Below are 72089 nucleotides of genomic sequence, written 5' to 3'. Positions count from 1 at the left end.
TTGACCAAAAAGAGTCAGCTTTTTGGTCCAAGCCGGCGACGAATCGCCGAATCCGGCGTCGGCGTGGCCTGATCCGGTGGCTGCGAGGCCGGATGCGCCAGATCCGGTGCTCGTGAGGCTTATTCAGCGAGGTGCGGATCATTGGGCGTCGCCAGCTTCTTCGTCGAGGTACGCTCCGATACGGCGAAGATCCCGGCGGATGCGCTGCTGCCTGGCGAGATCGTCGCCGCGGACGTCAAGGGCGAGCACGACGAGTCCACGGAGCTCCAGTGGCGCCACAAGGTGTCGATCCTGACATCCGAGGGCTGCCTCACCAACTGCATCGACATGTGCGTCCCGCGCCGTGGCTCGACCCCTGGAGGGTCGTCTTCCTCTTTGCTACTGTAAGAATCTTTGTTTTCTTGTTGGTTAATGGTTTTGTCTTGTTAGATCCGATCACCGAATCTCTGTTCCTGCACACACTTGGTCAGAGCTAATCTCTGGACATGTAGTATCAGTACGCTCTCATTTGCCATTCCTGCTAGCGACCTTTCCCTAAAAACTGGAGTACTCCAAGACATTCATGGCTACACGATTCCAGGCGACTTTACACTTACCAGCCAGTACCACATAAAACGGACCTACCAAATGCAACTAATCAATGTGATGTGATAGTGCTTCTCCAGCTTGAACGGAGAGGGTCATAGGATCATTACTGGCAATAATTTGCAGCCTCTAGGCGGTGGTTTTGTTGGTGCATTTTCATTGCAGTGATTCGTTGTAATTGAGCTGTATCCTGTCATCTCCTATTGAATTATGTGAGTGTTTCTTGTTTCCAAAATGGGCATCTACTGCATAACCTGTCATCAAGCACTGCAGTTTATCTGTCTGTTTGTCAAGTGCTAGTTTGACTGCAGTACAAACTGAAAAACACAGTTTTCAAGTGCTAACTTGAATGAAATTAAGGCATAAGTTTCCTGTAGGAATAAACTAGAGTTCAATTGAGAACCTCTACAATACATATGGTGAAGAACTTGTACAGTATAATACATATATTGGAGTAATTTAAACATTTGCTATTTCTAAACATGGAGTGTAATACATATTCAAGACATTGTGTTTGTTGCTCCAGCTAGAATTTTCAAGGAAGATCCGGAAGATGAAGATCCGGAAGCAGAGGAGGAAGATGATGATCCGGAGGAGGATGAAGATCCGGAAGCAGAGGAGGAAGATGATGATCCGGAGGTGGAAGAAGATCCGGAGGCGGAGGAGGAAGATGATGATCCGGAGATGGAAGAAGATGATCCAGAGGTGGATGAGGAAGAACTTGGTGCCTCCATCATTGGTGGAGGACGAGCTGGCCGGAGTAGGCGCTGGCGTGGAGGAGGCGCTGCCATGGAGGAGCTGGCGGGAGCCGCGGAGAAAATCTTGGCCGGAGGAGGGGCCATGAAGTACTCTGGAGGAACTTGCCCGAAGAACTGGCCGGTGGAGGAGGACTGGCTGGAGGAGGGAGAAGGAACTGCGGAGGAGCTCGCGATCTGGCCGATCTGGCCGGAGGAGACGCTGGCTGGGATCCGGAGCTGGTACCTCCTGCAGCCATGGCTGGAACAGATTGTTCCGGCCAGGACAGGGAGCTGATCAGCTACGTGGGGAGGAAGAAGACATCACGGGAGCTGTCCTGATGGAGCGCGGAGCTGGCCGGATGGAGCGCGGAGCTAGCCTGATGGAGCGCGGAGCTGGCCGGATGGAGCGCGGAGCTAGCCTGATGGAGCGCGGAGCTGGCCGGATGGAGCGCGGAGCTAGCCTGATGGAGCGCGGAGCTGGCCGGATGGAGCGCGGAGGTGATCAGGAGAGCGCGGGGCGAGCGGGATGCGCGCTCGCGAGCGCGGAGGCGAGCGAGCTGGGCAAGCCGCGAGCGATCCGCGACCTGCGCGATCGATCAGATCGCGAGCTAGGTGGTCGACTTCTTTTTCAAATTTGAATTCCCGATCGGGAGGGTGTTGTGCTTCTTTTCATTAGTTTGGAAGGGGTTAATTGTAAAACTTAATTAGACTGTGCCATGAGACACTTTTTTTGGACCGGAGGGAGTACTTTACTTGGAGCGTCTGTTTGTTTTTGTTTTGTTTGAATAAATTCATGCTTATGTGGGAGAGAGACACGCTCCGCTTTTTCATATGAACACTGGTGTTCTTAGTTCTATCTTTAATGTTCATGGCGGAGTTGAAAACCGCTCCGTTGATTGATATATGGTTGGAAACGGAAAATACTTCATGTGGTAATTGGTATAATGTCTTGAATAATTTGATACTTGGCAATTGTTGTGCTCATATAGATCATGTTTAAGCTCTTGCATCATGTACTTTGCACCTATTAATGAAGAACTACATAGAGCTTGTTAAAATTTGGTTTGCATGATTGGTCTCTCTAAGTCTAGATATTTTCTGGTTAAGGTGTTTGAACAACAAGGAAGACGATGTAAAGTCTTATAATGCTTACAATATGTTCATATGTGAGTCTTGCTGCACCGTTTTATACTTGAGTTTGCTTCAAACAACCTTGCTAGCCTAGCCTTGTATTGAGAGGAATTCTTCTCGTGCATCCAAATCCTTGAGCCAAAAACTATGCCATTTGTGTCCACCATACCTACCTACCACATGGTATTTCTCTGCCATTCCAAAGTACATTACTTGAGTGCTACCTTTAAACTTCTATTCTTTGCCTTTACAATACATAGCTCATGGGAAAATAGCCTTAAAAACTATTGTGGTGAAGAATATGTACTTATGTATCTTATTTCTTAATAAGTTGCTTGTTGAGCGGTAACCATGTTTCTGGGGACGCCATCAACTTTTACCTTTGTTGAATATCATGTGAGTTGCTATGCATGTTCGTCTTGTCTGAAGTAAGGGCGATTTTCATGATCAAATGGTTTGAGTATGCATATTGTTAGAGAAGAACATTGGGCCGCTAACTAAAGCCATGAATCATGGTGGAAGTTTCAGTTTGGACACAAAACCTCAATCTCTTATGAGAATATTACCTGTTGTTGAATGCTTAAGCATTAAAAGAGGAGTCCATTATCTGTTGTCTATGTTGTCCCGGTATGGGTGTCTAAGTTGAGAATGATCAAAAGCGAGAAATCCAATGCGAACCTTCTCCTTAGACCCTTGTACAGGAGGCATAGAGGTACCCCTTTGTGACACTTGGTTGAAACATATGCTATGCAATGATAATCCGTGTTAATCCAAGCTAATTAGGACAAGGTGCGAGCACTATTAGTATTCTATGCATGAGGCTTGCAACTTATAGGATGTCTTATACATAACACAAATGATTTATTACTACCGTTGATAAAATTGCTTCTATGTTTTCAAAATAAAAGCTCTAGCACAAAAATAGTAATCCATGCTTCCCTCCGCGAAGGTCCTATCTTCTACTTTATGTTGAGTCAGTTTACCTACTTCTTTCTATCTTAGAAGCAAACACTTGTGTCAACTGTGTGCATTGATTCTTACATGTTTACCTATTGCACCTGTTATATTACTTTATGTTGACAACTATCCATGAGATATACATGTTACAAGTTGAAAGCAATTGCTGAAACTTAATCATCCTTTGTGTTGCTTCAATACCTTTTACTTTGAATCTATTGCTTTATGAGTTAACTCTTATGCAAGACTTATTGATGCTTGTCTTGAAAGTACTATTCATGAAAAGTCTTTGCTATATGATTCAGTTGTTTAATCATCATCTTTACCATTGCTTTGAATCGCTGCATTCATCTCATATGCTTTACAATAATGTTGATCAAGATTATGTTGGTAGCATGTCACTTAAGAAATTATCATTGTTATCGTTTACCTACTCGAGGGCGAGTAGGAACTAAGCTTGGGGATGCTTGATACGTCTCAAACGTATCTATAATTTCTTATGTTCCATGCTTATTTTATGACAATACCTACCTGTTTTATACACACTTTATGTCATTATTATGCATTTTCCGGAACTAACCTATTGACGAGATGCCGAAGTGCCAGTTCCTGTTGTTTTTGGTTTCAGAAATCCTAGTAAGGAAATATTATTGGAATTGGACGAAATCAACGCCCAGCATCTTAGAATTCCACGAAGCTTCCAGAACACCCGAGAGCCACCAGAGGAGAGCCACAGGGCCACCAGACAGTAGGGCGGCGCGGCCAAGGAGCCAGGCGCGCCCCCCTATTGTGTGGCGCCCCCGTAACCCTTCCGACTCCGCCTCTTCACCTATTTAAAGCTCCCTGACCTAAATCTTCGATACGGAAAAGCCACGGTACGAGAAACCTTCCAGAGCCGCCGCCATCGCGAAGCCAAGATCTGGTGGACAAGAGTCTCTGTTCCGGCACGCCGCCGGGACGGGGAAGTGCCCCCGGAAGGCTTCTCCATCGACACCACCGCCATCTTCATCACCGCTGCTGTCTCCCATGAGGAGGGAGTAGTTCTCCCTCGAGGCTAAGGGCTGTACCGGTAGCTATGTGGTTAATCTCTCTCCTATGTACTTCAATACAATGATCTCATGAGCTGCCTTACATGATTGAGATTCATATGAGTTTTGTATCACTATTAGTCTATGTGCTACTCGTGTGATGTTATTAAAGTAGTCTATTCCTCCTTCACGGTGTAATGGTGACAGTGTGTGCATCGTGTATTACTTGGCGTAGGCTATGATCATAATCTCTTGTAGGTTATGGAGTTAATTATTACTATGATAGTATTGATGTGATTTATTCCCCCTTCATAGTGTAAAGGTGACAGTGTGTATGCTATGTTAGTACTCGGTTTAAATTGCAAAGATCTATTATGCTCTAAAGGTTACTTAAATATGAATGCCGAATGTTGTGTGCTTGTTAACTCCGGCTTGAGGGAGCTCTTGTAGCCCTACAAAACGAATGGTGTTCATTATCAAACAAGAGTATATGTAGCACAAAGGAAGAGAACTTATTTATTATGTGATCAATGTTGAGAGTGTCCACTAGTGTGATGACCCAGCGTACCACTGCATGGTGTAGTACACAAGTCGTTGATATAACACAAGTGAAACACCGTTCCACTCATATTACATCTCTCAGAGTGGTACAACAGAAACATATGCGAGTCCAAGGTATGTCTATAGAAGTACACACGAACTGTTTACATAAGATCAACACAACCTCCTACTTTACAGTGAGGTAAAACTTCAAATAAAGCTCCAGGAGAATGACTCGTAGTCTATCTTATTACTAACTCAAGCTTAAGAGCTAATTGGCTTGCTATAGAAATCTAGCTACTTAGGTGCTAGGATTAGGGAAAAATTCCCTTCTATTACTAGTCTAGGTTTCCATTATAACTGATGCAGAAGTTGACTCCATTGACTTCTTGGATTGGATTCTTTATCTTGTTGCAGTTGGCTCCTTTGTCTTCGAGTTCCACGGTAGTTTCTCCTTCGGTGCATTGCTCTAAGAAGGGGGTTCAAACGAGATAGAATGAGTACGAGCGTACTCAGCAAGTTCATATTAGGAAATATGTGTATCATGCACTAGCTACAGCCATAGACCAGAAAGTCATAGGCCAATGCAAGTTTTCATAAACATTTCTTCAAAAGGTTTATTTTATTCTGAAAACTATGCCCGTCAGTCTTCACAGGTTGAACAGAACTTCGTGGAGTTCCTTTCCTGCCGCGTTTGCAGTTCCCTTCCCGGAACAGGGAGTAGCCGATCACAATTCGGTATCCTCTGCGCAGAGGTGCGTTACTTTTCCCATAAGAGAACTTATCCTTGTTGCCAACCGAGTAGCATGCTCGTCCACACTTCCTTTGGTGTGAGGCCAGGTGTAAGATCCAAGCCCACACCGCCTTCTCCGCGACTGCAAACCCACCCTTTTGTCCACCCGTACACCTCCAGTAGACTTCCCCCGATAATACGGCTTTACTCATGGTGTACTTTGGACAATCCTTCATAGATCGTAGAGCCATCATCACTAATGGATGGGGATTTAAAGGCCATCCCAACCTACGGCAGTGCCTCCAACACCCCGCCGGCTCTACCAATCCGTTGGCGTGCAGAAGGGAAAAGATACGGCTGGCTTCCCTGCAGCCATTATAGATCTCATGGTCAACGCGGTTTGTACGGCGCTAGAATCACTGGACGGCATTGGTAATTTAATCCTAGGGTGATATAACCCATTGCAATGGAACCTCCACCATATCAACACATACCATGGTTCCATTGCCCACCACATAGTCATATTCATAATTGTAAAATAATACTTTGCTTTTCAATGCATGAGTGATAAGTATAGTACTTTGCATATAGTTTGATAAAAATAATCAAATGACATGAGCAAGCGATGAACTTGCCTTTCTTGATCGCAAGATTATGCAGGCAAAAGCTTCGATACGTGAGAACTCCAAATGCTGAAATACCATCATCGTCCGGTAAGGACAATGTTTAAAGAACTGGCAAAGATGCTATAATGCATAGTATGAGATGCAATCGTCCCGAGTGTAACCTGATCCCGATGATTTAAGATTGATGAGTTGTAAAGATTTCTTTAGGGTTGGTTGCGCTTTTAGAATGGTTCTCAAACAAGGTTCTTATTAGGGTTTGGTTATATTAGCATCATAATCAAGTGATATAAGACATCATAACAAGTACACACATAAAGAATAGTAGTGGAATAATAGGTAAAGAACAGTTGTCAATTTTAAGTTCTACAGAACATGGTTGATGATTACTTATACTATACTTTAAAAGAATAACTTTTGAAGAACATGTTGTTTAAGAAATAATGAGTGTTTCAAATAAGAACTATGGCTTCTATGGTTTACTATTGTATTCATTTAGCTTTCTAATAGGAACTAGTTGGGTTCTTTAAGTAGAATGGGTTTATATGTAGTAAGTATTAGCAAATTTATTACTATGGTTGATTATGGGTATCATATCAAAGAATGATGGTCAAAGTGTTGCTATAAGTTAGGGTTTACTATGGCTTCATATTTGTTTCACTAAGTAATGCTTAATAGTTTCTAAATTAGATGGTTTATTTCTTCCTGAATCTATTCAGTGGAATAGGAGCATGTGATGTGTATTACTACACAAGATATTGGTACTAGGATTAATCTCCATGGTTCTTCTAGGGTTTGATGGTTTAGGAGGATTCCAATGGTGTGGTATTTAGGATTGATGATCAATGGTGCTAACATATTATCAAGCTAGGGTTTGCTCCTAAGTGACACTAGTGGATCATATAGGTTTAATTAGAAAGCAAAAACATGAAATAATGATCACATGTGAATTGGTTTTATTTTAGTAGATCTCAAACATGGATTCATTTGTTGTTAATTAGGGTTCTATGAGTATAGGTGAAATTCAGATAATTATATGAGATAAACAACTAGGATTTTAGAGTTGGTTCTAATATGGAATGATCACATAAAATAATGGGACCAAAGTTCTTACTTATATTAGCACTAGGTTTTTAATTTGTGTTACAATTCTTAAAATAAGAATTGGTGATAGATTTGAAATCATTAATAACTTTGAAATATAAACAATAATGAGTTTAACATTATATTACTTTTTAAAAGACTTAATAAAATATGATAAATACTATTAGGGTTTAGGATTTTAATTAATAGTTGAAGTATTTATCAATTAGGATTTTCATATGATTAAACATAATCACCAAGAAATATTTGTTGTTTTATATGGCATCTCAAGGTGAAGTAATATTTAATGTTTTCTTTATGTGAAGAATTGAAACAAGAATTTATCTACTTAGTTTTTAGGTTTTAATAGTTTAAAATTTAAAATTTGGCCTTCTAAAATTTTAGAGGAAATTCATATTGTTGTTCTTTTAAACTTTAAGTATTTGTTTTCTATTTTATTTATAGAGGTCATTTTATGATATTCACTTCTACTTGTTGATTTATTTTTATTTTTCTTAAATGTTTAAAGATTTTCCTAAAAATAACAAACAAAATAAAAGTAAAATTAAAAATAGACCAAGTGGTCTGTTGGGCTGGCCCAATGGCCTGGCCCAAAGGCCCGAGTCGGTTGGGTCTAACCCAACCCGACCCCTACTCTCTCGCTCACCCCCCACACTCGCACACACACGATCACCGCCTACCTCTCTTCTCTCTCGTGGCCACCATGCCCCCGCGGCGGCGCCGCTCGCCCCCGGCCGCTCCTGACCAACCCCGGCACCGGCGAGTTAGGGCTTTTGGTCTCCTCGATGAACTCTACCACCTCCCCTAGATTGATTTGGCCGCTGCTGTCTCTAGCGGTCGCCTCGACCCCGAAACCCTAGCCGGACATCGGCGGCTAGTCTGGCCGCCACCGGCCCCTTCAGACTCCGGTGAGCTGTTGCTGCCCTAGCGCCATCTTGTGGTCCTTCTTCCCCAACCCCATCGCCTCCTTGCTGCTTCTCCGTCGCTGGCCTCGAGCCCCTGCTCGACTGCCCCGACGCCACTGACCTCCTCCTGGTTCCCCGCGTCAATCTCCTCTGTGTGACGATGGTGGGGTGGTGATGTGATGCGGCTGCTGTCATGCGATGAACTGGTGGTGGCTACTGGTGGATGACTCGACCTCGACCTCGATGGACGGCGCCATAGACGCAACCTCGGCGTCGGTGTACTGGTGGTGCTGTCGCTGCCCTCACTGCATCCTCGACCTCGACGCCGGCAGGACGGCGTCGCCGACGCAACCCCGGCGTCAACCGCTACGTCTACTCCTCTATCCCACTGTGAGCTACTCATACCCTCTTTCCCTCTCTCTCTGTCTCTCAGTATTCTATATGGCTATGGATTTGTTGGCCAAACATTTGGGTGTGCCTAACCCGATTGCTGCATGTTCATGGTGATTACCAAATGATATTGCTGTTAAATTATCTAGTGTCTTGTGCTTGATCCAAGGCCTCAACTTGGATAAATGAATCATCCCAGCCTGTATAACTATGTCACTGATGATCTGTGATTTCTATAGACAATACTATCTATGATTAAAGGATTATGCTGCTGGTATGATATTTGCTTGTAGCTGTTTAACAAGACAGTGAATTGATGCAAGCAATGATTCCTAGCTAGATTAACTGGGAAAATGATTTGAATTCATTTGGTATGAATTGCAAGTGTGTGTGGCTATTTGTTGGATTATACTGTCCACATGACAGTGATTAATTGGATGAATTCAGTTATATTTTTGTGTAGACTCCTGTTGAGTTCAGACACAAGTACTGATATATGAAGGTGGATTATTTACTTGATGAATTTTGGTTGAGCTTGTATGCATATTTGTGATAATTTTACTGGAGATTTGAGATGATCCATTAATTGTCTGTGATTCATTATGTGTGGAGCAAAGTTAACTATGTGGTTATTCCCTGATGGGTTTACTACTGCTGCTACTTGGGGTTCTACTTGTTTGGCCTGGAACTTATCCTCTGGACCCCAAGTAATTCCTGGAGATTGTAGATTTGTTAAGGAAAGCTATGCTGTGTAAAGATTTATAAGAACAGATGCTATTGCTTGATTCATTGACCCTGCCTGTGATGCAAAGGCTGAGGCACAACTTTTTGATAAGAACAGATATACTATTTATGGTTTTATAAAATTCTCTGTGATGAACTGGGCATAGCACTTCTATGCCAGATCTGAGAAGAATAAATCCTTCCAATCCTCCTTGATGAAAATCTAGTGGAAGGTTAGTTGGATTGGTTGTGTGTGTATTATTTCCCTTTTTCCCCTTATTGATGTGCTCATGCAAAACTAAGAACAGATACTACCTGATCTACTCATCCTAGTACTGGTTTCTACCTGATGCACTTTGTAGCTTGTTAGCTGGTTCTTCTGGCTACTGAGATATGCTGCTTCTTGTAGCATGCCTTCTCCTTCTTGCTTCTTGATTTGCTTCATATGATCTATCTGATGATTTCAGTGGTTTATCCAGTGGATTTGTTCTTGCTGTTCTAAAGCTACTTACCAGATTTGCCAAAGTATGGTGTGTGTTGGCTGAAAATGTGAGATGTGGAGGAAAACTGCTTGGTACAGCCTATGTGCTGTTTATATAGGGCTGGAGTGTTGGCTGTGGGTGTGACAGCACACAGTGTGCATGTTGTGACTGTGCTGCTTAGAAATGACCTCATCTGATTGTACAAGTTCCCATGTTGATTTTCTTTTCCTCTAGTGCAAGGCATGGTTGAGCTGATGTTTATCAACTGTTGGCCTTTATTTTGGATACAGTCAGATATGTAATACATATGGGCATTATCTATCATTTGTGGTTTGATTACTCATTGATTAACTCTGGCTAATGATTCATCTTGACCTGTTAATGCCAATGGTGAATCTTAAACTAAAAACATGTGGGCTTTAAGGAAATTGAGCTAGATTAGAGGGATTAATTGGTTGCCTTTGTTGCCTTAAACAAGTGGATCAAATATTGTTGCCCTTTTCTCTTATTTGACATGGATCAAATATTGTCACTTGTCCCTGTTGCCTTCATGATCAGGGTTGCCTCTCCTGATCCAAGTGTCATCCAATTGTCCCTTAAATGATCCATTTGACCCTAATGTTGCCTAATAAGGTGCTTCTCCCTCTAATCGAAATTTGGGTATTAGGACAAGTTCCTAGTTCCCAGTAGCTGGTTTCCAATATTTAGCATTGCCTCACCAAAGGTGAGGCAAACATTTTAACATTAACCACTTTTATTTCTTTTGTATTTGTTTTGTTTTCCTTTATTGCAGGGAAAAGAAGAATTAGAGGATTGAGAAGATGAAGGTTTAGTCTTAGGGTTTTCTTTTTATTCTTTTGTAATTTTCTAATTCATTTTCTAACTTGTAAATTATTGAGTAATCCTATTTGTAATAAAGTTAACTCATTTGTTTATTTGGACTTATCAAGTGTAGTTACTTGTACATATAATATTTATATACTTGTTTAAATTTCAAATTCCAATTCAATTTATTATTTGAATTATGTCTTTCATATTTGAATTTGAATTCAAACTATTTCCCTCGAAAACATAATAAATCAACAAAGGTCATGTCGAAATTTATCGCACTTGTGTGGATGACACACATCAATTCCATCGACACAAGAGAAACCTCGATCACTTTGTGTTTTAGATGAACGCGCGAAAATCCCCCGGATTTTCTATGCATGAATGCAATGCACACTCTCGTGTTCTCTCTTTTTCTTGCCTCTAAACCTGGGATATTACAGCCTCTCCCCCTTAAACTGAACTTCGCCCCGAAGTTCGTACGCTCTCACGTTTCGGAATGTGGAACTGACTTGAACCGATCACGATCTCTTTCCAGCTCCATGGTGATTTCATTAGATATAATTGGATATATCCCTTGTTCAGATCCTTCCTGAAGTCTTTTGATGTCTGACACTGATACTTTCTTCAATTCTAAGATTTCTTCCAATATTCTAAGCTCCTAGTCTTACTCTTCAAAGATCCTTGGATTAGGACAGCTTCTTATGCTAATGGACTTTACTAATAGTTGTGGTGACATCTTCCTATTTTGGGGTACTCAAAACTTGGTTCTACCAGCTGCGATAATCCAGCTGCGATGTAATATGGCACTACGATTTACCAGCTGCGATACTCAAACCTTAATTCTAAAGAATTCATTTAAAGCAGGGTATTGTTTTCCCTTACTACCATAACGAAAGTAATGGTACTTGGTAAGGTATTTACAGTAGGCATGGTCCTGGTTGTTTAGTTCTACGAATGGATTAGACTCATTTAGTCCATCCAATCATGGCTTCTAGTTTATGCTAGTTATTCTTCTCTTGGTTTCTTTAGGTTCCATGAAAGGAATCTTTCTAATAAGCTTATGTTTTAGTATAGTCAAACTCCTTTGGTCTTTAGCCTTCTTAAGCTTCGATTGTCCTCCGACATCTACTTCATCCAACTTCATTATCTTGGACTTACTTGAGTTCTCTTGATTTTGAGTAATTACAATTACCCACTCAAGTTAGGATCTAACTCTTACTTCTTCGAGATATGAACCTCGACTTCTGGTCTGACAACCTCCTGAGAGTGCTTTTATATGGGTACCTCTCAACAACCTTATAAAAATAAGATCGGACTTCCTTTCAGTACAGACCTTTTTCTCCGTCTATCATTCTACAAATAATATCTTAATACTTCTCCTTCAGCCTTCCTCTCCCCCTTGGAGTTTACTAATGATCTTCAAACTTCCTTTCTTCTAATCATTAAACTCCAAGGTTAGGTAGTTGGTTTAAGTCTGGTTTAGGTTTATACTTTTCTAGAGTCTCACGAAGAATTCTTTGTGGTATATCCACACAGTTGTGGGTATCCGATGTGAATCCTTCAACTAAATATTTACCAACTACGAGATACTAGCTGTGAAATACTAGCTGCGGAATTCCCCTTTCTTTTAGGGTAAAGAAATGTTCAGGCTGTGGGCTATCTGGTACCAGCTGCAGACTACCTAGTACCAGATGTGGCTTATTGGATACCAGCTGTGGCTATTTTATGGTTCTAGTCAATATCTACTTACCAGCTGTGGCTACTTACATAGTTTTAGTTAAGATATACCTTACTTTACATTCTTTCTCTTCATGGTTATCCTATCTCAGCTGCGGTCTTATTATACCAGCTACGACTTCACTTGTCTATTTTGCTTCTTCCAGGGTTTGTTTTGCAAGAGAACCACTTGTTGACACTATGAAAATAGTATTTTAAGTGACTTCACTTGCATTCCCTTCTTCCAGAATGAATACAGCTCTACTTCTACTACTCCATATTCACTATTTTTCTCACTTCCGTGATACTTCCATGTTGAAATACTCCTCGATTAAGGATAGAAATGAGTTTTAATTGGTCCTTCCTTCAGATTGTTGTGGTTGCTTCCCACAATTTTTACTTTCTTCTTCAAGTGAACCTTCATTTTGACTTCAAAAACTTCAGAATTCGTCACTTCCTCACACGAATAAATTTACCCTCTAGACCTATAACATCAAGTAAGAGCTTGATATTGCAACATGCATTTGCATATCAAAGTCAAACTTCATGTATGGATCTAGTAAATCAATGAAAATCCAATAAAATCCAAGAAAATCCAGCTTTGTGCTTATAATACACATCCTTATATGCCTGAATATAATAATTGGGTAAGACATCCCTAAACATCAGGCTCAGATGTGTAGTATATAGCACCACATAAGATAGGTTTAGGTTGTGATACTTAGCACAAATACGTGAATTTCTACTATTTGTCTCAATATTTATCTTAATTGCACATTTGCAATGAGACAAACTTGAAACAAAATGGCTTGGGATAGTTAAAGTTAACCTAGTTTTCTTTGGAAGTACTAACAAAGTAGTATACCAAATATTTGTGCTATTGATAACTACTTCCTATAATACAAACATGTCTATTCTAAACACATGATTGTTTAGAATATACCACCTATAACTCTAGGTTTTATCTAGGAGATATGCTATAAATAAGCCTTCATTAAATTAAGAACTATGATTCTAACATACTTGACACAATAATTAGGATTTTAAGGCCTAAGCTTTCGAACTATTCCCTAAATCCTAATATTTATCATCCTTTTGTTATCGTACTTATGATGTTCTACTCCATCACATCATGATTCTCAAGTGAATCATATATGATTACCAACTCTACCATGAAAAGTAGACTTAAATACTCCTATCTCTCTTCCTTACCTCCTATGATTGACTCATCATAGGCATATACTACCTTATATATCTTATATTCCTCACTTAACATCATTCATCTTAGTGTTTTTTTTAATGACTCTTACTTAACAATACTTATATTGGTATACTTCTTCCAATAGGATATCTTCCTTATGGTTGTATCCTCTCTTTGGACTACCATGTGTTGTATACCAACTGTGGTCTACTACCACCAATTATCTTAAGCTTCAAATGTGTTCTAATTATTTGGAATGAAGCAAGATAACTAACTAACTTTACTTAAGAAAGATAGATAAGAAAGATTGACTCAAGTGTGTCAGGATTATTCTCAGGTGAATACCCATCTCAAGTCAAAAGAATAATTGGTTTGTCTAAGATAACTTCCTATAGACACTACCAAACCTATAGGTCTCCTTTAAAGGGTTTTAATCCTAGGGTCAAAGCATTTGCTCTGATACCAGCTGTGATGACCCAGCGTACCACTGCATGGTGTAGTACACAAGTCGTTGATATAACACAAGTGAAACACCGTTCCACTCATATTACATCTCTCAGAGTGGTACAACAGAAACATATGCGAGTCCAAGGTATGTCTATAGAAGTACACACGAACTGTTTACATAAGATCAACACAACCTCCTACTTTACAGTGAGGTAAAACTTCAAATAAAGCTCCAGGAGAATGACTCGTAGTCTATCTTATTACTAACTCAAGCTTAAGAGCTAATTGGCTTGCTATAGAAATCTAGCTACTTAGGTGCTAGGATTAGGGAAAAATTCCCTTCTATTACTAGTCTAGGTTTCCATTATAACTGATGCAGAAGTTGACTCCATTGACTTCTTGGATTGGATTCTTTATCTTGTTGCAGTTGACTCCTTTGTCTTCGAGTTCCACGGTAGTTTCTCCTTCGGTGCATTGCTCTAAGAAGGGGGTTCAAACGAGATAGAATGAGTACGAGCGTACTCAGCAAGTTCATATTAGGAAATATGTGTATCATGCACTAGCTACAGCCATAGACCAGAAAGTCATAGGCCAATGCAAGTTTTCATAAACATTTCTTCAAAAGGTTTATTTTATTCTGAAAACTATGCCCGTCAGTCTTCACAGGTTGAACAGAACTTCGTGGAGTTCCTTTCCTACCGCGTTCGCAGTTCCCTTCCCGGAACAGGGAGTGACAGTCACAATTCAGTATCCTCTGCAGAGGTGCGTTACTTTTCCCATAAGAGAACTTATCCTTGTTGCCAACCGAGTAGCATGCTCGTCCACACTTCCTTTGGTGTGAGGCCAGGTGTAAGATCCAAGCCCACACCGCCTTCTCCGCGACTGCAAACCCACCCTTTTGTCCACCCGTACACCTCCAGTAGACTTCCCCCGATAATACGGCTTTACTCATGGTGTACTTTGGACAATCCTTCATAGATCGTAGAGCCATCATCACTAATGGATGGGGATTTAAAGGCCATCCCAACCTACGGCAGTGCCTCCAACACCCCGCCGGCTCTACCAATCCGTTGGCGTGCAGAAGGGAAAAGATACGGCTGGCTTCCCCAGAGCCATTATAGATCTCATGGTCAACGCGGTTTGTACGGCGCTAGAATCACTGGACGGCATTGGTAATTTAATCCTAGGGTGATATAACCCATTGCAATGGAACCTCCACCATATCAACACATACCATGGTTCCATTGCCCACCACATAGTCATATTCATAATTGTAAAATAATACTTTGCTTTTCAATGCATGAGTGATAAGTATAGTACTTTGCATATAGTTTGATAAAAATAATCAAATGACATGAGCAAGCGATGAACTTGCCTTTCTTGACTGCAAGATTATGCAGGCAAAAGCTTCGATACGTGAGAACTCCAAATGCTGAAATACCATCATCGTCCGGTAAGGACAATGTTTAAAGAACTGGCAAAGATGCTATAATGCATAGTATGAGATGCAATCGTCCCGAGTGTAACCTGATCCCGATGATTTAAGATTGATGAGTTGTAAAGATTTCTTTAGGGTTGGTTGCGCTTTTAGAATGGTTCTCAAACAAGGTTCTTATTAGGGTTTGGTTATATTAGCATCATAATCAAGTGATATAAGACATCATAACAAGTACACACATAAAGAATAGTAGTGGAATAATAGGTAAAGAACAGTTGTCAATTTTAAGTTCTACAGAACATGGTTGATGATTACTTATACTATACTTTAAAAGAATAACTTTTGAAGAACATGTTGTTTAAGAAATAATGAGTGTTTCAAATAAGAACTATGGCTTCTATGGTTTACTATTGTATTCATTTAGCTTTCTAATAGGAACTAGTTGGGTTCTTTAAGTAGAATGGGTTTATATGTAGTAAGTATTAGCAAATTTATTACTATGGTTGATTATGGGTATCATATCAAAGAATGATGGTCAAAGTGTTGCTATAAGTTAGGGTTTACTATGGCTTCATATTTGTTTCACTAAGTAATGCTTAATAGTTTCTAAATTAGATGGTTTATTTCTTCCTGAATCTATTCAGTGGAATAGGAGCATGTGATGTGTATTACTACACAAGATATTGGTACTAGGATTAATCTCCATGGTTCTTCTAGGGTTTGATGGTTTAGGAGGATTCCAATGGTGTGGTATTTAGGATTGATGATCAATGGTGCTAACATATTATCAAGCTAGGGTTTGCTCCTAAGTGACACTAGTGGATCATATAGGTTTAATTAGAAAGCAAAAACATGAAATAATGATCACATGTGAATTGGTTTTATTTTAGTAGATCTCAAACATGGATTCATTTGTTGTTAATTAGGGTTCTATGAGTATAGGTGAAATTCAGATAATTATATGAGATAAACAACTAGGATTTTAGAGTTGGTTCTAATATGGAATGATCACATAAAATAATGGGACCAAAGTTCTTACTTATATTAGCACTAGGTTTTTAATTTGTGTTACAATTCTTAAAATAAGAATTGGTGATAGATTTGAAATCATTAATAACTTTGAAATATAAACAATAATGAGTTTAACATTATATTACTTTTTAAAAGACTTAATAAAATATGATAAATACTATTAGGGTTTAGGATTTTAATTAATAGTTGAAGTATTTATCAATTAGGATTTTCATATGATTAAACATAATCACCAAGAAATATTTGTTGTTTTATATGGCATCTCAAGGTGAAGTAATATTTAATGTTTTCTTTATGTGAAGAATTGAAACAAGAATTTATCTACTTAGTTTTTAGGTTTTAATAGTTTAAAATTTAAAATTTGGCCTTCTAAAATTTTAGAGGAAATTCATATTGTTGTTCTTTTAAACTTTAAGTATTTGTTTTCTATTTTATTTATAGAGGTCATTTTATGATATTCACTTCTACTTGTTGATTTATTTTTATTTTTCTTAAATGTTTAAAGATTTTCCTAAAAATAACAAACAAAATAAAAGTAAAATTAAAAATAGACCAAGTGGTCTGTTGGGCTGGCCCAATGGCCTGGCCCAAAGGCCCGAGTCGGTTGGGTCTAACCCAACCCGACCCCTACTCTCTCGCTCACCCCCCACACTCGCACACACACGATCACCGCCTACCTCTCTTCTCTCTCGTGGCCACCATGCCCCCGCGGCGGCGCCGCTCGCCCCCGGCCGCTCCTGACCAACCCCGGCACCGGCGAGTTAGGGCTTTTGGTCTCCTCGATGAACTCTACCACCTCCCCTAGATTGATTTGGCCGTCTTGTCTCTAGCGGTCGCCTCGACCCCGAAACCCTAGCCGGACATCGGCGGCTAGTCTGGCCGCCACCGGCCCCTTCAGACTCCGGTGAGCTGTTGCTGCCCTAGCGCCATCTTGTGGTCCTTCTTCCCCAACCCCATCGCCTCCTTGCTGCTTCTCCGTCGCTGGCCTCGAGCCCCTGCTCGACTGCCCCGACGCCACTGACCTCCTCCTGGTTCCCCGCGTCAATCTCCTCTGTGTGACGATGGTGGGGTGGTGATGTGATGCGGCTGCTGTCATGCGATGAACTGGTGGTGGCTACTGGTGGATGACTCGACCTCGACCTCGATGGACGGCGCCATAGACGCAACCTCGGCGTCGGTGTACTGGTGGTGCTATCGCTGCCCTCACTGCATCCTCGACCTCGACGCCGGCAGGACGGCGTCGCCGACGCAACCCCGGCGTCAACCGCTACGTCTACTCCTCTATCCCACTGTGAGCTACTCATACCCTCTTTCCCTCTCTCTCTGTCTCTCAGTATTCTATATGGCTATGGATTTGTTGGCCAAACATTTGGGTGTGCCTAACCCGATTGCTGCATGTTCATGGTGATTACCAAATGATATTGCTGTTAAATTATCTAGTGTCTTGTGCTTGATCCAAGGCCTCAACTTGGATAAATGAATCATCCCAGCCTGTATAACTATGTCACTGATGATCTGTGATTTCTATAGACAATACTATCTATGATTAAAGGATTATGCTGCTGGTATGATATTTGCTTGTAGCTGTTTAACAAGACAGTGAATTGATGCAAGCAATGATTCCTAGCTAGATTAACTGGGAAAATGATTTGAATTCATTTGGTATGAATTGCAAGTGTGTGTGGCTATTTGTTGGATTATACTGTCCACATGACAGTGATTAATTGGATGAATTCAGTTATATTTTTGTGTAGACTCCTGTTGAGTTCAGACACAAGTACTGATATATGAAGGTGGATTATTTACTTGATGAATTTTGGTTGAGCTTGTATGCATATTTGTGATAATTTTACTGGAGATTTGAGATGATCCATTAATTGTCTGTGATTCATTATGTGTGGAGCAAAGTTAACTATGTGGTTATTCCCTGATGGGTTTACTACTGCTGCTACTTGGGGTTCTACTTGTTTGGCCTGGAACTTATCCTCTGGACCCCAAGTAATTCCTGGAGATTGTAGATTTGTTAAGGAAAGTTGTCTTTGTGTAAAGATTTATAAGAACAGATGCTATTGCTTGATTCATTGACCACCTTTGTGATGCAAAAGCTGAGGCACAACTTTTTGATAAGAACAGATATACTATTTATGGTTTTATAAAATTCTCTGTGATGAACTGGGCATAGCACTTCTATGCCAGATCTGAGAAGAATAAATCCTTCCAATCCTCCTTGATGAAAATCTAGTGGAAGGTTAGTTGGATTGGTTGTGTGTGTATTATTCCCCTTTTTTCCCTTATTGATGTGCTCATGCAAAACTAAGAACAGATACTACCTGATCTACTCATCCTAGTACTGGTTTCTACCTGATGCACTTTGTAGCTTGTTAGCTGGTTCTTAAGCTCTTGAGATATCTTTGCTTCTTGTAGCATGCCTTCTCCTTCTTGCTTCTTGATTTGCTTCATATGATCTATCTGATGATTTCAGTGGTTTATCCAGTGGATTTGTTCTTGCTGTTCTAAAGCTACTTACCAGATTTGCCAAAGTATGGTGTGTGTTGGCTGAAAATGTGAGATGTGGAGGAAAACTGCTTGGTACATGACCTATGTCTTTGTTTATATAGGGCTGGAGTGTTGGCTGTGGGTGTGACAAAGACACAGTGTGCATGTTGTATTTGTCTTTGCTTAGAAATGACCTCATCTGATTGTACAAGTTCCCATGTTGATTTTCTTTTCCTCTAGTGCAAGGCATGGTTGAGCTGATGTTTATCCACTGTTGGCCTTTATTTTGGATACAGTCAGATATGTAATACATATGGGCATTATCTATCATTTGTGGTTTGATTACTCATTGATTAACTCTGGCTAATGATTCATCTTGACCTGTTAATGCCAATGGTGAATCTTAAACTAAAAACATGTGGGCTTTAAGGAAATTGAGCTAGATTAGAGGGATTAATTGGTTGCCTTTGTTGCCTTAAACAAGTGGATCAAATATTGTTGCCCTTTTCTCTTATTTGACATGGATCAAATATTGTCACTTGTCCCTGTTGCCTTCATGATCAGGGTTGCCTCTCCTGATCCAAGTGTCATCCAATTGTCCCTTAAATGATCCATTTGACCCTAATGTTGCCTAATAAGGTGCTTCTCCCTCTAATCGAAATTTGGGTATTAGGACAAGTTCCTAGTTCCCAGTAGCTGGTTTCCAATATTTAGCATTGCCTCACCAAAGGTGAGGCAAACATTTTAACATTAACCACTTTTATTTCTTTTGTATTTGTTTTGTTTTCCTTTATTGCAGGGAAAAGAAGAATTAGAGGATTGAGAAGATGAAGGTTTAGTCTTAGGGTTTTCTTTTTATTCTTTTGTAATTTTCTATTTCATTTTCTAACTTGTAAATTATTGAGTAATCCTATTTGTAATAAAGTTAACTCATTTGTTTATTTGGACTTATCAAGTGTAGTTACTTGTACATATAATATTTATATACTTGTTTAAATTTCAAATTCCAATTCAATTTATTATTTGAATTATGTCTTTCATATTTGAATTTGAATTCAAACTATTTCCCTCGAAAACATAATAAATCAACAAAGGTCATGTCGAAATTTATCGCACTTGTGTGGATGACACACATCAATTCCATCGACACAAGAGAAACCTCGATCACTTTGTGTTTTAGATGAACGCGCGAAAATCCCCCGGATTTTCTATGCATGAATGCAATGCACACTCTCGTGTTCTCTCTTTTTCTTGCCTCTAAACCTGGGATATTACAACTAGTGAAAGTATGATCCCTAGGCCTTGTTTCCAAATACTGCAATCATCGCTTGTTTACTGTTTTACTGCATCTTTACTTCCTGCAATATTACTACCATCAACTGCACGCCAGCAAGCACTTTTCTGGCGCCGTTACTACTGCTCATATTCATTCATACCACTTGTATTTCACTATCTCTTCGCCGAACTAGAGCACCTATACATCTGACAAGTGTATTAGGTGTGTTGGAGACACAAGAGACTTCTTGTATCGTGATTGCAGGGTTGCTTGAGAGGGATATCTTTGACCTCTTCCTCCCTGAGTTCGATAAACCTTGGGTGATCCACTTAAGGGAAACTTGCTGCTGTTCTACAAACCTCTGCTCTTGGAGGCCCAACACTGTCTACAAGAATAGAAGCACACGTAGACATCAATGACCTAAACCTAGTCATCAGTACAAGAGAGACATTGATCACATTGAGTTTTTAGATTTAGGCGCGGAAAATTTCTCCACATTTTCAGATGCATGAATGCAGACACACAAAATCTTGAAACTACCCCTCGTTTGGCCCTGAATGTTGGGATGTTACACACGACAAGCTTAGCGGGTGTTTAATATGTGTGTGTGTAAATTATCGGTGCTCGGAGTACAATTGTCTTGATACAATGATACCGTGGGGCGCAGAAAGCCACTTGGGCACAACAATGAGAAAGGAAATACATATACTCGATCGGAGCAGTGCACATCCACCATACAAGCGGCTCATTTCCTCCCTTCCCTCTCTCTCTTATCCACGGTAGCTGAGAGCTCCTTCGAGGGCACCGGGCCGACTCGAAGCTGATTGATACGTCTCAAACGTATCTATAATTTCTTATGTTCCATGCTAGTTTTATGACAATACCTACATGTTTTGTTCATACTTTATATCGTTTTGATGCGTTTTCCGGAACTAACCTATTAACGAGATGCCGAAGTGCCAGTTCCTGTTTTCTGCTGTTTTTGGTTTCAGAAATCCTAGTAAGGAAATATTCTCGGAATTGGACGAAATCAACGCCCAGTATCTTATAATTCCACGAAGCTTCCAGAACACCGGAGAGGGGCTAGAGGAGAGGCCCAGGGCCACCACACATGGTGGCGGCGCGGCCCAAGGGGGGGCGCGCCCCCTGTTGTCTGGCTGCCCCAGAACCCTTCCGACTCCGACTCTCCGCCTATAAAAGCCTTCCTGACCTAAAAACTTCGGGGGAATAAGCCACGATACGAGAAAAGTTCCAGAGCCACCGCCATCGCGAAGTCAAGATTCGGGGGACAGAAGTCTCTGTTCTGGCACTCCGCCGGGACGGGGAATTGCCCCCGGAAGGCATCTCCACCGCTATCTTCACCGCCATCGCTGTCTCCATGATGAGGAGGGAGTAATTCTCCCCCGAGGCTGAGGGCTCTACCGTAGCTATGTGGTTCATCTCTCTCTTTGTGATCTAGTTGAATATCATCTATGTGTTACTCTGGTGATGTTATTAAAGTAGTCTATTCCTCCTCCATGACGTAATGTTGACAGTGTGTGCATCATGAAGTACTTGGTATAGGTTATGATTGTGATCTCTTGTAGATTATGAAGTTAACTATTACTATGATAGTATTGATGTGATCTATTCCCCCTTTCAGAGTGTAATGGTGACAGTGTGTGCGCTATGTTAGTACTCGGTCTAAATTGCAATGATCTATTATGCACTCTAAGGTTATTTAAATATGAACATCGAATGTTGTGGAGCTTGTTAACTCCGGCATTGAGGTGCTCTTGTAGCCCTACACAATTAATGGTGTTTGTCATCCAACAAGAGAGTGTAGAGTGGTTTTATTATGTGATCAATGTTGAGAGTGTCCACTAGTGAAAATATGATCCCTAGGCCTTGTTTCCAAACATCGAATCTCCGTTTATTTACTGTTCTGTTGCATGTTTACTTGCTGCCATATTTTATTCAGATTGCTATTACCACTCATATACATCCATACTACTTGTATTTCACTATCTCTTCGCCGAACTAGTGCACCTATACATCTGACACGTGTATTAGGTGTGTTGGGGACACAAGAGACTTCTTGTATCGTGATTGCAGGGTTGCTTGAGAGGGATATCTTTGACCTCTTCCTCCCTGAGTTCGATAAACCTTGGGTGATTCTCTTAAGGGAAACTTGTTGCTGTTCTACAAACCTCTGCTCTTGGAGGCCCAACACTGTCTACAGGAATAGAAGCGTGCGTAGACATCACTGATCTCACCGGCAATGCCGGTGGAGATGGGCAGAGGGGAGGCGCCAGAGTATATAGCTTAGGTAGGGTTAGTGGCAGTTTGCCGGTAGGGGGCTTGATGCCCGGTAGTGGAGGCCGAGGAGGAGATCTGGCCGCCTGGATCTCGCCTGCTGTAGGATCCTTATTCTTTCTTCTTCCTCTCCGGTGGTCGGCGGGGAGAGGGAAGCAGGGGCTGACGCTTCCTTCAATAAAAAGCGGCGGTGCACCACCTGTTGCAGCGCGGAAGCGGTGGGCGGCGCCTTTTCCTGGCCGGCCTTGGAGACGAGGGGAAAACCACGCGTATCGGAGAACAACGTCGTCGACAAGCTCCTGGCCGGCCGTGGAGGCGAGGAGGAGCACAGTCACGCCGTCACCAGTTCATCTGCTTTCAGGAGGTCTTATCTTCGCTGGATTTGCTCGGTGTTGAGAAGCAATCTGCTCTGCTTCTCCGTGACCTGCCGTGGTGGCGAGGAGGGAGTTGCTGCTGGTGTTGCGCCTCATGCCTATCGAAGCCAGCCTCTGCCCAAGAGGTGCCATGGAGCTGCGACTGCTTCATCGACGCCGTTGCTGAAGGGGCGTTCATCCTGGGAAGCTCTTCAACAGGGGACCTATGCCGGCGTCATCGCCTTGCCCCTGCATCACATGGCCGAATGGCGGCCCTTCTCCAGGAGATCTTCCTCCACAGGGAGGCTTTTCTACGGCTCGTCGTCGACAGATCCGGCCGTCTGCGCCCCAAGTGGCTTGTTCCCCAGCGGTGTGGACGGCAATCGATGGCGGATGCTGTTCCCCGACGATGACCAGGGACCTGATCGCGTTTTCAATTTCCGCGTTACGGTCCTGTGTGAAAAAATCAAGGGCTGACCTGTTATTTTATGTTCTCCTGAGACCTTTTTTGTAATATGTTGTGTAACCGTGTTGACTTAATGTAGCTCTCGGTCCTTGGGGACCTTTCCTGTTAAAAAAAAAACTCAATCGGAAGGCTAGTAGCACGTCGGAAGAGATGGCACCTCGAGTCTAAGAGCATCTCCAGCCGCGTCCCCTAAAGGGATTTGGGGCGCGCCGGACAAAAAATGCGTTCCAGCCGCGTCCCCCAAAGCCCATTTTTGTCCGACGCGGCCCGATACGGTGTCCGGCGCCCCGAGCCCGTCCCCGTCCCACAGGGGACGCTCCGGGCACGCCGGACACAACGAAAAGCGAGGCAAACCGACGCGGGCCCGACGCGTCAGCGGCTCGGACGCTCAGCTGCCGCCTACGTAGCGACGGTGCAGTTGCCGGGAAGTGGAACCGTCGCATTGGCAACCGTGTCGACGACGCGGCAACCGCCGGAATGGAGTCGGGACTCCTCGGAAGAGCAACCGCTTCTCTTTTCGACTTCTGCGCCGCCGTTCATCCGCGCTCAATAAGACCCGTACGTCGGCGCTTTTGGATCTTCACCGGCCGCATCCGACACCTCCAGCGACGATGAGCTACATCTCCGAGCTCCCGTCCGACACCTCCAGCGAGGGAAAGCCTGCTGGATGGCGCCATTGGTGGGAGAAAGCTCGGACGCCCAACAGCGGCGACGATTCCCTCCCGCCACCTGACAGCGCGGAGGATTGGCTGGGCGTGGAGGAGGACGCGGAGGAAGAAGGGTCAGATGAGGCGGCGGTGGCCCGTGCGAAGGCGGAGGCGGACGTGAAGGCAAATACCGCCAAGGCCAAGGCGCAGCCGGCGAGCACCGGCGACAACGAGGAGGACTCGGACGCGTCGGCCGACACCGCCTCTTCGGAAGAGGTGACGAGCAGGAAGCGCCACCGTGATGACGACAACGAGGCGGGGCCATCATCGAAGAAGAAGTAGTAGTTTAAAATAATTTATATGTAATTTAATTATGTTTTTTCGAAGTTTTATATGTAATTTGTTTATGTTGAACCGATTTGAATATTAGTAAATAGTTTTATTCTATCTATAAGAAGTATTTTAAATGTTTGGGGGCGGCGTTTGGGGGACGCGACTGGGGAGCGACGTTCCCCCAAACGCGGCACCAACGAAACACGTTCTCCAAACGCTCAATTCGGTGCGCTTTTAGGACGGTTTGGAGGCCGCGGCTGGAGATGCTCTAATCAAGTCAAGTCAAGATTCATCACGGGCAGGACGCGCGGGTAACCAACGTTCGTATCCTACTACTACTAGTAGTCGAGTGGATCACGCGCGTACCGCAGCAGCGGCAGCGCCACCGGCTCGGCGGACGACCGGTTGGGAGGTGGTTGGATCTTCCCCGCCTCTCCCGGTTCGGTAAAAATACCCACCGTCTACTACTCAATCTACACTAGTAGTACGTCTGGATTTTACCGTGCCGCCACGGCGGGCGGAGGAAGGACACCGCTGGCCACGTAGCAGCAGCATCGGGGCATAAAACGAACCCTCGCGATCCCGCTGCCCCCTTCTCCTCCACTCCTCCGCAATGGAGGAGGAGGAGCGGGACGACTTCCTCAAGGTCCTACAAGCGCTCCGCGACGCCGCGCGCACCGTCGAGTCCGGCGCCGGCGGCGCCCCCAACACCGCTCCGGCCCTGCACGCGCTCCTCGCGCTCGAGGCCAGCGCCGACGACCTGCTCGCCGGCGACCCCGAGCTGCGCCCGCTCTGCCGCGCGCTGGCCAGGGTCAGGGCCCTCTCGTGGTCTGCTGAAGCGTCCACCGGGGGAGGTGGGGTGGTTGGGGAAGTGCGGGCGCGGTGCAGGCGGTGCAGGGCGCGGCGAGCGATCGCGCGCGCGGCCGGGGACGTCGCAAGGGAGATCCAGGCGTGGGTCGACCGCGAGCTCGCCAAGCGCCTCGTGGCCGCGCTACGGCGGGGAGGGGACGGCACCCGCGCGTCCGCCCTACTGGCGGAGCTGGAGGCGCGGCTGGTGGGGCTGGCGACAGCGGGGCGGTTCGACGCGCGGCTGCAGGACGCGGTGCTGCGGCACGGCGTGTTCGCGGCCCTCGAGGCGCGGCTGGCCGACCCTTCGGACCCCGGCGCGGTCGGCGACGGGTGCGCGGCGGCGGTGCTCGCGCTGGTGCGCTTCAACCGAGACGTGTTCGTGGGGCCCGTGCTCATGGGCCCCGCCGTGGGCGCGCTCGTGTCCGCCTCGCCGTCGTCAACCGTGGCGCTGCGGGCGCTGAACGGGCTGGTGGACGCGATCCGGACGCCGCTGGTGGACGAACTCCACGCACGCGGCGAGCTCCCGCGGCTGGTGTCCCTGCTCTGCGCGGCCGACCCGCGGGTCCGCGCGCTCGCGCTGGAGCTGGTCCTCCGCGTGGCGTACTACGGCCGCGGGGAGGTGCTCGACGCGCTGCTCGCCGAGGGGCTCGTGAAGCGGCTCCTCTGCCTCCAGCGCTCCGACCTGGGCGGCTCGTCCACGGACTCGGACGCCTCGCAGCCAGACTCCGAGGGCGGCGAGACGGCGGTGGCGGCGTCGCGGCGGCCGTTCGTGAGCGCGGTGGCGCGGCTGGCGGTGCAGGTGGAGGTCGGGCAGGGGCTGGGCGCGCGGGAGAGGCGCGCGGCGAAGCTGGACATCCTCCGGCGCGTGCGCGAGGCGGCCGTGTCGCCGGCCGAGGAGGCCGCCGTGCTCGCCGAGGTGCTCTGGGGCGCCACCCCGTAGCTCTGACCTGCCAGCGCTCCTTCAGCACCTGACACCGGGGCCCCACCTGCAGTAAGCGTGGTTGACTGGTCGGTTGGTGTGGCCGTCTTCCCCTGCTCGTCTCCCCGTCACTGTTGCTCGAATCTTGCTGTGAATAGGATGGCTGGCCGTGTAGATAGACCAGACCGGTGGTAGATAGAAGTGTAGGCGTAGATGACTCCAAGTCCATGCACTGCGTGGACGGTGTAGTACAGGAGAGTCAAGCTTGTAAACATTGTTTTTAGCTAGCGTGTAAATATATGGGTAGGAAATGCAACGTAAATGCAGTGACAGTGAGGGATTGGACGAACGGTGTCCAGAGCTATCATGGGGACATCTGATTGGCACCTGCAGGTACGTGCGTGACAAGAGAATGGTCGGCACCAGAAGCCGTGAGTGAGACGTGCGATGAATCTGTCGTACAAAACTCGGCTTGGCTTGGCTACCATGTGGCAGCGTCGATCTGGCGGTTTCTGGAGCGTGCCACGGCTTCTCGAGACGGCGACGCGTTGGAACCTGTCAACCTGGCGCTACGTTTCGCAGCCAGCAGCGTTCCTGGATCCACGTCTCGCCACAAGAATTCGAAATCAACACAGGCTAGCTACCTGGGTCGGTGAAGGGGACATCTGCTGCACTTGGTGAAACCGTGAAAAAACAGAGGGATATCTGAAGGCTGAAGCTCAAGGTGGCAGCAGACACAGCGGCACCAGAAGACTGCGCTAGATATATACCTGAAAAAGCGCAGCCTTCTTTCTTTCCCTCATCATCGACATCGTGATGCATTCGACGCCTTTTGTCATGTAAAATGACCAAAAGTTGTTCGAGTGGCGGTGACATTTTTCATCATTGCCAGGACAGGTCCCTGGCCCCTCGTCGCACTTCATGCGGCTGAGACCTGCACTGCGCAATACCAAAAAGCAGGAGATAGTAGCATCAGGATCCACCGAACATCAACATATACATACCGATGCAAACGGTCGCAGTGAAGTTGCTGTTGGATCTTCAAGCAGTGCTCCTGCTAGGTATAGATGTAACAGCTTTTGCCTTTTCAAGATCCAATCTGATGTATAGCCTCCAACAGTTTGTGGCTCGGACAAGATGAGAAACCAGCCAGATCTACCCAATGCTTTGCCCTGATATGGTTATAGCAGTGAGATAAAGAACAGTTTCTGGCTGCCACCCACCCATATGACAGCCTTGGCTGGTAGCTGGTAGGAAACCGTGATATACTTACTCTACGCATCACACCTCACAAGATATATGCTACTGTTAAGGACTCACAACACCCAATCAACCAAGGGAACATATATGTACATCACTCACTATCTTCACCAAAACCAAAGAGTTCCACTCACACCATCTGCCATCATATCATACACTTCTTACACTGACCCAATGGCGCACTAACATAATTTACATGTAAAAAAACAAATTCAATCCACAAAACTGAAGTTTGCTTTACAAGCCAACCAGTGACGCCCCCTGTGCAACGAGGGAACGGTAAAGAATGGTGTTCAACGAATCATTTTTTCTCACAGATTTACAAGAACACGGTATTACACAGGAGCAGTTGTCAGTCAAACGAGCCCATAGAAACTACCCGAAGCAGAATCGCACAGCAACAGATGAAACAAAAACAGGCTGCATCACTTGCCAGATTTTCCTTTCCTTTCCTTCTCGTTTCTTTTCAAGGATAACACTGTAGGCATATGCAAAGCGCAAAGAGATGTTGCAACTCTAGCTATGTACACGGCTTCAAGGCTTCAAAGAAGGATCTCGCTTGGGTTTATGTCAGGAGATGATATGAAGAAGGATGATGTCAACGAGCTGGAGATCTGAGCTTTCACCCCTTGCTCCTGAGAGAGCTCGTGGATGTCTCTGACGATGTCAAACACAGCTTCCGGCTGGGCCAGTTTCAATGCGTTTTCTGACATTCTCTTGTGCTCATCCTTGCCTGGACCGAACCAATGGGCAACCAGCGTGGCAGTTTCCTTGGGACTTTTGGAGAACACGCCTGCACCGTTGTCCACCACATAAGGGACATTCCCAACTTCCTGGATGCAAGAAAACAGACTTATGTTAGATGATATTGTTTGGTGTCGACCACCAGCTATCCAGAAAGAAGCACAACTATTGCAAGTTGTAGGTTGCACGAAATCAATGCCAGGCCATTTTGTTTACTGTATTAGTCTGAGGAGAAGTTGGTAATAAATTCTATAATAACATTGTACAAAACCATCAACTACTCATTAGAATAAAGCTAGTGAGGACTGTCTTCAGATTGGTAAAGATGACACATAGGAAAAAGTATGGGAGACAATAACCATAACACGCATGGCATTGCAACCCATGGTCAACTTATACTATTATTAATCCAAACAATTTATGCTGATGATGTTTTTAAAAAAAGGGTTGTGGCGTTCTCAGTCAAATGATGTCATCAAATTTCAGTTGCAATTCATGTTGCAAGTGATAACTATCACGAATAACGAAGCAAATCTAACAGTGTAGGACTTGACTGAGCACGAACTTCGAATGCTTAGAAATGTAGCAGACTATTTTGACCTGTGAACTGTAAGGCTTTTCAGTTCGCTGTAGTGTTATAAATACATATACTTTGAATGCTTATTGCAAAAATATGAACCGTAATGATTTAGTAAACACAGACCTGTCCAGGTATGAAGTCATTGAGGATGATAGGAAGCCCTCTAATCAAAGCTTCAGCAATGGTACCTGGTCCAGCCTATTCAACCAAAATAACAACAAAAAAGCGAAAGTATGAGTTCCAAAGAACCTTCAAAGGAAGCAGCACGCCAGTAATCGAGACGGATTAAGAATATATATACCTTGGTTATAATGCAATCACAAGCCCCCATCCATTTCTCCATTTGGGTCTCAAATCCCCTAATCTTTTGTTAACGAAGAAAAAAGAATCAACACAAATGTCCGCCTTGTCTGGAGTATGTAAAAACCAAGTTGAATCTTTAAAAAGAACCGAAAACGTAACATCTGTCTATACCTTTACTGGCATTTTCCATTCAAGAGCCTGCAATGAGGAGCTCAGTGTTTTGTTCCGACCGCAGATGACAACAAGCTGCCCGATAGGTTTTCCCAGCTCTTGGTCAAACAATACCTCTCCAAGGGCTTTTGCGGTCTTCTTTACAGGACCCATGCCCTCTCCACCTCCCATCAGCAACACTGCAGGTAGCTCAGGATCCAATTCAAGTTCCTTCCGCAAATCATCCTGATGAGTAATTGGTTAAAAGCATGTTAGTTGGAAAGCGAGTAGTAAGAATTTGCATTAAGACCCACACCAGTGTACAGATACATTTGTTTGTCCGCGGAAAATACAGACCAGAATGTTTTACATTTTAGGGTACACAATATTTGGCACTTAAATACACAGTACTTGGCTACAGCCCAAATAGATAAGAGAACAACAGAATAAATACAACAAGTGAACCCGTAATATTCTGAAAGAAAAAAAATATAAAAAATTAAAGCGGTAGGCTTCGAAACATGTAACAGCAGCCCTAATGTTAACTAAGGGTATATACCTTAACAAGAACAGCACGACAGAATGATGGTCGAATAGGAAGACCAAACACACGGATCTGAGAAGGTTGTAGGTCATCCAGTGCTGCCCTCTTGGCTACTTCTTCTGATGGGCAGTAACATCTATTCACATTAGGATGGAACCTGCATATTATTTGTTACAAGATTTTAACTCTATCACTGTGCCTCAAAAACAGTGATTTTCCTGAAAATAAAACAGTATCCAGGGTTTCCCCTTATCGATAGATGAACATACCATGTCGGGTGGCAAGTGTTGAGGTCGGTGATGACGGTCGTGAAGACTACTCTATTCTGCAGACCTTGCCATTTGAGTACCCATAGAGGAATGTGTTGCATGAGGGGATGGACACTGATTATTATGTCTGGCTTGTACTTCTTCAATCCAGCCTCAACCTTCCTTCACCCATAAACAAGAAAACATTCAGAAAAAAACAACTTCATGAAGAGACAAAGTTTAACGTATGGATCATTGAACGCAGATTGTAGGCCAACTTTCGAAGTGATACCAGCATTATAATGCACAGCATTATAATGTAACCGTGTAGTGTAATCAGATCATAGTACCATACATAACTGTCAACACATATTAGCAATGACAGCATCTAAGCAGAGCAAACATTAGAAGTACCAACTCAAGTTGATTTTTAAACTGCTAAGGCCTTGTTCGTTTATTCCCTAACAAGCAGGGATCGGCCTGGATTGGTCTGGATTGTGGCCCAATCCCGGCTGTCCAGCCCGGCGGAGTAAATTTTCCAGCCCAGCAAATCTAAGCTCTTCGTTTATCCCCGGCCGGTATTACAGCCCAGCCCATCCCGTCAATTTTTCTCTGTCTGGGTCTGGAAAAATTATCTCCCCGCGTGACGCGTGGAATTTTTTCCACGAGAGCGAGATAATGATGATGCTCCGTTTGTGCTGTTTCCGTGCGGGGATTTGCTGCCAGATCTGGGAGAATCGAACGAAAAAAGTAAAGCATGGATTAGGATAATTGGTCCCAAAGGGATTGGGTGGAGCACAGGGATCAACCAAATCCCCGTCAGGCTCAAATCCAAGTTTGGATTCATTCCATTACAACCGAACGAGCCCTAATTGGTACGCAGGGATGGTGGTTTGAAGTATAGAAAACGGAAATCCAAGAACTAATCAGATCGCATATTCCATAGTGTCATTGTGGTCTATAATGTCTGGCATGATCTGGAAACAATAAGCCAGGACAGACTGGCAGTTGGGGAAGCATATGTTGATGTCAAGCACTTAAAAATGATGCTCACAGGGTGGCAGCAATGCAATGCAATCATTCTAGTGACCTCCTAGAACACCACGCCCCAAATTGAATTTTTTGAAATGCTAGTACCCTGTCGAGTTCTATGCCCTGAAAAACCCATAAGCGCAGCCTGAACTGGTCAACATGGTTGAATATCTGACCTCAATGCCAGTATTTAAACAGCATATCCCAAATTCCATACATCACATGACAGCGAATTTAGGACAGATATTTCTAGTCAAGACAGGAGTAGGCCTTATAAAATTATCAGCGCGATATGAATCGGTGAGATCTGGCATTATAAAATATTCATAGTGCGAAGGGTGGTGACAAAACTGCTGATCCATTAGAAAATCTGCAACTAGGTAAAGGGATTCGCAGTCCACCAGCCAATGACAGCAAATTCGCAGTGTGGCGTGACAACGAAAACCACATCGAATTGTTTGTTTGTTTGGTTATAATCCCGAAGAAGCTGCGCGTGAAGCAAGAGAAAGCGTTGCAGTAGGAAGTAATCAACTGGGCATGATGGAAGAGGAACATTCTGCTTACTTGGCGTAGAACGAAGCGAGCGCGGCGAGGTAGAAGTTGTGGACCCATCTGGGCGATGTGCCGTGGAAGGCCACCTTCCATAGCTGCACGTGCTTCACCATGAACTTGTACGAGTTCTCCATGTTGTTGAGCGGCCATCCGGCGTGGTCCTTGCACAAATCCTTGACGAAGACCTGCCCCGGAAAAAAATTCGAAATCGGAGCCCCATTATTATTAGGTTAGGGCGGCCGCTCTAACGAATCGAATCGAATCGACAGATTGGAAATTACTAATTCCAGCGAATTATTCAGAATTGACGGGGAGGTTGGGTTCGCGAAGGGAGGGGGATGAATTTTATTTACCCGGTAGTCGTCGCCGAACTCGATTCGGAAGGCGTCCTTGATGGCCTCGGCGGATGCGCGGTGCCCGCCGCCGGTGTCGCTCATGAGGATGAGGACGTTTTTGGCGCGGTTGGCGCCGAGCTGGACGAGCTCGACGGTGCCCTCCTCCTCCTCCCAGAAGGGCTCGGCGTCGTCGTCGTCGGGCCCGGCGGCGAAGGAGGCGGCGGAGGCGGAGGGGGAGGAGACGGCGCGGCCTGCGGCGGAGAGCTCGCCGGCGTAGGAGAGGCTCTTGCGGAAGCGGCGGCGCATGCGCTGCTGGTGGTGGTACGCCGCCACGCTCTCCAGCACCGTCTCCCGGATCGAGCGCGCCCGCGGCGACGCCGTGGACGCCGCCATCGCCTGCGCGCGGGGAGAGAGGGAGGACGGCGAGTGGGTGGTGCAGGGGTGGCTCGCGTTTAAAATTGGCGAGGGGCGGAGAGGGAATGGAGGGACGGAGGAGAGCTGGCGCGGTCGCGCGCGGCCGGAAGACAGCGCTGGAAATTTGGAGGGAGGTTGGGGACGGCGGTGGTGTCCGGTGGTTGTTGTCGCGTGTTTTATGCGTGTTTGGTTGTTTCTGAATTCTGATGTGGGAATTTGGAGGGGCTCGTTGCGGTGACGGGTGGAAGAGTTTGAGGGTTTTGGAGGAAAAAAGTGAGGGAGACAATGATTAGGTCAAGCCTGCACGAGAAACCTACGCTATTGGAGTATTTGCGTGGAATATGCTCGCATTACTTCTGTCGAATATGCTTGTACAAAAAAGAACTGGATTTTAGACTTAGACAGTAAGCTTTGTCTGATCAACCTCGTACAAGGCAAGGTGTCTTCGTCGAACCTTGCCACCTTATAATACACAAAAAAACATACGGGGAAGCGTGGGTGAACAACTGGACGCTCATGAGTCATGACATATTGTCATATTGACCACCATAGGAAGCAAGAGTACAAGAACTAATTCAGAAAGATGTTGTGCTGTGACGTTGCGTAGGGAAATAGTGTGAATCCAGTACACTTTACTAGAGAAATAACAAGATCAAATATCTCACAAAACCACGACTACTGGAATTAGTGTTCCACCAAAATCACAAATGAAAAATTATCAGACAACAACAACTTTTGAAGGATGTTGGTTTGTAGAACTCAAATCTCATGATCTAATCGGAACTCAATTCTCATGATCTAATCGACCTCACGCCGTTTTCGACAAGATGATCCCACAAATCATCTGTCAAGTGGTAGAGGAAGAGGTTCATTTTCTGCCTTACGACCAAACCAGAGTAGAGCCGTACCGCTTGTAAGTTTACCCATAGATGAATCTATAGATTGAACCACGGGATGTTTTATCAGATTTTTTTAAAAAAATTGCATACATTGTGGCTGACCGTTACAAAACCATTGGAAGTTTCCAAAAGGGTGGGCAAAATTAGCTAAAAATCAGTTTACATTGTTTGTAGCTTGTATTACTATTTTTCTCCCCTTTTAAATAAATTTTGGCTGGAAGTTAAATGATATAAAAACATACCAACAATTTGGAATGCGGAAATTAAGGAGAAACCCGCCTCCTATGCCAGGTGGCATTTGACTTGTCGGTTCGGAGAGTCAAGGTGACTAAGTTCTGAAATTTGAGTTATCCAAAACTATTAATCCTAAACTTTGATATTTTCTGATATAAACATTTAGGTTGTGGTTTTGAGAAACTTAACACAATATTTTCGGTTTTCTAATATTAAGTTAAATTATAAATGTAAAAAATACATGAAATTATGATGCTACCAGTTCAAAAATAAATAAATACATGATGGTAGTTCTCATGTTTGGTTTGGATAATCTTCCATAGCCATAAATGGTAGAAAGTACAAATGCATATACATAATTACTTTATTAAAACTCAATCATGCTTTCAAATTAATGTGTATTTTGAAGTTTGATTGCCCTATGTATATTTGGTTTGGTTGTGTGCACATTCTCGATGTCTCGACTAGCTCTTGAATCATGTGCAGAGACAATTTCAGATCCAGGATCCACCCAAACCATAGTCCAACATTGAACTAAGTGTTGCAATTATGCCAATATTTAGACGAAAAAACCGATTTTTGACTAATATACTCCATCCATTCCGTAATTATTGTCAATGTATGTAGACACGTTTTATACATAGATACATCCATATCAGCGACAAGAATTATGGAATGGGAGGGGTACATCTGAAAATAAATCTGTACCCTAAGCCGTGGCCTGGGTTGTCTGAGGTGTGTATATCCCGCTGAGGTATTGAGACCTGGTGTAATTGATACTATCTTCTTTGACATTACTATACTCCCTCTAATACTGTACATTTGATTTTGATCCCACGTTGTTATGTATAAGTTACCACACATTTATTCTATAAAAAGAAATACATGATGCTAGTGCTCGTGTAGTCATGTATTTGGTTTTGATGGAGATGTCATATTAACAAATGAGACTTGAGCAGCTCAGTGATAATCTTGGCTTAGTCTGATAGCGTATTTTAAAAAACATAAATAATAATTTATTCATCCACAATGTTTAGGGTAGAAATAACGTGGAGCATGTGATTCTGATTGTAGCTATATATAAAAGGAAGAGAGTACAAAAGCATTTTTTTGATAAAGAGAATATATTAATATTAAAAGATAACAATTACACCCAACATCTGTAACAACGCAACACCCTAATGGCAGTACGGATGCACACAGCTAAAAAAGAGAAAAGAAAACAAGGAAATAAAAATCCTGCTACAGTATCCCAGGCCTAGGAACAACAATACATCCACCACCAATACAATACCTGAAATACAGACTCTCCAAAAGCGACGCCTCCAATAAGGGAACAATGCACCAGCGCCATCGTCTCCCGATCAAAGATATTAGGTTTTCACGCTGAAGATAGTCTCCGCTCTCAAAACAATACCTTCAACAAGGTCATTGCTAGGCACAACTAGTTAAGACCAGACCTTGGGTGTTCACCCTAAAATGTAGGACTCTGAACTTCACATGTGTTGTCGCCCCCACTTTTATACCACTGCTGCGAATCTCAGAACACCAAGCAAGTTCCTCAACATCGCGGAGACTTGTATTTTTTTTAGCTAATTCCCCAATCATGCCTTCATGATATTCACTGTTTCTGACTTCACCATGGACCAAAAGTCTCTTGATGTCAACACAGAACAGAGCTTCACGCCGCTCCCTCCGGAACCAAACGGCCAAAATAAAAGCATTGGTGCGCGTGACCGAATACCACCCGATCCTGTGAACTCCAGGCAAAAGATGCACTATTCCATTCGCTGTCGGAGCCTTCCAGAACTCATCACTCCAGCTAGATGAAGAAAGATCGGCATCTAAAACGTTTTCATTTTCATGAAAGAAAAACCCTAGGATCACCACCATGAAAGCCGGAACAGAGAAGACGCTCCATTAGTTATATAATCATTGAGAAAGGATCAATGCCCTTTTGGCAACCTTAAATCCCCGTTGGTTGTTTTAGTTTTGGTTGTTAAACGCTCTATTTCATCTAGTAATTGGTTGGCAGTTTCGACCGGCTCAAAACTCAGTTTTTTTTTTTTGGAATCCCCACGTACGTACGGAGGCAGCGACGGATCATGGTCAGGGCTGGTAGTAGTGCAGAAACCTGCAGTGTAATCCAGTGGTGTGCACGCAGGAGAAAGGAAATCTTGACGATGCAATGCACGCAACACTTGCACTAGCGCGTGAGGGCATCTCCAACCGGGCGACCCATCCCGCGCTCGCGCGTCCGGATGGGTCGAAACGGACAAAAACCCGGCCCAACGCGGGGACGCACCGCAAAAGCGGACGGCCGCGGCGTCCGGAACGACGCAAACCCGGCCCAAATCTGGGCCGGGTTTGCGTGGCCGCGGATGGCACGCGGCGTCCTCGCGTGTCCGCCCTGTCCGCTCGGCTGGCCCACTGTCGGTGCCCCGCCCTATTAAATGTGGATCGGGAAGGGGACTGTCCCTATCCAGTCCCCACTTTCCACTCCGGCCGCACGCGCGAGCTCGAAGCTTCCGCGCCGCCATGGCCCCGAAGCGCGAGTTCGAGCCGTCCGCCAACGACCACGAGGCCGGCAGCAGCCGGCAAGTCGCGCCGCCGGCGTTCGCAATGGGGCCGCCGGCGCCTCCGCACGCGACGGATCTACGTCACCGTAGCGGTGGCGCGGATGTTCCGGGGACGCCGGCGTCCCAATGCCGTGGGGGACGTGCACCTCCCCACGGCCGGCACCCGAGCCCAGATCGGGTTCCGGTGCCGCCCATCCCGGCGACCGGCCGCGCCCGCTACGCCGAGATCCGGAGGCGCCGCGCTCGGCTGCCGGCGCACCTCCGGCAGAGACCCCGCGTACGGCGACGCAAGTCCCAACCGGGACTTGTGGTTCGAGGTGGAGCACGATGCGCGCCGGCGCACATGCTTCACATCCGCGACGGCGCGGCCTCGCGCGACCAGCCACACCGCTAGGCGGGCTGGCCGCCGCCCGGCGGCCTCTACATCAACGAGCCCGCGCCCCGGCCCCGGCCGCAGCCCCGGGAGGAGGAGAACGACCGGAGCTGCGGGCGGCGCTCGCGGCGTCCCGCGAGCAGCGAGGACCTCGACGAGCTGGCCAAATGGCCGCACCTCGCCGAGGCGGCTGCGCACCTCCGCGCCGGAGGAGGCGGCCAGAAGGCCCGGGGAGGACGCCCGGGCGGAGGCGTGGGCCTTCCTGGAGCTGGCGCGCGCCGTCAGAGGAGGCTACGCGTCGGGCGGCGCTCCGGGAGGAGGAGCGCCGGCCGCGCGCTGGCGGAGGAGGAGCGCTGGCGGAGGAGGAGCTCCGGCAGTCCGCGCGTAGGGCACGGCTGCGCAGCCGGCGAGCCCGCAGTCCGCCCGGGAAAGAGCGCGATGGGACCCTGGCCGGAGTCCCGGTGCCCTCCGGCGTGTCGAGCCGAACAGCGCGTCGCCGCCGGGCGTCGTCGTCATCGACGCCGACGATGACGAGTACTACCGGGGGTAATCGTCGCGGCCACCGCGTGCTCGCAAACCCTGGCTAGGGTTTGCTTTTTTTTTTTAGTTTAAAGCCATATATGGCTTTCTTTTGTGTAAAATTTGCCCAAAATAGGGCTAAGTTTAATGACCAACTAGTTTAAATTTATGTTTTGTTCTTTTCCTTTTTTATTTTCATTTTTGTTTTATTTTATTACCAATGCGCTGCGTCCGCGCGTTGGGCGCAGCGTGCGACCCAAATGGACACGCGGACGCGGGGCGCTGTCCGGGTGTCCGTTCGGCCACGCAAACGGCCCAAAACGGACGGCCCAGCGCGTCCGTTTGGGTCGCCCGGTTGGAGATGCCCTGAGTCCCCGCCCGCGCGACGTTACCTGGTCATTTCCTGGTGGGAAACGAACGTCTCCATCACCGGAAAGGAAACGGATAAGCCGGGTAGATTAGCGATAAATAGACTGGCATCTCGCATCACGGAAGCATCCGTCTAGGGGATGCGAGCAGAAATAGGAGCATGGAGGAGGGCGGTCGTGCAAAAGCATCCGGATCTTGGAAAATAATAGAGTAGATGCCAGGTGGCACGTGGGGGCCCACGCCCACGGCCATGAGTGGAAAGCCTGCGCTGTCTCTGCGGTGGGGATCTCCGGGAATGATCCCTGGAATCCGGTGGATTATTCCGCCCCGAGCCCCGCGCGGCAAGGACTCAAGGGTACGGCGCCGAGTGGAAATTGCCATCTGGGAATTCGGGATCCAGCGGCTCCTGTTTTCTGTCTTGCGCGGGTGGACGGCTGGCCGGGAGCGCGGGCCGGACCGGGTCGCGCGCGGTCGTGCCCAGGGGCTGGACGACGATTGGACTAATTTGGAGTTTTTTTTTTGAAAAGGGACTAATTGGAGTTGAATCAATATGAATTGGTCAATCTCAAGATCAATCAGATCAGTTTCATCGACGCAGTCTCTCGAAGAAGCTCATAGGGGTAAGGTGTGCATGTGTGCGCTCATAGGGGTGAGTGTGTACGCGTATATGAACGTCTTTGATTGTACTGTGTTTTCGCAAAAAAAAAAGTTGGCTTGAAGTCTTGATCTTGCCTAGTATAGAGATTGTGTGCGCGTATGTGTTAGATTATTAGGCAATTTCCGTGTGAGTTTAATTACCGATAGCAACATTACAGATGTACAAGCATACTTAACCATACACATCAGACTAAGCACATGCATCAGATCTGAACATGCAACAAGTAGCAGTGCAAGGTAGGAGAGGGAAATCACGTACATCGCGACCGGGAAGGTCGCACCAGCAATAGCACCACCACCACCATGGGAGTTATTCATGTCGCCCATGGTGTTGTCGAAGTCATCGATGAAGCAGGCGAACCGGCGAAGATGAACACGAACAGCAGCGAGCAGTCGCGCCGAGACGCTCCCCAAAAACCTTATCGCCCGTCTCCCGGTGCAGGATCTCAACGGACGGAGTTTCGGAGGCCTGCTCTCCCGGACGGCTGTGCACGCAGTCGCCAGGATGGAGAAGACTAGAGAGTAGCACAGCAAAAGGAACTTCACGAGAGAGATCTAAGAGTACTGTTTTCCAGATCTGATCGTTCTCCTTGTATAGCCTGGGAGGAAGCCGACCCGACCGCGTTGACACGCGTAGGAAGCCAGGACACGCGGCGAGCATGCACATGCAGGCCGACACGTACCCAACACAGTTGGTGCACCAAGCAAATTTTTTGGCTTCCTTGAGTGTGTCTCGAACTCGAACTCGAGTCACGAAACGTGACGTGCGTGCGTGACGTGACGTGCCGAGCCGAGGCGGGGCGGGCGGAGGAGGAGGAGTGCGCGAGGGCTCTTTCTATTCTCACTCACTTGGAAGGACTAGAACATCAGCCCTTATATACCACTCCAACTCTCTCCCAACTAGCAATGTGGGACTAAACTTTGTCCCCCAAGGCTGTCCCGAGCTGCCAACGTGATGGGCCTTGAGATTTCAGGAATTGTAGATTATATGGGCTGCCTTATTGGGCTGCAGCCCATCTACATTTAACAATGCCCCACCAGATCTCATATGCACATCAGATGACACATTAGTTCCATTCACTGTTTAATATACCTGCACTTCAGTGGAGACTGTTAAGTTGAACTTCCACCTAGGCAAGGTGCTACGCTTGACTACAACTGAACAATGGACTGTGCCTTGAATTGTCAGTCTTTGTGCAGCAAGTTTCGCTTAATGCCGGCACGGTACTAGGCTACCATAGCCTTCCCCTCGGGTGGAGCTTATAAGTCATACTCCTCGGCCTTTCATGAGCTTACTAGAGATTCACCCAAATCTCCCACACTATGACCAGTAGTGTCACTCATATAGCCGTGTTCTTCAAAAGATCGCCCTGTAGGATGGCGTCTTCGCTCATCAAGAGCCGCTCAGAACACATTAAGACATTGTCAACCTGCCTTACAGTCGCTATGAGAGAATTGCATCTGCAGCGGAGTGGGAGTATTAAATTTTCTCTCAACTCAGTTGCTCCGGTTTGTTTTCCCAGGTCCTACTTCACGGAATTTCCGATCACATAGGTTGGGTTACCCCCTCGGCAACTCAAGTGGGTCTCAAACCCATCTCCCTCGATGCAAGGTCTATCATGTTTCTTGATAGTCCTTTTGTGAAAGGATCTGCCAGATTTTTAGCACTTTGGACATAATCCAATGCTATCACTCCGGAGTTCTTCGCTTTCGACAGACTTGAGTCTCCTCTTGATATGTTTGGAACTTTTCATATTATCCTTAGAACTTTTCACTTTGACAATCACAGTTTGATTATCACAGTTCATGAGGATGGCCGGTATTGGTTTTTCAACCATAGGCAAGTCCATCAAGAGCTCACGAAGCCATTCCGCTTCGACAGTAACTGTATCTAATGTTGTGAGTTCTGCTTCCATAGTTGACCTCGTTAAGATGGTCTGCTTGTAAGACTTCCAGGAAACAGCGCCACCACCAAGAGTGAAAACATATCCACTTGTGGCTTTCATTTTAGCATCAGAAATCCAATTGGAATCACTATACCCTTCAAGTCCTCTTGGATACCCGGTATAATGAATTCCATAACTCATGGTTCCCTTTAGATAGCGCATCACTCTCTCAAGAGCATGCCAATGATCATCTCCCGGGTTGGCCACAAACCGGCTAAGTTTGCACACAGCAAACGAGATATCAGGCCTCGTAGCGCAAGCTAAATATATGAGTGAACCAATAATTTGAGAGTATCTCAATTGGTCTCTAGTTGCCTTTTCATTCTTTCGAAGCAAGACACTAGGATCATAAGGTGTGAGAGAAGATTTGCAATCAGCATAGCCAAATCTGTTCAACACCTTCTCAACATAATGAGATTGCACAAGTGTAATCCCATTATTCTCATCTCTCAATAGCTTGATGTTTAATATAACATCAGCTTCTCCAAGATCTTTCATCTCGAAACACCGAGATAAGAAGGTTTTTACCTCCTCGATCACTTTGAGACTTGTCCCAAAAATTAGTATGTCATCCACATACAAGCATAGGACAACGCCCTCACCCCCACCATGGCGGTAGTACACACATTTGTCAGCTTCATTGACAACAAAGCCCACAGATGTCAAAGTTCTTTCAAACTTCTCATGCCATTGTTTGGGAGCTTGTTTAAGACCATACAAAGATTTCTTTAATTTACACACCTTTCTTTCTTGACCTTGTAGTACAAAACCATCAGGCTGTTCCATGTAAATTTCCTCGTCCAACTCTCCATTTAGGAAAGCCGTCTTGACGTCCATTTGATGAACGAGAAGACCGTGTGAGGCAGCCAATGACAGTAGTACTCGAATGGTGGTCAATCTCGCCACAGGTGAGTAAGTATCGAAGAAATCTTCGCCTTCCTTTTGGGTATAGCCTTTGGCCACAAGCCGAGCTTTGTACTTCTCAATAGTACCATCAGCTCGAAGCTTCTTCTTAAATACCCATTTACATCCTACAGGTTTGCACCCATAAGGACGCTCAGATAACTCCCACGTTCCATTAGCCAATATGGAATCCATCTCGCTTTGAACCGCTTCCTTCCAGTAGTCTGCATCAGGAGATGCGAGAGCTTCTGAAATGGTAGTTGGAGTATCATCCACAGATACACAATGAAATCATTACCAAAAGACTTTGCAGTCCTTTGTCTCTTACTCCTTGTGGGAGCTTCATTGTCATCTTCATCAGAATCTGAACTCTCATCATCAGATTCCTCATCAGACTCCATAGGAGTTTCATGTATTGGATCAGATTCCCAACTAGACATGCCATGCATATCTCTCATAGGGAATATATCCTCAAAGAATGTAGCATCTCTTGATTCAAAGATGGTGCCAACATTCATGTCGTCCACTCCAGATTTCACCACAAGAAATCTATAAGCAATGCTATGGGCAGCATAGCCAAGAAAGACACAATCCACGGTTTTTGGTCCAAGCTTTCGCTTTTTGGTGATTGGCAAATTCACTTTTGCCAAATAACCCCAAGTTCGTAGGTAGGAGAGTGTTGGTATTTTCTTTTCCCATTCCTCATATGGGGTAATCTCTTTATTCTTGGTTGGAACACAGTTTAGGACATGACACGAAGTCAATATAGCCTCCCCCCACCATTCCTTGGACAAACCCGAAACATCTAACATGGCGTTAACCAATTCTGTTAGAGTACGGTTTTTCCTTTCCGCAATCCCATTGGATTGTGGGGAATTGGGAGGCGTCCTCTCATGGATTATACCATGTTCCGCACAGAATAAATTGAACTCATTAGAAAAGTACTCTCCACCACGATCGGACCGAACCCTTTTTATCTTTCTTTCAAGTTGGTTCTCAACTTCAGCCTTATAGATTTTAAAGAAATCAAGAGCTTCATCTTTAGATTTCAGTAGATACACATAACAGTACCTAGTGGAATCATCAATCAAAGTCATGAAATATTTCTTTCCACCTCTTGTCAACTCACCATTCATCTCACATAGATCTGAATGCACGAGCTCTAGTGGTGCCAAGTTTCTTTCCTTCGCAGGCTTGTGAGGCTTGCGAGGCTGCTTTGCTTGCACACAAGCATGGCACTTAGATCCTTTGACAAAGGTGAATTTCGGAATTAAACTCATATCAGCAAGCCGCGTCATACAACCGAAATTAACATGACAAAGTCGTGAATGCCAAACATTAGTTTCATTAACACTAGTGCTTACGTGGTTCACAACATTATCATAGAAGTCTTCTAGAGAGAAGCGAAACATTCCCTCACATTCATATCCCTTTCCAACAAAAGTTCCATACTTAGACAGTACAACTTTATTGGACTCAAACACCAACTTAAACCCATCTTTCATAAGACGGGAGCCACTAACAAGATTCTTCTTGATAGAAGGGACATGCAGCACGTTCTTCAGTTGCACGATCTTTCCCGAAGTAAACTTCAGATCTACCGTGCCAACACCACGAACAGTAGCATGTAACCCATTCCCCATCATTACTGAGGAACCTCGGGCCTGATAAGAGGTAAACATGGAGATGTCAGCACACACATGAACATTGGCCCCTGTATCAACCCACCATTCCGTGGGCTGAAACACCGAAAGAACAGTAGGTAACATATTACCATACCCTGTAGTTCCTTCCTCTGTGTTGCCAATGACCATGCTGACAGAATTTGAGTTCTGTCCAGCCTGACATTTCTTTCCTTTGCGTTGTGGACAACGATTAGCCCAATGGCCTGTCTCGCCACACACCCAGCAAGGATCTTTCTTCTCCGTTTTCCCCTTCTTCTTGAAGTTGGTAGTCTGGGAGACTCCCTTGTTCTTTCCCTTGGACTTGTGGGTATTTTTCTGTACCATATTGGCAGCAGAACGTCCATCGGTTCCTCCAGTGTGTTTGTCTTTTGCCCTCGCCTTCTCCTCAACATCTAGAGAGCCCATGATATTCTCAACAGAAAACTCATTCCTCTGATGTTTCAGGGAAGTGGCAAAGTTCCTCCATGAAGGGGGAAGCTTAGCGACAATGCATCCCGCGACAAACTTGTCCGGTAGCACACACTTGAGAAGCTCGAGTTCCTTTGCCATGATCTGTATCTCATGAGCCTGTTCTACTACAGATCGGTTCTCAACCATTGTGTAGTCATTGAACTGCTCCATAGCATACAGTTCACCTCCGGCATCGGCAGCACCAAACTTAGCGTCCAGTGCATCCCACAGTTCCTTCCCATTTCGGATGTGCAGATAAGCATCAACCAACTTGCCTCCAAGCACACTTAGGACGGCACCCACAAAGATTACGGTGGCATCCCCGAACGCTTTATCCTCGTCAGGAGTAAGCGGACCTCTGGGAGTACCTTCCGCAACTCGGTGCACGCCCATAGAAGTGAGCCACAAGAGGGTCTTACTCTGCCATCTCTTGAAATGAGAACCCGTAAACGGGCTCGGTTTAAGCGCAGCAGCAAAACCAGACGGTGAAAATTGCCTAAGCACATAAGGTTTTTGGATTGTTAGATTATTAGGCAATTTCCGTGTGAGTTTAATTACCGATAGCAACATTACAGATGCACAAGCATACTTAACCATACACATCAGACTAAGCACATGCATCAGATCTGAACATGGAACAAGTAGCAGTGCAAGGTAGGAGAGGGAAATCACGTACATCGCTACCGGGAAGGTCGCACCAGCAGTAGCACCACCACCACCATGGGAGTTATTGATGTCGCCCATGGTGTTGTCGAAGTCGTCGATGAAGCAGGCGAACCGGCGAAGATGAACACGAACAGCAGCGAGCAGTCGCGCCGAGACGCTCCCCAAAAACCTTATCGCCCGTCTCCCGGTGCAGGATCTCAACGGACGGAGTTTCGGAGGCCTGCTCTCCCGGACGGTTGTGCACGCAGTCGCCGGGATGGGGAAGACTAGAGAGTAGCACAACAAAAGGAACTTCACGAGAGAGATCTAAGAGTAATGTTTTCCAGATCTGATCGTTCTCCTTGTATAGCCTGGGAGGAAGCCGACCCGACCGCGTTGACACGCGTAGGAAGCCAGGACACGCGGCGAGCATGCACATGCAGGCCGACACGTACCCAACACAGTTGGTGCACCAAGCAAATTTTTTGGCTTCCTTGAGTGTGTCTCGAACTCGAACTCGAGTCACGAAACGCGACGTGCGTGCGTGACGTGCCGAGCCGAGGCGGGGCGGGCGGAGGAGGAGGAGTGCGCGAGGGCTCTTTCTATTCTCACTCACTTGGAAGGACTAGAACAGCAGCCCTTATATACCACTCCAACTCTCTCCCAACTAGCAATGTGGGACTAAACTTTGTCCCCCAAGGCTGTCCCAAGCTGCCAACGTGATGGGCCTTGAGATTTCAGGAATTGTAGATTATATGGCTGCCTTATTGGGCTGCAGCCCATCTACATTTAACAGTATGTGTGAGCATCTTTAATTGTATTGTGTTACACAAAAAGAAAGTCGGCTTCAAGTCGTGGTCTTGCCTAGTATAGATGGGAACGGGGTGGCCTAGTATACTGCCGCATGTTGTAAAGTACACAAGTCGCTGACATAATGTAAGGGTACATTGCCCCTATGTGTGGTTTTGGTAATTAATGACAACCCCTATGGACTAATGTTTTCATTGAGTTTATATGAAGGAATATTCCATAGGTACTACTTGTACTCCATGTGTTGGATTCAAGTATGGATGCCATGAAGATAAAGATATATCTTGTGTATTGGCATCATGATCATCGGTTTGAAGATAAATATGTGATATGATCAACAAGAAGAAATGAAGATGGAGTTCTTATGTGGAACTCAATATTAGCCATGCTCTATCTTAAGTGAGTATGAGAAGATACAAGGTTGAGTCGTGCAAGTTCAAGATGAGCATCTCAAGTGGATCACATGCTTGAAGCTTGCCGTCCATTTGGTAATAATGGACATGTGAAGATGTGCATCAATGGAGCTTTCCCATCATGATGTATGGGGGAGCATTTGTGAGTCTTCACGAAGCAACGATGATCAAGTTGAGGCATTCCGGTTTGAGAAGAGCTTGAAGAGCTATCATCAAGATCAAGCGGGATGCGCAAGGCAAAGGTATGGCCTTGCTAGGTTTTCCTTTTACCGGTCTCAAGGTGGTTGTTGGGAGACCGGATTATAGGATAGATAGCCGCACTATTAAGAGGGGCTTTCGGTTGAGTAACTTGATCACATCGTCTTAGAGAGCTCAATCCTTTGCATACTTTGCATATCCTTATTGCTTCTTGGTGTTTCTCTATGTGAGGTTCTTGAGCTTGTTGCTAGCTTTACAACAAGCCCAAGTTCATCGAAAACGGAATCCGCATGCATCTTCTATTGCGTTTTCGAGGTTGGACGTCTTTACCGTTTCTTGACGGTGGGAGACTCCCTCTCTAAAATCATCTAAAATGTTCTGTGAGGAGTCTCCATATTTCCAGTTTTTGTTGGGGTTCTATTCGTCGTTATCTTTCCAACAAAATTGGTTTCATGTCAATCGGGGTCCGGACACAAAAGTTATCACAGTTTTTGTATAACATGATTTCCTGCTGGCCCGGTTTCTAGCCCGGTGTGACCGGCCGTCTGACCGGATGGCCCGGTTTCAAACCGGCCCCTGGACCGGTGCCATCCGGGCACTATCCAGTAAGCTTTTAATCTTGGTCCGGTTTCTAGCCCGGCGTGACCGGCCGTCTGACCGGATGGCCCGGTTTCAAACCGGCCCCTGGACCGGTGCCATCCGGGCACTATCCAGTAAGCTTTTCTGCTTGGTCCGGTCACTAGCCCGGTCGACCGGTCTGTGGACCGGATGGCCCGGTCTGTGGCCCGGTCTGACCGGGTCCTGAACCGGACGGCCCGGTCCCAGGCCCGGTTGACCGGCCTCCTCGACGGCTGACTCAGCCCAACTTTTCCCCAACGGTTATATTTGCTCTTGGGCTATAAATAGTCCTTCTTCCACCTTGGGCTGGGTACTTCTTCCCTTTCTCTCACCTCCATTGTTGCATTTGAAGAAGTTGCTCTCTCTCTTGTTCCCCCCCATGATTCTTGCTCATATTTGAGGATTTGAGAGAGGAGATCTAGATCTACACTTCCACCAAACCAATTCTTCTCTAAGTGAGGGAATCTCTTGGGATCTAGATCTTGGAGTCTTTGGTTGACTTTCCCCCTTGTTCTTCCTCTCCAATCTCATCCTAGCATTCGTTGCTTTGGTGGGATTTGAGTGTGAAGGACTTGAACACCTCCGGTGTTCTTGCTTTGCATCATTGCATTGTGTTGAGCTCTCCACCACGATTTGTTCGAGTGAGAGACCGTGAGCTTGTTACTCTTGGAGGGTGACCTCCTAGTTGGCTTGGTGATTGGTGCTCCGGTGATCTCTTCAAGAAGATTGTGAAGAGGCCCGGGCTTCTCCTTCGTGGAGCTTGTGAAGTGGTTGTGGAGCTTGCCATCTCCGGAGCGGAGGAAAAGCTAACCATAAGGAAGGGGCCATTATCCTTCGTGGGTGTGGTTCGGAGAATAGGGTGAGCCTTCGTGGCGCGGGGAATCCTTCGTGGGACCTCCACTCCTCCAAACGTGACGTACCTTGTTGCAAAGCAAGGGAACACGGGAATACATCCTCGTCTCCGCGTGCCTCGGTTATTTCTATACCCGAGCTCTCTTTCCTTGTGATAGCCATCGTGCTTGAAGTACATATATCTTGCTATCACTTGTGCTACATATATCTTGTGCCTATCTTGCTTAGCTCTAGTTGCTATTGTTACACTTAGTTGAGCTTAGCATATTTAGGGTTTGTGCTTGTAAACTAAACGATAGTTTAATTCCGCATTCATACAAGACAAATCCGCAAGAGTTTGTAATTGCCTATTCACCCCCCCTCTAGGCGACATCTCGATCTTTCAATTGGTATCAGAGCAAGGTCTCTCCTTGTTTAAGGCTTCACCGCCTTGAGAGTAAAGATGTCGGCTAGTATAGTGCACAATGACACAATTGTATTTAATGGCACAAATTATCTTTTGTGGCGAAATTGCTTGCTTTGTAATCTTCGGACCTTGTGTCCACATATAGAGCAATTTCTAGATGTTGGTTTTTCTCCTCCGATGGATTCTCAAAATCTATCTTTAGAGGATGAGAAAAACTTACATCTTGAAGCTCAAGTATCTAATGAGCTTTTATTCTCCTTGAGACCCGATTTTCGTAGGTTCTTGATATATATAAAGAGAAAATCGTCTCATGAGATGTGGATCAAGCTTAAGGAAATGTTTGGTGGATCCACTTCTAAATTGGTCGGTGGTGACTCCGAGGAGCTCTCTTCCCCTTCACATCATGAAGAGCTCCAAGTTGCTTCCACCTCCTGGCCGTGATGATATATCATCTTCTTCCACTTCACCAACGTGTTGGAAGACACAAGGTAATGATATGGTGAGTGGTGAGGGAAATTGCAATGTTGATATTGTGCTCATTAGTGATGACTCTTCATCTCTATCTCATTGCAATGGTTCCTCTTTGGACTTAAACACATCTTGCATTGAAAATAATATACATGCTTGTGTTGATAGTCCTTGCATATCATGTGTAAATTGCTTACATAGATCTCATGAGGATATGCTTGCCTTGTCTTGCTCCCATAATCAAAATGTTTCTATTTCCTCTAGTTGCTTGTTGACTAACATTGTAGAGGAAACCGAACACTCTATGGATCAAGACATGTTTTCAAATGAGGATTCAAGAATATCTTCATCTTCATTCTCCGGTATGCACATGTGCCTTATGGCAAATGGATCAAAGGTATCTCCTACTTTGACTCCTAACACTTTCTCTAATGATGAGAGTGATGATGATGATAATGATGAAGAATATAATACCTTGGTGCATAATATGGCAACGATATATGCTTCTCTTCATGGTAATAAAAAGGCTCGTGCTAATCTCGAACACTCTATGGATATCTTGAATAAATATAAGGAAACCATAGTGAAGTTGGAGTCCCATGTTGAAAATGAGGAAATGAGATTCACTCTCCTCAAGCATGAGCTAAAAGATGAGAAGCATGCTAATTTCATGCTTACACAAAAAATTGAATCATATATGCATGAAAATGAGAAAACTATTGTTGATGCTTGTGCTACTAACTCTAATTCTTGTGAAGCATCGACCTTAAAGGAGAATGTTGAGCTAAGGGCTCAACTTGAGTTGCTAACTAGCAATTATAGGGAATTGGAAGAAAGTCATAAAAAGCTCTCAAGCTCTCATGATGAACTTCTAATTTCCTATGATGGGCTAAAGTTAGCTCATGAGGCAAGTATCACTAAGGTAACATCTTGTGAGCCTCATATGGACATTAGCACAATCTCTACCCAAAATGTTATATTGCCATGTGCTAGTCCTTGTAATCCATCTAGTCAAACTAGTGATACACCTTGTGTTGGATTACTTGATTTGCCTTGTTGCTCTAACAATGAAGCTTCTACTTCCTCTAGTACTTGTATTTCTACTAACCATGTAGAGGAAATAAAAGAGCTCGAGGCTCAAGTTCTTTCTTTGAAGAAAGACTTGGAAAAGCGTCATGAAGGGAAATCCGCACTTGACAAGATGTTGAGTATGCAACAATCCCCCAATGACAAGAGTGGACTTGGATTCAACTTCAATAACAAGAACAAGTCCAAGAGCAAGAGCAACAAGAAGAAGGGCCAAGACAAAGTCAAGGATCTGGCCAAGTTGGTTTGCTTCAAGTGCAAGGTTGAAGGGCATCATGTTAAATCATGCCCATTGAAGAAGAAGAAGCACTTGAGTGAGAAACAACAAGGGAAACGGCCACAAGGTCAAGGTCAAGCTCATGCTCGACCTCAAGTTGAAGATAGGCCACTTCCCAAGAAGAATCAAGATATTGTTCCCCAAGAGAAGAAATCAATAAAGAAGAGAAAGGGGAACACTTGCTACTTATGTCGTGAGAAGGGGCACTTTGCTTCTTCTTGCTTAGGTGGTACCTTATCTAACCCTATAATTGTTGATGACGATTATTCTCTAGGGAAGGATAAGAATGGCAATGTGTTTGCCAAGTTTGTTGGAACTCAAAGTGGTTTCAAGAAAAGAACCATTTGGGTTGCCAAGCCTATTGTGATTAACCTCTTAGGACCCAACTTGGTTGGGGACCAACAATCTCAAACTTGATCAATAGGTACAAGTGGAGGTCATTGGAGACTTGGCTACTTCATGAAGAATTAAGGGACCTTCATATATTATATTTTGACCAAGCCAAGTCGTATGGATTATCATCTATATCGTATATCCAATGTTCCTCTTTGCGGTAACTTTTACTTCAACTCATCATATTTATTGTAAGTTACTTGCCCCTTTGCATGTTTGGTTTTGTACCAAATATTTGTGTATGTGTTGTGCCTTACTTACCTATCTTGTGTATTCAAGTATGTTTGTTTGACTCATCATATACGTGTGTATTGTCTTGGAGCCTAATGCATCTTGATGATATCTTATTTGGCTCTCTTTGAGTGATTAATGGAACATCCCATCTTGGGGGAGTGATATGCTTTGTGCATCTCTCCTTCTATAAAATGTGGGTATATGGGTACCACCACTTAGTATTGATATTGCAAGATTATCTAGTCACTATGTGTTGTGTCATACTCATGAGAAATTCAAATTCTAAATATCCATTAATCATCTCTAGTTGAATTTTAGTTGCCTCTTATTTAGAAGAAATGTTTTATCACATTATGGGGGAGTAATATGTTTTGTACATATCACAAGCCTAGAAAATGTGAACATATGAGGTTATGCCACTTAGAGTTGATGCTCTTAATTATCTTGTTCCTAGGTGGCATGTTTGCTCAAACAAGCTCCATTCCTAATAAAAATATTTTATTAATCATCTTGTGGGCTTTTGTTTGAATATGAAATTCTTGGTGCGTTTTTTTTTCCTCAAATACATATCTCTATATCTTATTTGGGACACCGTTTGCTTCAAGTTATTCTAATCATTGCCGTGCGTGATTGTGTGACTAGTTGAAGCTATCAAGAATCTTCATCCGTGCATAGTGCTCAATTCTATATACTTATCCTATGCCTTTTATTGTGAAGTTGATCCTTACTAACATTGTGAATACTCCACCGGAAATTATTTCCAATATACTCATTGTCGTTGACAATTGATAACCTTGTATGTGGTTGAATTTTTGGATCATCTTCACCTTGGATTGTTTCTTATTGCCTTATTTTATTTCCAACAAATCCTTGTTGCTCCCATGTGTCTTCCTTGTCCCTTTGAAAAATCTTTTGATAAATTCTCTTGATTCATATCAAGTGTTTGTTTTGGAAGACAAACCTTTTCCTTACGGTACATTGTGCCATTGTGAAAAGTGTATAGGGTTTGGTTTATTTTGTTTGAACCTTGCTCTTTGGGGGAGTTTGCTATCTCATTCTTTCTTACATGATTTATTTGCTTGAATGAGATAAATCCTTGAGCATGTTTGCTTTATTTCATCCTTTATGCTCAATGGTTTCTTCTTAGTTCATTTGTTGAACTTTGTTGAACAAATCTTTTGAGATTTGCTTCTTAGATATAACTTGGACAACAAATTTGTTTTGTGGCACCTCTATGCCTTATCTAATTCTTTTGGTGTTTTGTCCAAAGTATATCTTTCTTGGATCTTTAAAGGTTTTGGTGCATGCTTATATGTAATTTGTTTATACTTGTAGCATGCTTGCTTTCTTTTGATCCATTATGTAGGATATACTCCATCAAATCCTAAATGGCTAAGATGTGCATGAAATTCAAATTTCATCTAAATATGCACATGTTTATATGGAGCGTGTCCTATATATTGTGGTTAGTCTAACCATGTTGGACCCAATAAGTTTGGGGACCAAGATGTACTTGAATGATGTTTTAGGTACATTGGAGATGCAATGGAGGCTTGTCTCATCTATAAGGAAGGTGTTGTCACCATATGAGGATTGGAGTCAAGCTAGGATGATCGATGAACTCTTATCTACTACATCAAGCCATTGCCATCTCGGTAACAAGTATCTTATTCATGCACTCTCATATAGCATCCAACCTCTTGTAGGTTGTATCTTGGCATGAAATTATTTATTTCGAAAATATTGCGGTTCTTGAAAAACCCTTTTAAAGTAAAACTTCTTATTGAACATTTGAGTAATTTGAGAAGATGCATATGATAGGTTATATATATATATATCATATTCTATGATTCACCTATCACAAATATGCCCTCTAGCAATTTATTGCATATCAATTCCTCAAAGAGCTCTTGTGTGCAATATTGATGAATTTGTGAAATAAATCCGTATTTGTGATACTTGTTGCCTTTCTCAAAACACTCCAACTAGCTCTACTTCCCTTATTGTTAATTGTAATGTTTTTGAGGTTTAACTTGGTTGAAGTTCATTCATATATACCATAAGTGAAAATTGGAGCCATAGGCTATATATGCTTTTTAAGCAAACATCCTTGGTATATTTTATGACTTCATCTTGGATACCATGTCTTATTTATTTTGTTAACCTCTTGTGTGTGCATGTTTCTTTATGGATCACTATGTCCACTTTAGAAACTTATATACATGAGAGCGTTAATCCATCAACTTGATATCCTTGTTCCTTGCCAATCATCTTTTACCCTTTTGCTTTTAGTGGTGTTGGTAAAGAAGATTTATGAGTGCTTGGTTTACTTGTTTTTCTTCATGCACTCATATCTCGTAAATTGTTGGACTCAAGTTATTTTTGATAAGCATTTTATTTTTATCTTGGGTATGTTCTAAATAATATAGAGGGAGTGAGGATTCCATGTTTGTGCATATTGTATTCAAATGCAAACATTATAAATTGTGCACGAACCTTGGGGAGCTTTCTTATTTTATTTAGAGCACTATATCTCTCTTATCATGATATCTTTGTTTGTCCAATTGGATCTTTGATTGCTTGCTTTATTTGTTGAAGCTCACTTCACCATGATATCTTTATGCAATCTTTGATCCTCAATATAGTTTGACTTCCTTCAAGTATTCATCATTGGATATGTGCACTTGATTCCACTCAAATTATGAGAAGTGCACACCTTGGGGAGGAACTCACATTATATTGGCCTTCTAAATTTTTCACCCATTTTGACAATCGATGCCAATGGGGGAGAAGTTTAGAGGGTTTAAGGGAATGGTTTTATACTTAAGTTTGGTTTGTGCTTAAGTGTTTTGTCCTCTCATGCATTCCTTATTTATATGTCTTGCATGGTCATATATATATATATAGTGGAAACTATCCCAAAGGTTAATCTTGACAATATATGCAATGAATTCATGTTCATCACACGTGCATACATTGTGGGGGAGTTTTCTCTATATATATTGGTTCTACTCACATCTCTTGCATTTGTTGTAGTTGTGTGAGTAGAGCCGGTTTTGATATGGGCTAGTAGCTTTGTGTTACTTGACCATATCAAATACAACCTCTTGTATACAACTTATCCTCGGATAAGTTGCGTACTTGTTCCTAATATTCATTATATAAACCCTCTTATTGTGATTGTCATCAATTACCAAAATGGGGGAGATTGTAAGGGTACATTGCCCCTATGTGTGGTTTTGGTAATTAATGACAACCCCTATGGACTAATGTTTTCATTGAGTTTATATGAAGGAATATTCCATAGGTACTACTTGTACTCCATGTGTTGGATTCAAGTATGGATGCCATGAAGATAAAGATATATCTTGTGTATTGGCATCATGATCATCGGTTTGAAGATAAATATGTGATATGATCAACAAGAAGAAATGAAGATGGAGTTCTTATGTGGAACTCAATATTAGCCATGCTCTATCTTAAGTGAGTATGAGAAGATACAAGGTTGAGTCGTGCAAGTTCAAGATGAGCATCTCAAGTGGATCACATGCTTGAAGCTTGCCGTCCATTTGGTAATAATGGACATGTGAAGATGTGCATCAATGGAGCTTTCCCATCATGATGTATGGGGGAGCATTTGTGAGTCTTCACGAAGCAACGATGATCAAGTTGAGGCATTCCGGTTTGAGAAGAGCTTGAAGAGCTATCATCAAGATCAAGCGGGATGCGCAAGGCAAAGGTATGGCCTTGCTAGGTTTTCCTTTTACCGGTCTCAAGGTGGTTGTTGGGAGACCGGATTATAGGATAGATAGCCGCACTATTAAGAGGGGCTTTCGGTTGAGTAACTTGATCACATCGTCTTAGAGAGCTCAATCCTTTGCATACTTTGCATATCCTTATTGCTTCTTGGTGTTTCTCTATGTGAGGTTCTTGAGCTTGTTGCTAGCTTTACAACAAGCCCAAGTTCATCGAAAACAGAATCCGCATGCATCTTCTATTGCGTTTTCGAGGTTGGACGTCTTTACCGTTTCTTGACGGTGGGAGACTCCCTCTCTAAAATCATCTAAAATGTTCTGTGAGGAGTCTCCATATTTCCAGTTTTTGTTGGGGTTCTATTCGTCGTTATCTTTCCAACAAAATTGGTTTCATGTCAATCGGGGTGGGACACAAAAGTTATCACAGCTTTTGTATAACATGATTTCCTGCTGGCCCGGTTTCTAGCTCCGGTGTGACCGTCGTTCGACCGGATGGCCCGGTTTCAAACCGGCCCCCTGGACCGGTGCCATCCGGGCACTATCCGATAAGCTTTTAATCTTGGTCCGGTTTCTAGCCCGGCGTGACCGGCCGTTCGACCGGATGGCCCGGTTTCAAACCGGCCTCGGACCGGTGCCATCCGGCACTATCCAAGAAGCTTTTCTCGCTTGGTCCGGCCACTAGCCCGGTCGACCGGTCTGTGGACCGGATGGCCTTGGTCTGTGGCCCGGTCTGACCGGGTCCTGAACCGGACGGCCCGGTCCCAGGCCCGGTTGACCGGCCTCCTCGACGGCTGACTCAGCCCAACTTTTCCCCAACGGTTATATTTGCTCTTGGGCTATAAATAGTCCTTCTTCCACCTTGGGCTGGGTACTTCTTCCCTTTCTCTCACCTCCATTGTTGCATTTGAAGAAGTTGCTCTCTCTCTTGTTCCCCCCCATGATTCTTGCTCATATTTGAGGATTTGAGAGAGGAGATCTAGATCTACACTTCCACCAAACCAATTCTTCTCTAAGTGAGGGAATCTCTTGGGATCTAGATCTTGGAGTCTTTGGTTGACTTTCCCCCTTGTTCTTCCTCTCCAATCTCATCCTAGCATTCGTTGCTTTGGTGGGATTTGAGTGTGAAGGACTTGAACACCTCCGGTGTTCTTGCTTTGCATCATTGCATTGTGTTGAGCTCTCCACCACGATTTGTTCGAGTGAGAGACCGTGAGCTTGTTACTCTTGGAGGGTGACCTCCTAGTTGGCTTGGTGATTGGTGCTCCGGTGATCTCTTCAAGAAGATTGTGAAGAGGCCCGGGCTTCTCCTTCGTGGAGCTTGTGAAGTGGTTGTGGAGCTTGCCATCTCCGGAGCGGAGGAAAAGCTAACCATAAGGAAGGGGCCATTATCCTTCGTGGGTGTGGTTCGGAGAATAGGGTGAGCCTTCGTGGCGCGGGGAATCCTTCGTGGGACCTCCACTCCTCCAAACGTGACGTACCTTGTTGCAAAGCAAGGGAACACGGGAATACATCCTCGTCTCCGCGTGCCTCGGTTATTTCTATACCCGAGCTCTCTTTCCTTGTGATAGCCATCGTGCTTGAAGTACATATATCTTGCTATCACTTGTGCTACATATATCTTGTGCCTATCTTGCTTAGCTCTAGTTGCTATTGTTACACTTAGTTGAGCTTAGCATATTTAGGGTTTGTGCTTGTAAACTAAACGATAGTTTAATTCCGCATTCATACAAGACAAATCCGCAAGAGTTTGTAATTGCCTATTCACCCCCCCCCCCCCTCTAGGCGACATCTCGATCTTTCACATAACATACATAAAACATCGGTTCACTAGTATTACATTCCTTAGAGTGGTATAACAGAAACATTACGGGTCCAAGACATGTCTATAGGATTACACACAGACTCTTTATAAAAGATCAACACAACCTCCTACTCTACAATGAGATAAAACTGCAATAAACTCCAGAAGAACAACTGGTAAACTAGACCTAGTACTAGCTCTACCTAGAGAGCTACTTGGCTTACTAAAGAAGTACTAGTTGAACTCTAGCTATTTAGGTGCTAGGAACAGGGAACTCGACCCCGTATACTCGCCCTTTTTTTTAATCCATGACACGAACTGATTCTCTTATATATCACGTTCATCCTAGTTCATTACAATCACTCGTAGACCCCCATTACTGTGGGAAATTTACAAGGCCCCACCCTTTATACGGTACGCCGCGTCCGTTGGTATGAGAGAGGAAACAAGCATAGCTGACTTCTCCATCCAGTTCCAGGTCTTAAGGTTAACACGTGATTTACGCCGCAAGAATCACTAGACAAAATTTGTTGTTAACCATATGTGAATAGATAACGCAATTGCAATGGAATCTCCCGCATAACTCAAAACACGGTTCCATTGCCCACCACATAGTCATATTCATAATTGTTAAAGTAATGATTTCCTTTTAAATGCAGGAATGATACAAATACTACTTTGCAAGTAATTTGATAAAAATAATCAAATGACATGAGCAGGTGACGAACTTGCCTTTCTTGACTACAAGATTATGCATTCAAAAGCTTCGAGATGATATAACTCCAAATTCTGAAATAACATCGTTGTCCGGACAATGTTTGAAGAACTGACAAAGGTGTTATAATGCATAAGTATGAGATGTAAATGCTCTAAGCGTAACATAAACCCGATGATTTAGGTTTAGTGAGTTGTAATGATTTCTTTAGAATATGTTGCACTTTTAGGGTGGTTCTACAAACAAATTTCTTATTAGGGTTTGGTTAATTTGGTATCATATACAAGTGGTGTAATACATCATAATAATGATATTGTAGTTACAAAAATGTGTTACCGACGAGCATTTAGTAACGCATGTTACTACAACGTATCTTGTAACATAATTTTCAACATTATGTAACAATTACTATGTGTGACTGTGGACACCACTTAGTAACACGGCCTAATGGAACACGTCTCAAAATCTGCTACTATGTGGCCTAGTAACATTATTTTGAACCTGTTGTAACACAAGATTGTGTTACCAAAGCTCTGTCTTGTTGTATTGACATCGACCAAGTGATATTGGGCTCTTATTTTCTAGATTTAGATCTAGATATTGGAGTGGTCCAGGTGTGATAGATCTAAATCAAGATAGAGGGTGCGGTGCACCTAGTAGAGGTAGATGTGCATGGAGTATCAAACATTGTTGGTTAAATTGGTTAAAATAAGGGTAGAGGAGGGAGGAAACGAGTTGGAAAGTGCGGAGGGTCGGGTTTCAATGGGGAGGAGTGAAGTGGGAGAGTTGTGAGAGGGAAAAAATCGTAGTGTCGGTGTATACAACTCCAGGTTACTGCCGGCGCACCAGAATAGATGGGTGCCGGTGGTAATGTGTGTGTGGGTGCCGAAATGAGGGTGGCTGGGCCCAGGAAATACTGCCAACTCAGTGGCTCAGCATGCACCGACGATAGGAGAATACTACTGGCGCACTTCTGGGCCGTGCGCTGGCGGTATTTCTTGGTCCTGGCCTGAACCGGTTCTAGCTTTATCGCCGGCGCGCCAGTCTGGACGTGCGCTGGCGGTATTGTCTTCTCACCGACGCTCCTAAAAGTTGGTGCGCCGACGACAAATAGCACCGGCGGGCACATTTTTTGGCGCGCCGGTGCTACCCATGGGCCTATAGTTGTTTTCTTAGTAGTACCGTGCAACCGTTTGTTTGCACCCAAAATACATGTCTTGTCACCGCTCCTCCGGCTGAAGACATAAGCACATACGGTTTCAGTGAGTAGCAATAGGAATAACCTGCAAGAAGGAAGCACAATATGATTTGTTAAAGATAATGTCATCACGAACATGCCATATTGCCCAAAGAAGAGTTGAAACACCAACTCTAATCTAGCCTTTGACTCTTTTGTTTAATCCATTGATCCAATTTATGTTGTAGATATTTTCTTTGTCATTATTTTACAATCTTAGCTTTATTTTCTCTCAAAATGTTCATATATTGTTGTTTGCTCGCCGTATGACGGGTAAGCACGCGGCAATCCGCGCTTCCTACCAGCGGAGAATATGAGCTATTTGAAGAGAAAAAAAGGTTGTGAATTGCTATTAAAGTAGAAAATATAATTTGAGAGCTTAAAACGTAGGAGAAGCGCTCAGGTGGCCATTCGAGGGCTCAATTTCATGGAAAATGTTGGACGTCCTTGCTAATTCGGACATCCTATCGCTAGCTAGAACATCTATGGTGAAAATTTGCGGCCTCACACCCGATATGAAAGCTGCCGGTTGCATGCGCGGTATATGTCCTTGGTGATTTTTTTTATTTAGAGTCCAAACTGAACTCACCTAAACCTTTTTTTTTGGGGGAATGAACTCACCTCAAGCTTTCCTTGTATTTTTGTTCATCTTAATTTGTAGAGATGTGCTGGATCACGACAAACAAACATCATCTTGTGCGTTATGTATTACGTAGGTGTATAACCCAGCCGAACCCCGGTCTACTATATATAAGTTGAACAAAAATACAACCAGGGATCGATCTTCTACAACCAGGGATCTAAAGTTAACGAGAACGTCGATCGAAAATCAGAGGAAAGCTTCAGATGGACGTCGCGACGGCATGTCCAGACATCCATCAGCATGACCTCGTGAGTTTCGGGCCCGGGCTGCTCGACTGCGGCGTAGTTGAGGCCAAGGGCGCCGCGGTGGAGGAAGACGGCACCTCTCCCCCGGTCCCCACGTTCCATATTCTCTGCCTCGACAACTCCACCGTGACCAAGAAGGCCAGCGACCTCACTGTGATTGACAGGAGCTACCTGAACATTGCCCAGGTGGTCGCTTCGGCGTCCAACGTCGGCGGCCAGATCGGTTCCATCACCGGCGCCACCACCATGCTCGACCTGGTCAGGCTCGACGAGCGCGGCGAAGTGGTAGAGACCGTCAGCGGCGTGTCGCCGTCTCGCGTGCGGCGTGTCAGGCCGCTCGGCCCCGGCGACCTGGTCGTCTCCGGGCCGTGGCTCGGCCAGGTCTCCAACGTGTCCGTGGACGTCGACGTGTCGTTCGACGATGGCGCCGTCTGCACTGTCGCCGACGCGGAGGGCAACGAGATGCTACAAACAGTTTCGGGATACCACTATGAGAAATACCTCCCTCAGAAGAACAGTCGTTTCTTCCCGGGGCAGCGGGTCGGAAGTGCTGGTAGTGTTTTCAAAGACGCCAGGTGGCTTCATGGACACTGGAACGCCGACCGCGATGTAGGCACCGTCGTGAAGGTGGAGATGTCCAGCGTCCTCGTCCACTGGATCGCGTCCACACATTGCGGCACCGACCAGCGGCTCGTCGAGGAATCTGCTCCTCCGGCCTACCAGAACCCTCGCGACTTGACCTTCTACTGCGTGGCTCACAACAATTTCGGCTGGGGGCCAGCTGACCGCTGCTTCTTCACCGAGCCAGGTTCGACGCATGGTGATTCATCTTTTGCCCATGATCCTCAACTAGAGGAGGAGGAGGAGCAACAACATGGCGCATGCTTGGATAAGGTGGAGCTGCCCATGACCGTCGCCAAGACCCGCACCTATGTTGACGTGCTGTGGCAGGACGGCACACAACAACATGGCGTGCCATCGGAGTCCGTGGTCCCTTTTAACAACATCAACGACCAAGAATTCCTCCCTGGTTACCATGTGGTTGACAATGCATCTCTTGACGGCGCAACGGTCAACGATGACACTGCTTCAGATGGTAGTACTAAACCGGCTAGGCGTGTTGGTGTCGTCAGGACCGTCTGTTGCAAGAACCAAACAGTAAATGTGTCATGGTTCAAGGCGGCGGCATGCCCTAACGGGGCTAGGGAGGTCGAGTGCAATGATATCGTGAGCGCCTATGATTTAGAATTGCATCCTGGCGACACCACTGACCTAGGAGATACTGTTGTTCGCCTCCTTCCGTCAGGATCATCTGACGGTGAAACATCAATAGAGTCACAGAGCAAGACGGAGAAGAACGTTGCCCCCACCAATCTTTCCTGGGTGGGATGTGTTATTGACCTTCCTGATGGCCACGTGCAAGTCAAATGGGGTGACGGTAGCATCTCAACGGTACGTGTATGTGCCTTTACAGTTGCGGATATCATAAAATTATCCTAGACTCCTTGAAGCTTACAGATTTTTTGAAAAGCTAGCGCACCGTAAGTGTGAAAACATCATTGAATTCTTTGCACGGTTACATATAGACGACAAGTGACCTGTAAAATCCCGTGAACAAATATGGTAATTTGTAGGCTACAGAAAATACACAAATTATGTGGATCTATAATGCATGCACCTTTTCTGTCACAGATACACATATCCGTTCATGCATAAGTGTTATTTTTTTCATTTGTTTGCAGATATATATAGGTCACATGATCATATATGTATATAGGGCCTTTTCAAACTACACTGAAACTCTAAATATGTTCTTTTATTCCCCTGAAATATCTTCTGCTATGGATTTCCTTTTTAGTTTTTACACTATGTATGCACTGAGCTTATTAGCTATTGTTGACTTGATTGAGCATGCTGCAGGTGTTGCCCCATGAGATCGTCGTCGCCTATGAGGAGGACTACATGGAACTAAAAGATAAAACAGATGAGGACAGCGACACCGACTCATCCAGCACGGTATCTACTTATCCAACATTCTACTACTTCTACGCACTTGTACCAAGCACGAACGCTCGATACCAGACAATTTCCTAGTGTCTATATATATATGTACTTGTTATAGCTAATTATTACTGGAGAAGAGCATTCACCAATTGATGCGGCTATATTATTCTAGGACAATGATCCAATGAACCCAGCAGAGGATGGCGATGCTGAAAGCGGCAGCGGTGAATCCAACGAAGACGGCCTGTTACAGTCAGCGATGTTTAAAGGCCGGTTCAGTTCTTTCGTCTGGTCTCTGATCCGATTGGCCTGCGAAGTGCTGTCCCAGGGTAAGGGGTTCCTGACGATGTGGCCTCTGTCATGGTTCCCAATCTCGGGGTTACCTGCACCCACCAAGGAGAACATCCGAGCACCCACCAACGCATCCGGAGGGAAAAAGAATGCTACAGATGCTACCACTGATGACCAATCTTTCCGTTTCTCACACTTTGACGTGCTGCAGATCCCTCCTGATCACCATTATATTGACACCGCAGATGAGGTATTTGTTGCTTCTTATCGGAAAACAGTTCATTGGGTTGATGAGTTGAAAATTAATATGCACGTCAGTTATTCTTTTTTAATATGCGCTGCATAACCAACGCTATGTTTATTTCACCAAATACAGGTTAGCCGTGGAAAGAGTTGGCCTAAGACAGTACAAAAGGAATGGAAACTTCTAGAGAATAACTTGCCAGGTACCAGTAGGAAATAATTTTCATGGTTACACCATTCACGCATGCCCACTGCGAACCGAAAACTTCTTTGTTTGCAGAGACCATCTATGTACGAGGGTTCGAGGACCGCATGGATCTTCTGCGTGCGGTGATGGTTGGTGCGAGCGGAACGCCATACGAGGACGGGCTCTTCTTCTTCGACCTCCAGCTGCCGTCGTCCTACCCAGCCGTGCCACCGCAGGTGTACTACCACTCCTTTGGTCTATGCCTCAATCCCAACCTCTACGAATCCGGCCATGTGTGCCTCAGCCTGCTCAACACATGGGATGGCGAGGGGACTGAGGTGTGGTTACCGGCCGAGTCGAGCCTCCTCCAAGTCCTTGTTTCTATCCAGGGTCTCGTCCTCAACAACCAACCATACTACAATGAAGCTGGCTATGAGACCTTGGTTGGTACACCAAAGGGCCGCCGCAACGCGTTGCCCTACGGAGAGAACGCTTATCTTCTCACCCTCCGGAGCATGCTCCACGTACTGCGGCGCCCGCCCCAAAAATTCGAGGCGTTCGTCAAGGACCACTTCCGCCGTCGGGGGAGGTTCGTGCTCAGGACATGCGAGGCATACCATCAAGGATGTGTCAATGCAAACGTCTTGGGAGACGCCAATGCCACCATGGTGGGTAGGGAGCAGTCTTGCTCGGTCGGGTTAAAGCTTGCTCTAGCCAACGTGATACCAAGCCTCGTGGCGGCCTTCATAGAGATCGGCGCCGAGGGGTGCGAAGAGTTCCAAAAGATGAGAGTCTCGTTGACACAATCTCTCAACGCCACTCAATAGACAAATGGAGTGGTATAGACTTGTGCTTTTTCTTTATGGAGTATGTACTGGGTCTTCACGGATTGATGCACACAATTATTATCATGCTTGTTAATTGCTCAGATCTTTTTTAGTAGGTAAATCACAAGCTTTATTAATTGTTCCCTCTATTTCCCTAGGTATTGATGTACTATGCGGTATGAAATGTTCGTTTCAATAATAGCCGTTGCAATTTCAGCCTTTCAGGATATCGGTACATGGATGTTTTAGATGACGGTTCAGAGCCTCCCACCACTACGGGAGAAACTCCATGTGCCGACGGCCAGCCCATGTGCCGACGGCCAAATGTCGGGGCCGTCGGCACAGAGGCCTCCAGCTACCGGCGACGGAGCTCACCGTCGGCACAGCATGGCCGTCGGCACAACGCACGGTACACCGACGGCCACCCTCGGCGCAACCGCGGCCGTCGGCACAGCTAGGTGGAGCCCGAAGGTCACCGTCGGCACATCTGCAACCGTCGGTACACGATCTGACAGGAGGGCCCAGCCGTTAAACTGTCACGGCGCCGTCGCATGCTTGTGCCGACGGTAGCCCACGGCGCAACGGCGGCCGTCGGCAGAGCGATCGATTTGGGTCCCCCTTATGCTGTGCCGACGGTGACCCACGGCACAACGGCGGCCGTCGGCACAGCCAATTATGCACATTTTTTGGTTTTTCCTATTTTTTTTTGCATCAAAGAGATAATTATTACCCATATAATTATTAATCCATATCATTTGTTTTGTTTATTTATTTCTCACTGCTATTTTGGCGAACCCCTTTGCGAGAAACCTATATATATGTATAAGGGCGGTATAGAACCCCTTCGCCAGAAATCGAACCTCGGAGGGGGTGAATGGCCCACACACGATACAAAATACTTAAGACCCACACACGATACAAAATACTTAAATAACTAGACTCACACACATACCAAAGCGCTTACAGAACTAGACCCACACACGAACCGAAACAGTTAAAGAACTACACCCACACAGAGGAAGCAAAACACTTAAAGAAACTACACCCACACACATGAACCAAAACACTTAAAGAACTAGACCCACACACAAACCAAAGCTTTTAAAGAACACTGGGTCGACACATGACCCGCTAGACACACGGACTCGACACACACATATTAATCAGAGAAGTCGAAATCTTCATCCTCGCTGGGGGTGTCCTCTGAAGCGGTGGTTGTGAGGTTCCACAACCACCATTCATCATTCTCCCCCCATGTCGACGCCTCTCCTTTGGCGTACTCTGCTTCAACCTCGGCCTTCCTCTGCCGCTTTCCCGCCCTCCTCTCTCTCCGTACGTCCGCTTCTCCTTCCGTAATGCGCGCGTTGCCTCGACGTCTCCGGATGGTCTCGCGCCACTGTGCCATGAACTGCTCGTCCGCCTCGGTGGTATCAATCCGCCGCCGGCCAGCCCCCACCGCCGCGCTTCACCCCGTGAGCGAAGTAGTGGCTCGCAGAGAGACTCTGAGCTTCCGTCAGAGACCTGACCTCCGGGAAGTTCATTTCGTGGCGCGGCCGGCCAAACCTCCAAGCCGCAACGTCGTATGCGCGGGCAGCAGCCTCCTTCGTGTAGAAGGTGCCGAGCCACACACGCGTACCACCGGCGGTGATTTCAGCCGCGAAATGTCCCGCGAGCCGCAGTGCGAACGCCGATGAAGCCCGTGTTGCTACGGCGACGAGGAGCCATCTCAGCGGCAGCTCAGCTCAGAGGATTTTGTGGTTCTATTGGATGAGAGAAGTGATGAAGGGAGAAATGTTGCTGGTGCTGTTAGTGGAGAAGCCATGGCTATATATAGGCCGACGAGGGGCTGAAACGGCGGGAAAACAAGGCGGGAGAGAATGGGCGGGAAAGGGTGGGCGGGAAAAAAGGGCGGGAGAGAAGCAGCGGGAAAGGGTGGGCGGGAAAAAGGGCGGGAGAGAAGGAGCGGGAAAGGGTGGGCGGGAAAAAAGGGCGGGAGAGAAGCAGCGGGAAAAGGGTGGGCGGGAAAAAAAGGGCAGGAGAGATTCTGCATGTATAGGGGGGAACTCCCTCGGAGGTGAACCGGAGAGAACCTTGGGATCATAGGGTATGGTACTTGTTTCCACATGTACCTATGATCTAACCAAGCTCAAACGTAGGCATACGCCCACCGGGGGAACCCCGATGGGATGCAGTCAAAGGGGTAGACGGCGCGGTCAACAGAACTAGGGTTTCGTCAGAAATCGAGCATCGGACCTAGGGAATGGCCCCAAAAGTTGTGTGTGTCCACATGGCATGCAAAAAGTGATTTGAGATGGTTCTATATCCAATGCTACCCCCTCCCGGGTGTGCCCGGCTTCTCGGACATGGGGTTCCTACACTTAGGCGGATTCGCATGTATAGGGGGAACTCCCTGAGGTGAACCGGAGAGAACCTTGGGATCATAGGGTATGGTACTTGTTTCCACATGTACCTATGACCTAACCAAGCTTAAACGTAGGCATACGCCCACCGGGGAACCCGATGGGATGCGATCACAGGGGTAGACGGCGCGGTCAACAGAACTAGGGTTTCGTCAGAAATCGAGCATCGGACCTAGGGAATGGCCCCAAAAGTTGTGTGTGTCCACATGGCATGCAAAAAAGTGATTTGAGATGGTTCTATATCCAATGCTACCCCCTCCGGGTGTGCCCGGCTTCTCGGACATGGGGTTCCTACACTTAGGCATTCTCGCATGTATAGGGGGGAACTCCCTCGGAGGTGAACCGGAGAGAACCTTGGGATCATAGGGTATGGTACTTGTTTCCACATGTACCTATGACCTAACCAAGCTCAAACGTAGGCATACGCCCACCGGGGGAACCCCAATGGGATGCAGTCAAAGGGGTAGACGGCGCGGTCAACAGAACTAGGGTTTCGTCAGAAATCGAGCATCGGACCTAGGGAATGGCCCCAAAAGTTGTGTGTGTCCACATGGCATGCAAAAAAGTGATTTGAGATGGTTCTATATCCAATGCTACCCCCTCCGGGTGTGCCCGCTTCTGGACATGGGGTTCCTACACTTAGGCGCATTCGCATGTATAGGGGGAACTCCTCGGAGGTGAACCGGAGAGAACCTTGGGATCATAGGGTATGATACTTGTTTCCACATGTACCTATGACCTAACCAAGCTCAAACGTAGGCATACGCCCACCGGGGAACCCCGATGGGATGCGATCAAAGGGGTAGACGGCGCGGTCAACGTAACTAGGGTTTCGTCGAGAAATCGAGCATCGGACCTAGGGAATGGCCCCAAAAGTTGTGTGTGTCCACATGGCATGCAAAAAGTGATTTGAGATGGTTCTATATCCAATGCTACCCCTCCGGTGTGCCCGCTTCTCGGACATGGGGTTCCTACACTTAGGCAGATTCTGCATGTATAGGGGGGAACTCCCTCGGAGGTGAACCGGAGAGAACCTTGGGATCATAGGGTATGGTACTTGTTTCCACATGTACCTATGACCTAACCAAGCTCAAACGTAGGCATACGCCCACCGGCGTAACCCCGATGGGATGCGATCAAAGGGGTAGACGGCGCGATCCAACGTAACTAGGGTTTCGTCGGAAATCGAGCATCGGACCTAGGGAATGGCCCCAAAAGCTGTGTGTGTCCACATGGCATGCAAAAAGTGATGTGAGCTGGTTCTAGATCCAATGCTACCCCCTCCGTGTGTGCCCGGCTTCTCGGACATGGGGTTCCTACACTTAGGCAGATTCTGCATGTATAGGGGGGAACTCCCTCGGAGGTGAACCGGAGAGAACCTTGGGATCATAGGGTATGGTACTTGTTTCCACATGTACCTATGACCTAACCAAGCTCAAACGTAGGCATACGCCCACCGGGGGACCCCGATGGGATGCGATCAAAGGGGTAGACGGCGCGGTCAATGTAACTAGGGTTTCGTCGTAAATCGAGCATCGGACCTAGGGAATGGCCCCAAAAGTTGTGTGTGTCCACATGGCATGCAAAAGTGATTTGAGATGGTTCTATATCCAATGCTACCCTCCTCCGGTTGTGCCGGCTTCTCGGACATGGGGTTCCTACACTTAGGCGCATCTCGCATGTATAGGGGGAAACTCCCTCGGAGGTGAACCGGAGAGAACCTTGGGATCATAGGGTATGGTACTTGTTTCCACATGTACCTATGACCTAACCAAGCTCAAACGTAGGCATACGCCCACCGGGGAACCCCGATGGGATGCGATCAAAGGGGTAGACGGCGCGGTCAACCGTAACTAGGGTTTCGTCGAAATCGAGCATCGGACCTAGGGAATGGCCCCAAAAGTTGTGTGTGTCCACATGGCATGCAATAAACTGATTTGAGATGGTTCTATATCCAAAGATACACCCTCCGGGTGTGCCCGGCTTCTCGGACATGGGGTTCCTACACTTAGGCAGATTCTGCATGTATAGGGGGGAACTCCCTCGGAGGTGAACCGGAGAGAACCTTGGGATCATAGGGTATGGTACTTGTTTCCACATGTACCTATGACCTAACCAAGCTCAAACGTAGGCATACGCCCACCGGGGAACCCCCGATGGGATGCGATCAAAGGGGTAGACGGCGCGGTCACCGTAACTAGGGTTTCGTCGAAATCGAGCATTGGACCTAGGGAATGGCCCCAAAAGTTGTGTGTGTCCACATGGCATGCAAAAAAGTGATTTGAGATGGTTCTATATCCAATGCTACCCCTCCGGTGTGCCCGGCTTCTCGGACATGGGGTTCCTACACTTAGGCAGATTCTGCATGTATAGGGGGGAACTCCCTCGGAGGTGAACCGGAGAGAACCTTGGGATCATAGGGTATGGTACTTGTTTCCACATGTACCTATGACCTAACCAAGCTCAAACGTAGGCATACGCCCACCGGGGGAACCCCGATGGGATGCAGTCAAAGGGGTAGACGGCGCGGTCAACAGAACTAGGGTTTCGTCAGAAATCGAGCATCGGACCTAGGGAATGGCCCCAAAAGTTGTGTGTGTCCACATGGCATGCAAAAAAGTGATTTGAGATGGTTCTATATCCAATGCTACCCCCTCCGGGTGTGCCCGGCTTCTCGGACATGGGGTTCCTACACTTAGGCAGATTCTGCATGTATAGGGGGGAACTCCCTCGGAGGTGAACCGGAGAGAACCTTGGGATCATAGGGTATGGTACTTGTTTCCACATGTACCTATGACCTAACCAAGCTCAAACGTAGGCATACGCCCACCGGGGGAACCCCGATGGGATGCAGTCAAAGGGGTAGACGGCGCGGTCAACAGAACTAGGGTTTCGTCAGAAATCGAGCATCGGACCTAGGGAATGGCCCCAAAAGTTGTGTGTGTCCACATGTCATGCAAAAAAGTGATTTGAGATGGTTCTATATCCAATGCTACCCCCTCCGGGTGTGCCCGCTTCTCGGACATGGGGTTCCTACACTTAGGCATTCTGCATGTATAGGGGGAACTCCTCGGAGGTGAACCGGAGAGAACCTTGGGATCATAGGGTATGGTACTTGTTTCCACATGTACCTATGACCTAACCAAGCTCACACGTAGGCATACGCCCACCGGGGGAACCCGATGGGATGCGATCAAAGGTGTAGACGGCGCGGTCAACTTCACTAGGGTTTCGTCAGAAATCGAGCATCGGACCTAGGGAATGGCCCCAAAAGTTGTGTGTGTCCACATGGCATGCAAAAAAGTGATTTGAGATGGTTCTATATCCAATGCTACCCCCTCCGGGTGTGCCCGGCTTCTCGGACATGGGGTTCCTACACTTAGGCATTCTGCATGTATAGGGGGAACTCCCTGAGGTGAACCGGAGAGAACCTTGGGATCATAGGGTATGATACTTGTTTCCACATGTACCTATGACCTAACCAAGCTCAAACGTAGGCATACGCCCACCGGGGAACCCCGATGGGATGCGATCAAAGGGGTAGACGGCGCGGTCAACGTAACTAGGGTTTCGTCGAGAAATCGAGCATCGGACCTAGGGAATGGCCCCAAAAGTTGTGTGTGTCCACATGGCATGCAAAAAGTGATTTGAGATGGTTCTATATCCAATGCTACTCCTCCGGTGTGCCGGCTTCTCGGACATGGGGTTCCTACACTTAGGCAGATTCTGCATGTATAGGGGGGAACTCCATCGGAGGTGAAGCGGAGAGACAAAAACGCTCATAGGGTATGGTACTTGTTTCCACATGTACCTATGACCTAACCAAGCTCAATCGTAGGCATACGCCCACCGGGGAACCCCGATGGGATGCGATCAAAGGGGTAGACGAGGCGCGGTCAACGTAACTAGGGTTTCGTCAGAAATCGAGCATCGGACCTAGGGAATGGCCCCAAAAGTTGTGTGTGTCCACATGGCATGCAAAAAAGTGATTTGAGATGGTTCTATATCCAATGCTACCCCCTCCGGGTGTGCCCGGCTTCTTGGACATGGGGTTCCTACACTTAGGCAGATTTTGCATGTATAGGGGGGAACTCCCTCGGAGGTGAACCGGAGAGAACCTTGGGATCATAGGGTATGGTACTTGTTTCCACATGTACCTATGACCTAACCAAGCTCAAACGTAGGCATACGCCCACCGGGGAACCCCGATGGGATGCGATCAAAGGGGTAGATGGCGCGGTCAACGTAACTAGGGTTTCGTCGTAAATCGAGCATCGGACCTAGGGAATGGCCCCAAAAGTTGTGTGTGTCCACATGGCATGCAAAAAAGTGATTTGAGATGGTTCTATATCCAATGCTACCCTCCGGTGTGCCCGCTTCTCGGACATGGGGTTCCTACACTTAGGCGGATTCGCATGTATAGGGGGAACTCCCTGAGGTGAACCGGAGAGAACCTTGGGATCATAGGGTATGGTACTTGTTTCCACATGTACCTATGACCTAACCAAGCTCAAACGTAGGCATACGCCCACCGGGGAACCCCGATGGGATGCGATCAAAGGGGTAGACGCGGCGCGGTCAACCGTAACTAGGGTTTCGTCGTAAATCGAGCATCGGACCTAGGGAATGGCCCCAAAAGTTGTGTGTGTCCACATGGCATGCAAAAAAGTGATTTGAGATGGTTCTATATCCAATGCTACCCCTCCGGTGTGCCCGGCTTCTCGGACATGGGGTTCCTACACTTAGGCGGATTCTGCATGTATAGGGGGAACTCCCCTGAGGTGAACCGGAGAGAACCTTGGGATCATAGGGTATGGTACTTGTTTCCACATGTACCTATGACCTAACCAAGCTCAAACGTAGGCATACGCCCACCGGGGAACCCCGATGGGATGCGATCAAAGGGGTAGACTACGCGGTCCAACGTAACTAGGGTTTCGTCGAGAAATCGAGCATCGGACCTAGGGAATGGCCCCAAAAGTTGTGTGTGTCCACATGGCATGCAAAAGTGATTTGAGATGGTTCTATATCCAATGCTACCCTCCGGGTGTGCCCGGCTTCTCGGACATGGGGTTCCTACACTTAGGCAGAATATCACTCTAATGGGGGGAACTCCCTCGGAGGTGAACCGGAGAGAACCTTGGGATCATAGGGTATGGTACTTGTTTCCACATGTACCTATGACCTAACCAAGCTCAAACGTAGGCATACGCCCACCGGGGGAACCCCGATGGGATGCAGTCAAAGGGGTAGACGGCGCGGTCAACGTAACTAGGGTTTCGTCGAAATCGAGCATCGGACCTAGGGAATGGCCCCAAAAGTTGTGTGTGTCTACATGGCATGCAAAAAAGTGATTTGAGATGGTTCTATATCCAATGCTACCCCCTCGGGTGTGCCCGGCTTCTCGGACATGGGGTTCCTACACTTAGGCGGTCTGCATGTATAGGGGGAACTCCCTGAGGTGAACCGGAGAGAACCTTGGGATCATAGGGTATGGTACTTGTTTCCACATGTACCTATGACCTAACCAAGCTCAAACGTAGGCATACGCCCACCGGGGGAACCCGATGGGATGCGATCAAAGGGGTAGACGGCGCGGTCAACGTAACTAGGGTTTCGTCGAAATCGAGCATCGGACCTAGGGAATGGCCCCAAAAGTTGTGTGTGTCCACATGGCATGCAAAAGTGATTTGAGATGGTTCTATATCCAATGCTACCCCCTCCGGGTGTGCCGGCTTCTCGGACATGGGGTTCCTACACTTAGGCGGTCTGCATGTATAGGGGGAACTCCTCGGAGGTGAACCGGAGAGAACCTTGGGATCATAGGGTATGGTACTTGTTTCCACATGTACCTATGACCTAACCAAGCTCACACGTAGGCATACGCCCAGGGGGAACCCCGATGGGATGCGATCAAAGGGGTAGACGGCGCGGTCAACAACTAGGGTTTCGTCGAGAAATCGAGCATCGGACCTAGGGAATGGCCCCAAAAGTTGTGTGTGTCCACATGGCATGCAAAAAGTGATTTGAGATGGTTCTATATCCAATGCTACCCTCCGGGTGTGCCGGCTTCTCGGACATGGGGTTCCTACACTTAGGCGGCATTCTCGCATGTATAGGGGGAACTCCCTCGGAGGTGAACCGGAGAGAACCTTGGGATCATAGGGTATGGTACTTGTTTCCACATGTACCTATGACCTAACCAAGCTCAAACGTAGGCATACGCCCACCGGGGGAACCCCGATGGGATGCAGTCAAAGGGGTAGACGGCGCGGTCAACAGAACTAGGGTTTCGTCAGAAATCGAGCATCGGACCTAGGGAATGGCCCCAAAAGTTGTGTGTGTCCACATGGCATGCAAAAAAGTGATTTGAGATGGTTCTATATCCAATGCTACCCCCTCCGGGTGTGCCCGGCTTCTCGGACATGGGCTTCCTACAATTAGGCGGTCTGCATGTATAGGGGGAACTCCTCGGAGGTGAACCGGAGAGAACCTTGGGATCATAGGGTATGGTACTTGTTTCCACATGTACCTATGACCTAACCAAGCTCAAACGTAGGCATACGCCACCGGGGAACCCCGATGGGATGCAGTCAAAGGGGTAGATGGCGCGGTCAACAGAACTAGGGTTTCGTCAGAAATCGAGCATCGGACCTAGGGAATGGCCCCAAAAGTTGTGTGTGTCCACATGGCATGCACATGTACCTATGACCTAACCGTCGACACACTTTGAGGATGGACAAAGGAGGTCTAACTAGAAGACAACAAACATGCATAGATAGGAGTCCGCAACCATTTTTACATTACAAAGTGCGTTAGTCGGGGTTGAACTTGAGACCTCCCGACTCTTATATTATATTGAATTAATGCACTAGCTAATAATTCGAACGGTTAGAAAGGACTAGGCTATATATTTTAGCGGGCGATAAATGAGCATGGATGAGCACCGAGGAGAAGAACATGTGCGGTGTAGCCGTAAATCCTAAACCTTGGTATTCTTGGCTTGAAGTTTTGATAAAAAAAACATGTATATACATATATGGATGCATACACACATCTATAATACAAATAGAAAAAGAGTCTAAAAATAAAAAAAAAGGTGTGCCGACGGTCACCGTCGGCACAAGCTGGCCGTCGGCACAGAACCCCACTTAAGTGGGGTCGACGCGGGCCGCCCTGCCTCATCCCCAAACGCCCTTCCCCCCGCGCCCACGCCCTTCCCCCCGCGCGCGCCGCCGCCGCCCTGCCGCGCCGCCGCCGTCCTTCCCGACCGCCGCCGCTGCCGCGCCGCGCGCCGCCGCCTGCCGCACCTCCCCGGCCCGCGCCACGCCACGCCCGCGCCGCCGCCGCTGCCGCACCCTTCCCCGGCCCGCGCCACGCCCTCGCGCGCCGCCGTCCTCCTGCCCGCGCCTGCCCGCACGCCGCGTCCTCCTGCCGCCGCCGCCTGCCCTCACGCCGTCCCCGCGCAGCCATCCACCGCGCCGTCCCGCAGCCTCGCTGCCCCGGTAAGTTTCTTTTTTTCCGCTTTTTAGTTTTTGCAATTAGGTAGGTAATTGTAATGTAATGTAAATTTGCAAATTGAAATTGAAATGAAGTAAACAATTTGCAAATTGAAATTGAAATTGAATTGAAATTGAAATTGAAATTGAAATTGAAATTGAAAATAGAATTCAAATTGTAAATTTGCAAATTGAAATAGAATTTGCAAATTGAAATTGAAATTGAAATGAAGTAAAGAATTTGGAAATTGAAATTGAAATTGTAATGTAAATTGAAATGAAAATGAAGGAATAGAAATGGAAATTGAAATTTGCATTGACAAATTTTTATTATTTTAACTAGGTACCGTAGTGAGCACCCCGCGTGACGACCCCGGATCTTGCGGCGCATCTCTACGGCCGTCGACATCGCCGGTTGTTCGACTACTTCCTCTACAGCCGAGGGTGAGCTGAATTGCCGACTCCCCCTTCGCATTTTTTATGTCATTAGATTTAATTTATCCGTCAAGTCGCGTAACCTAGGTGTCAATTCCCGTCCGCAAGCGTTACGCGGATAAATATGCATTAGTGGTCAGCATATTTTGAACCGTAACGCTTGTGGCATTTACGGGACAGTCGCCGGACCCGTAGTTGGGTACGTTTTCCATGTTCTGCTCGGGTGCGAGACAGGATTTCGTCAGCGCCTCCCTGTTGTTCTCCGGATGCACATCCTCTCGGCTTTTTGCCGAGACGTGTATCGGGAGAGCAGTGGGGAGGTGCTGCCGAAATTCTGTCTCGCACCCGAGCAGAACGTGGAGAACGTACCCAAC

General features: G+C 46.1%; 2 protein-coding genes across 2 annotated transcripts; one reads left to right on the top strand and one right to left on the bottom strand.

Moving 5' to 3' along the window:
• Positions 1–27550: 27550 nt before the first annotated feature.
• LOC127305230 (probable monogalactosyldiacylglycerol synthase 3, chloroplastic) lies at positions 27551–32564 on the bottom strand. Its single transcript, XM_051335623.2, has 8 exons — positions 32004–32564; positions 31663–31835; positions 30088–30249; positions 29834–29975; positions 29296–29520; positions 29123–29185; positions 28945–29019; positions 27551–28330 (listed from the first exon to the last, which is right to left on the bottom strand). Exons 1-8 carry the CDS (start codon positions 32376–32378, stop codon positions 28040–28042), a joined length of 1506 nt encoding a protein of 501 aa, XP_051191583.1. The 5' UTR covers positions 32379–32564; the 3' UTR covers positions 27551–28039.
• Positions 32565–57767: 25203 nt separating this feature from the next.
• On the top strand, positions 57768–61361 carry LOC127309780 (probable ubiquitin-conjugating enzyme E2 23). Its single transcript, XM_051340509.1, has 5 exons — positions 57768–59261; positions 59730–59825; positions 59986–60354; positions 60481–60550; positions 60628–61361. The coding sequence occupies exons 1-5, from the start codon at positions 57768–57770 to the stop codon at positions 61359–61361; spliced, it is 2763 nt and encodes a 920-aa protein (XP_051196469.1).
• Positions 61362–72089: the final 10728 nt, after the last annotated feature.

This window comes from Lolium perenne, chromosome 6 (assembly GCF_019359855.2).
Source record: "Lolium perenne isolate Kyuss_39 chromosome 6, Kyuss_2.0, whole genome shotgun sequence".
Taxonomy (NCBI): Eukaryota; Viridiplantae; Streptophyta; class Magnoliopsida; order Poales; family Poaceae; genus Lolium; species Lolium perenne.
This window is presented reverse-complemented; position numbering and strand designations above follow the sequence as displayed.

Excerpts from the sequence above, each read along its gene's own strand:
- LOC127309780 (XM_051340509.1), top strand. The coding sequence starts at position 57,768 with ATGGACGTCGCGACGGCATGTCCAGACATCCATCAGCATGACCTCGTG. Across the intron at positions 59,826-59,985 it reads ACACCGACTCATCCAGCACG|GACAATGATCCAATGAACCC; the intron begins GTATCTACTTAT and ends ATATTATTCTAG. Across the intron at positions 60,355-60,480 it reads ATATTGACACCGCAGATGAG|GTTAGCCGTGGAAAGAGTTG; the intron begins GTATTTGTTGCT and ends CACCAAATACAG.
- LOC127305230 (XM_051335623.2), bottom strand. The coding sequence starts at position 32,378 with ATGGCGGCGTCCACGGCGTCGCCGCGGGCGCGCTCGATCCGGGAGACG. Across the intron at positions 29,521-29,833 it reads GTCGTGCTGTTCTTGTTAAG|GATGATTTGCGGAAGGAACT; the intron begins GTATATACCCTT and ends ATTACTCATCAG. Across the intron at positions 29,020-29,122 it reads GTGATTGCATTATAACCAAG|GCTGGACCAGGTACCATTGC; the intron begins GTATATATATTC and ends TTGGTTGAATAG.